The 72089-nt window shown below is 46.2% G+C and overlaps 1 protein-coding gene across 2 annotated transcripts; it reads left to right on the top strand.

Annotated features, from left to right (window-relative positions):
* The first annotated feature begins 41142 nt into the window (after nt 1–41142).
* On the top strand, nt 41143–50314 carry APOC3 (apolipoprotein C3). 2 transcript variants are annotated; one of them, XM_088481397.1, is made up of 4 exons: nt 41143–41184; nt 45402–45481; nt 46070–46202; nt 50031–50314. In XM_088481397.1, the coding sequence occupies exons 2-4, from the start codon at nt 45430–45432 to the stop codon at nt 50128–50130; spliced, it is 285 nt and encodes a 94-aa protein (XP_088337523.1). In that variant the 5' UTR covers nt 41143–41184; nt 45402–45429; the 3' UTR covers nt 50131–50314. The 2 variants fall into 2 exon arrangements, with proteins under 2 accessions (XP_088337523.1, XP_088337524.1); XM_088481398.1 differs by lacking the exon at nt 41143–41184 and adding an exon at nt 45235–45279.
* The last annotated feature ends 21775 nt before the right edge of the window (nt 50315–72089 follow it).

Raw genomic sequence — 72089 nt, 5'->3', positions numbered from 1 at the left:
ATTCCAGCCTGGAATCAAAGGGGGCTGGAGGGGACAGAGGGGGCCGGAATGACAGGGGGTTAGAGGGGATAGAAGACTGGATGCTAGAATAACAGAGGTCTGGAGGGGACAGAGGGGGGCTAAAGGCTGGAATGACAGGGGCTATGGGGACACGGGGCTAAAGGCTGGAATGATGGGCTGGAGGCTGGAATAAGGGGGGGCTAGAGGCTTGAATGACAGGGGCTAAGGGGACACAGGGGACTCTGTTGTCCTGATTTTTACACCTATCCACATCTCCATACTTTATATGTATACGATATAGAAAGTGTATACTCTTATATTGTGGTTTGGCTGCTTCGCAGGTTTAACGCACTCCCAGACTTGTCCAGCTCATATAGTTATAAAGTGTTATAGTATTGTAGCTTCAAAAAGTATTTAACCGAAATTTATTTTTTGGGGGGGAATTTTTTTACCACTTATCAAACAAAGCACAGATTATCTTTTGTTAATTGACTAAGCACTAAAAAACCATAGAATCTCCCTCCACCAGACAGGTACGGCTCCGCCATGCTTTCTTGCAAACTCTAAGCAAGGTGGCCTAATAGTATTAGTTCCCCCAGCACAAGTTACGCTGTACTATGCTGCATGCAGCATAGATTACATTAAAAAGAAAACCTGCAACAGCACAGCAATCAGGCATTGTGGCCAAACTGTATTATTGCCCCCAGGGCATTCAGTCCGGCACTCTGGATAAATTCACTGGTAATCTCGAGGGTGCCCTGCTAAGTAAGGCACAATAAACAAATTCCCATACCGAGCTGAACAGCCCCTTAGGAAAAAACAGGCACCACTCCTCAGTAATTGTAAAAAAGTGATATATTGTCACAGATCACATAGGTGCTGCTGACGTTTCAAGACCCATTGCTCTTTTCATCAGAACATGTCCTGATGAAAAGACCAATGGGTCTTCAAACGTCGACAGCACCTACTGAGGAGTGCCGCCTTTTTTTTTCCCGAGGGGCTTGGTATGGAAATGTGTTTATTTTATATATATATATATATATATATATATATATTAGGGGTGAGCGGGTTCGGATTTCTGAAATCCGAACCCCCCGGAGCCACCCCGATCCGAGGCCGATCCGAGTCAGGCTCGACTTTTCCCGGCTGACTCGGATCTGAAATCGAGGCAAAACGTCATCATCCCGCCTTCCGGGTCTCGCGGGTTTTGGATCCTATATAAGGTACCCCCATCGGTGCCATTTTCTCACTCGGCTGTGGACAATGAAGAGGGAGGGTGGGAGTTAGGGCTGGCTGGGCTGTGTAGTGCTGTGCTGCGCTGTGCTGCTGTTGTCCATAGGGGCTGTGTCCACTCCTCCAAAGTCCATAGGGGCTGGCTGGCTGGACTGTGTTGTGCAGTCAGTTGTCCATAGGGGCTGTGTCCACTCCAAAGTCCTGTGCAGTGTCCCAGTCCTAAAGGGGTGCTGTAGTGTTGTCCAGGGGGTGCTCTGTCTGTCAGGGGTGCTCCCCCCAAGTGCAAAAAAAATATAAATTTTTTCTGTGTTTGTGAATTGTGTGCACAGTAGCCGCACGTGCATCAACAAAGTAGTGCCAAGCGTGCGCCTTTGTCATAAGTAAAGGGCCGGCTGGCTTGACCGTTAAAGGGTGCTGTAACCCTCATGTGCACTCCAAACAAAATAAAAAATATTTTCTGTGTTTGTGAATTGTGTGCACTGTGGCTGCAAGTGCATCAACAAAGGAGCAGCGCCAAGCGTGCGCCTGTGTCCCATTAGTAAAGGGCCAGCTGGCTTGTCCGTTAAAGGGTGCTGTAACCCCCAAAGTACACTCCATACAAAATAAAAAAATATTTTCTGTGTTTGTGAATCGTGTGCACTGTGGCTGCACGTGCATCAACAAAGGAGCAGCGCCAAGCGTGCGCCTGTGTCCCATTAGTAAAGGGCCGGCTGGCTTGTCCGTTAAAGGGTGCTGTAACCCCCAAAGTACACTCCAAACAAAATAAAAAAATATTTTCTGTGTTTGTGAATTGTGTGCACTGTGGCTGCACGTGCATCAACAAAGGAGCAGCGCCAAGCGTGCGCCTGTGTCCCATAAGTAAAGAGCCGGCTGGCTCATTTCTTAAAGGGTGGTGTAACCCACAAAGTGCACTACTCTCCAGCAAAAATAAAAAAATATTTTCTGTGCCTTAGCCGCACGTATATATCAATATAACATAAATGGAGGACCAAACGTTCTCCGATAAAAATAAAATAGGGAAAGATCAAGAACCACTTCCTCCTAGTGCTGTTGCTGCTGCTAGGAGTTGTTCATCATCCCAGAGAGGAAGTAGGAACATCACTACTTTTACTAAACAATTGACCCTCCAACAGGAGGATGAAGTACGATAGCAGTCATCCTGAAGCAAAACGTATAACTGAGGCCTTGACTGTTAAGTTGGTGTTAGACGTGCGTCCGGTATCCGCCATTAGTGCAGTGGGATTTAGACAATTGATGGAGGCAGTGTGTCCCCGGTTCCAAATCCTGTCTAGATTCCACCTGCATCCTCAAAGCAGCAGCGACAAGCGTGCGTCTGTCTGTTAAAGGGTGGTGTAACCCTCAAAGTGCGCTCCACAAACAATAAAAATATTCTTCTTTTTTTTTCTGTCTTTGTGAAATGTGTGGGCTGTAGCCACACCTGCATCCTTAAAGCAGCAGCGACAAGCGTGCGTCTGTCTGTTAAAGGATGGTGTAACCCTCAAAGTGCGCTCCACAAACAATAAAAAAAATCTTTTTTTTCCTGTCTTTGGGAATTGTGTGGGCTGTAGCCACACCTGCGTCCTCAAAGCAGCAGCGACAAGCGTGCGTCTGTCTGTTAAAGGATTACATCGGTGACAGCATCCAAGTAGGCATGTCAGACAGTCCGTACATGTACTGGCAGGAAAAAGTGGCAATTTGGAGGTCCCTGTACAAACTGGCTCTATTTTACCTGCGTTGCCCCCCCCTCCAGTGTGCACTCCGAAAGAGTGTTTAGTGCAGCCGGGAACCTTTTCCGCAAAAGGCGTAGGAGGTTGCTTCCACAAAATGTGGAGAAGATGATGTTCATAAAAATGAATTATCAACTCTTCCAGGGAGACCAGCCTCCAGAACGTACAGAGGGAGCTGTGGTGGTGGATTCCAGTGGGGACGAATTAATACTCTAGAGGATGAGGATGTACACAACACTGAAGAGGGTGAGGAATCGGTGAATGAGGAGGATGAGGACGACATCTTGCCTCCGTAGAGCCAGTTTGTGCAGGGACAGATTAATTGCCAGCTTGTTTTGTGGGGGCCCAAACAAACCAATCATTTCAACCACAGTCGTGTGGCAGACCCTGGTGCTGAAATTATTGGTTTGTTAAAGTGTGCATGTCCTGTTTATACAACATAAGGGTGGGTGGGAGGGCCCAAGGACAATTCCATCTTGCACCTCTTTTTTTTCTTTGCATTATGTACTGTTTGGGGCCTAGTTTTTCAAACTGCCATCCTGTCTGCCACTGCAGTGTCACTCCTAAATGGGCCACGTGTTTGTGCCGCCCATTCGTGTCGCTTAGCATAGTCATCCATCTACCTCGGTGCAACCTTTTGGACATAACAACACTATTGTGAGGTGTTCAGAATAGACTGGAAATGAGTGGAAATTAAGGTTTTTGAGGTTAATAATAGCATAGGAGCTGAAAAATCAACACATTCTGTGATTTTAGCTGTTTTTATGCTTTTTAAAAAAAAAATACAGATCCAAAACACAAAACCCAGAACCCAAAACACGGAAGGGTGGTTTTGGCAAAACCAATCCACATCCAAAACAAAAAGAAAGATCCAGATCCAAAACACGAAAAGTGGCCGGTGCACACCCCAATATAAATATATATATATATATATATTAGGGGTGAGCGGGTTCGGATTTCTGAAATCCGAACCCCCCCGAGCCCCCCCGATCCGAGTCCGATCCGAGTCAGGCTCGACTTTTCCCGCCTGACTCGGATCTGAAATCGAGGCAAAACGTCATCATCCCGCCTTCCGAGTCTCGCGGGTTTTGGATCCTATATAAGGTACCCGCGTCGGCGCCATTTTCTCACTCGGCTGTGGACAGTAAAGAGGGAGGTTGGGAGTTAGGGCTGGCTGGGATGTGTAGTGTAGTGTAGTGTAGTCCACTACTTCAAAGTCCATAGGGGCTGGCTGTGTTGTGCTGTGCTGCTGTTGTTAATAGGGGCTGTGTCCACTACTTCAAAGTCCATAGGGGCTGGCTGGACTGTGTTGTGCAGTCAGTTCTCCATAGGGGCTGTGTCCACTCCAAAGTCCTGTGCAGTGTCCCTGTCCTAAAGGGGTGCTGTAGTGTTGTCCAGGGGGTGCTCTGTCCATCAGGGGTGCTCCCCCCAAGTGCTAAAAAAATAATATATTTTCTGTGTTTGTGAATTGTGTGCGCAGTAGCCGCACGTGCATCAACAAAGTAGTGCCAAGCGTGCGCCTGTGTCATAAGTAAAGGGCCGGCTGGCTTGACCGTTAAAGGGTGCTGTAACCCCCAAAGTACACTCCAGTCCAAACCAAAAAAATATATATTTTCTGTGTTTGTGAATTGTGTGCGCAGTAGCCGCACGTGCATCAACAAAGTAGTGCCAAGCGTGCGCCTGTGTCATAAGTAAAGGGCCGGCTGGCTTGACCGTTAAAGGGTGCTGTAACCCCCAAAGTACACTCCAGTCCAAACCAAAAAAATATATATTTTCTGTGTTTGTGAATTGTGTGCGCAGTAGCCGCACGTGCATCAACAAAGTAGTGCCAAGCGTGCGCCTGTGTCATAAGTAAAGGGCCGGCTGGCTTGACCGCTAAAGGGTGCTGTAACCCCCAAAGTACACTCCAGTCCAAACCAAAAAAATATATATTTTCTGTGTTTGTGAATTGTGTGCGCAGTAGCCGCACGTGCATCAACAAAGTAGTGCCAAGCGTGCGCCTGTGTCATAAGTAAAGGGCCGGCTGGCTTGACCATTAAAGGGTGCTGTAACCCCCAAAGTACACTCCAGTCCAAACCAAAAAAAAAATTATTTTCTGTGTTTGTGAATTGTGTGCGCAGTAGCCGCACGTGCATCAACAAAGTAGTGCCAAGCGTGCGCCTGTGTCATAAGTAAAGGGCCGGCTGGCTTGACCGTTAAAGGGTGCTGTAAGCCCCCAAAGTACACTCCAGTCCAAACCAAAAAAAATATTATTTTCTGTGTTTGTGAATTGTGTGCGCAGTAGCCGCACGTGCATCAACAAAGTAGTGCCAAGCGTGCGCCTGTGTCATAAGTAAAGGGCCGGCTGGCTTGACCATTAAAGGGTGCTGTAACCCCCAAAGTACACTCCAGTCCAAACCAAAAAAATATATATTTTCTGTGTTTGTGAATCGTGTGCGCAGTAGCCGCACGTGCATCAACAAAGTAGTGCCAAGCGTGCGCCTGTGTCATAAGTAAAGGGCCGGCTGGTTGACCGTTAAAGGGTGCTGTAACCCCCAAAGTACACTCCAGTCCAAACCAAAAAAATATATATTTTCTGTGTTTGTGAATTGTGTGCGCAGTAGCCGCACGTGCATCAACAAAGTAGTGCCAAGCGTGCGCCTGTGTCATAAGTAAAGGGCCGGCTGGCTTGACTGTTAAAGGGTGCTGTAACCCCCAAAGTACACTCCAGTCCAAAAAAAAATATATATTTTCTGTGTTTGTGAATTGTGTGCGCAGTAGCCGCACGTGCATCAACAAAGTAGTGCCAAGCGTGCGCCTGTGTCATAAGTAAGGGCCGGCTGGCTTGACCATTAAAGGGTGCTGTAACCCCCAAAGTACACTCCAGTCCAAACAAAAAAAAAAATTATTTTCTGTGTTTGTGAATTGTGTGCGCAGTAGCCGCACGTGCATCTACAAAGTAGTGCCAAGCGTGCGCCTGTGTCATAAGTAAAGGGCCGGCTGGCTTGACCGTTAAAGGGTGCTGTAACCCCCAAAGTACACTCCAGTCCAAACCAAAAAAATATATATTTTCTGTGTTTGTGACTTGTGTGCACTGTGGCTGCACGTGCATCAACAAAGGAGCAGCGCGAAGCGTGCGCCTGTGTCCCATAAGTAAAGAGCCGGCTGGCTCATTTCTTAAAGGGTGGTGTAACCTACAAAGTGCACTACTCTCCAGCAAAAATAAAAAAATATTTTCTGTGTTTGTGTGCGCTTTAGCCGCACGTATATATCAATATAACATAAATGAAGGACCAAACTTTCTCCGATAAAAATAAAATAGGGAAAGATAAAGAACCACTTCCTCCTAGTGCTGTTGCTGCTGCTGGGAGTTGTTCATCATCCCAGAGAGGAAGTAGGAACATCACTACTTTTACTAAACAATTGACCCTCCAACAGTCCCTAGCGATGAGGATGAAGTACGACAGCAGTCATCCTGAAGTAAAACGTATAACTGAGGCCTTGACTGCTATGTTGGTGTTAGACGTGCGTCCGGTATCCACCATTAGTGCAGTGGGATTTAGACAATTGATGGAGGTAGTGTGTCCCCGGTTCCAAATCCCGTCTAGATTCCACCTGCATCCTCAAAGCAGCAGCGACAAGCGTGCGTCTGTCTGTTAAAGGGTGGTGACACCCTCAAAGTGTGCTACACAAACAATAAAAATATTGTTCATTTTTTTCGGTCTTTGTGAAATGTGTGGGCTGTAGCCGCACCTGCATCCTTAAAGCAGCAGCGACAAGCGTGCGTCTGTCTGTTAAAGGGTGGTGACACCCTCAAAGTGTGCTACACAAACAATAAAAATATTGTTCTTTTTTTTTCTGTCTTTGTGAATTGTGTGGGCTGTAGCCGCACTTGCATCCTCAAAGCAGCAGCGACAAGCGTGCGTCTGTCTGTTAAAGGGTGGTGTAACTCTCAAAGTGCTCCAAAAAATAAAAAACTATTTTTTTAATGTGTTTGTGACTTGTGTGCGATGTAGCCGCACTTGCATCTTCAAAGCAGCAGCGACAAGCGTGCGTCTGTCTGTTAAAGGGTGGTGACACCCTCAAAGTGTGCTACACAAACAATTAAAATATTCTTCTTTTTTCTGTCTTTGTGAATTGTGTGGGCTGTAGCCGCACTTGCATCCTCAAAGCAGCAGCGACAAGCGTGCGTCTGTCTGTTAAAGGGTGGTGTAACCCTCAAAGTGCGCTCCACAAACAATAAAAATATTCTTCTTTTTTTTTCTGTCTTTGTGAATTGTGTGGGCTGTAGCCGCACTTGCATCCTTAAAGCAGCAGCGACAAGCATGCGTCTGTCTGTTAAAGGATTACATCGGTGACAGCATCCAAGTAGGCATGTCAGACAGTCCGTACCTGTACTGGCAGGAAAAAGAAGCAATTTGGAGGTCCCTGTACAAACTGGCTCTATTTTACCTGAGTTGCCCCCCCTCCAGTGTGTACTCCGAAAGAGTGTTTAGTGCAGCCGGGAACCTTGTCAGCGAAAGGCGTAGGAGGTTGCTTCCACAAAATGTGGAGAAGATGATGTTCATAAAATGAATTATCAACTCTTCCAGGGAGACCAGCCTCCAGAACGTACAGAGGGACCTATGGTTGTGGATTCCAGCGGGGACAAATTAATACTCTGTGAGGATGAGGATGTACACACTGAAGAGGGTGAGGAATCGGTGGATGAGGAGGATGAGGATGACATCTTGCCTCCGTAGAGCCAGTTTGTGCAGGGACAGATTAATTGCCAGCTTGTTTTGTGGGGGCCCAAACGAACCAATAATTTCAGCCACAGTTGTGTGGCAGACCCTGGCACTGAAATGATTGGTTTGTTAAAGTGTGCATGTCCTGTTTATACAACATAAGGGTGGGTGGGAGGGCCCAAAGACAATTCCATCTTGCACCTCTTTTTTTTCTTTGCATTATGTACTGTTTGGGGCCTAGTTTTTCAAACTGCCATCCTGTCTGCCACTGCAGTTTCACGCCTAGATGGGTCACGTGTTTGTGCCGCCCACTCGTGTCGCTTAGCATAGTCATCCAGCTACCTCGGTGCAACCTTTTGGACATAAAAACACTATTGTGAGGTGTTCAGAATAGACTGGAAATGAGTGGAAATTAAGATTATTGAGGTTAATAATCGCATAGGAGCAGAAAAACCTACAAATTCTGTGATTTTAGCTGTTTTTATGCTTTTTTTCAAAAAAATAGAGATCCAAAACACAAAACCCAGAACCCAAAACACGGAAGGGTGGTTTTGGCAAAACCAATCCAGATCCAAAACACGAAGAAAGATCCAGATCCAAAACCAAAACACAAAACACGAAAAGTGGCCGGTGCACACCCCTAATATATATATATATATATATATATATATATATATATATATATATATATATATATATATATAAAGTCTGCGTGTGGCACTCCCAGTAAAGTAAACGGTGTAGCAGGTGCCCTCCTTTCAGAAAGACAACCAAGTTATGGGTTATGGGCGTCTCCCATCCTTCCGGCACTGATGCGTCTTGTTCAGACGCTCACGTGGTCGGGCGGTGTGACGTCATCATATGGCGACCCAGACCTGGAGCCCCTGAGGGCGCGAAACTACACGAGGTGTTATGTGAGTGTAAATTTGTTATTTGTTTGTATGTGTTGGCTACCTTGAAAACGGGGCAATAAAGGACCCCAAAACGTCGGTGTGTGAGTTCATCACAATCCTGTTTGTTGTCTTATATCTGCGCGGAGTGCCACCTATGGGGATTGTGTATATATATATATATATTTTTTTTTTAATTTTTTTTTTAAAAGGATGGCACTCACCAGTAATATGCAATATTTAATAGAGAGGGCTTACATACAAAGCGACGTTTCGGTCCACCACACGGACCTTTCTCAAGCAGTTATGCCTCAAATATAACGGACATCAGGTACAGTTCCCCAACAGGCAGATCATACTTACCTGACACCAGCCGAGCTCTTAAATGGCATCCTCGTGGTGCTAACGCTGCCCACAAAGCGCGTGCGTTCCATCGCGTGCGTTCCACCGCTCAGAGGCGTTACCCGGAAGTAGCATCACTTCCCATCGGGTACGGAGCGCATTGCATAGGGTGGCATGGCAACAGACAGTAAACAAAAGCCCGCAACGTCACACACATCTCCAAATACCAAACACTAAAGATTAAATGAATAGACAAAAAGCATATTCATTCAAGGACAGTAATCCTTACTAAATCAATTTGCTCAAAAGCTTATAGCTCACAATAAGACATTGAGAAAAACAAAAAAGGATTCTATATCAATCGAGGTAGGCAATAAAAGTAGTCCGGCTGGTGTCAGAACCCTTGATTAGAAAAAGTCATACAAACACATTAATGAATATATCAAAACACTTTCTTAAATGGATATTAAAGGTATAAAATATCCATATCACAGCTATCGTTACAAATATAACAAGAATTCCTTATTCCCCCATCTACAAAAACAGATTAAAACAAAACAATATAAAAAAACAACAATCAAAAAACACCACAAAAACTTAATTCAATAATCAGTGGAGTACTATATATAAAGTGCCAGAGCACCCCAAAAAATCGGCATTCATGGCATCTATAAGAACATAATGTATCACATCAATTTATCTCGATAAGTAGGCTCCAAGTGCACTGTGCTCATTCAGACCTCTGGGTGAGATCGTATCCAGCTTGTATATCCATCGTGCTTCAAGCTTGTGTAGCAGTAGTTCCCGGTCACCCCCTCTTGGGTGTGGTGGAACCCAGTCAATGAGTCTACATCTGAGTGATGATAGTGGGTGACTATTTTGTTGCCAGTGCCTAGCCACCGGCTTATCAGATACGCCTGTGGCCAAAGCTGCACGTATTGAGCTCCTATGATTTGCCATACGTTCTCTAAAATTCCTCTTTGTGAGACCCACGTATACCAATCCACACGGACAAATAATCATATAAATAACATGATCCAAGGTGCAGTAGAGGTTATGTCGAATATTTATCAGTTTGCCACTATGGGGATGCGGAAATGTTGAACCCGCCACCAATGAACGGCATGTCACACAATTCGGGCATTTGAAACACCCTTTCCTAGTTGACTTGAGCCATTTGCCACCTTGTAAATCATTCGGTTGACACAAAGGACGCATAAGGAGTTGTTTCAAGTTGGGACCACGCCTGTAAGCCATAATCGGTGGCTGTTGTAAGCCTCCCTTCAACACCGGGTCTGTTGCCACAAGTGGCCAATGTTTTTTAAATGATTTATTTATTATGCTGGATTTGCTGTCATATCTACTGGAGTGAATCATCCTTATAGGATGAGAGTGCTCTTCCACTGGTAGTTTAGTGGTAAACTTAGCTCGTGCTTTAATGAGACATCTCTCAATAATAGATCTTGCATATCCACGTTCCAAAAAGCGGGCTTTCATCTCAAGGATCTGTTTCTCGGCCACCTCAACTTCCGTATTGAGGCGCAAGACTCTTAGGAACTGGGAGATGGGCAGACTCTCCTTGAGTCTAGGTGGATGCTGGCTTGTTGCGTATAATAGCGTATTTCGGTCCGTATCTTTCCTGAAAAGAGTTGTGTATAACTTAGAATCTTTCTTGTAGACCGTCACATCCAGAAAATCGATACAGTCTTTGCTAATTCTAGCAGTAAATTTTATCGGGCTTGGTAGTGCGTTCAACGTATCTACCATCCCCCAAAAATTCTCCTCTGTGTCACCCCATACTATGAACACATCGTCGATAAAGCGGCTGTAATGTAGAATCACATCACCAAACCTAGGCAAGATATTACTGCATTCATATCTGTACATATATAGATTTGCGTAGGCAGGCGCCAAATTACTACCCATCGCAGTTCCTGCGCATTGTTTGTAAAACTTACCACCATATAAGAAGTGGTTTTCCGCCAAAACCACCTCCAATAATTCCACAAGGAATTCCACAGGTGGTCTTATCTGTCCATACCCACATAATGCTTCTCGCACTGCCATCACTCCCTCATCATGTGGTATGACAGTATACAAGGAGGTGACATCTAGTGTGGCTAGCCAAGTGCCCTCACTAATACCCTCAATATCCTTAAGTTTACATAGAAAATCACCTGTATCTTTCAGATAGCTCGGAGTTAGTTGTACTATTGGCTGTAAAAAGCTATCTAGAAATTGGGCTATCGGTTGGAGTATATTTGTGTCAACCGAATGATTTACAAGGTGGCAATTGGCTCAAGTCAACTAGGAAAGGGTGTTTCAAATGCCCGAATTGTGTGACATGCCGTTCATTGGTGGCGGGTTCAACATTTCCGCATCCCCATAGTGGCAAACTGATAAATATTCTACATAACCTCTACTGCACCTTGGATCATGTTATTTATATGATTATTTGTCCGTGTGGATTGGTATACGTGGGTCTCACAAAGAGGAATTTTAGAGAACGTATGGCAAATCATAGGAGCTCAATACGTGCAGCTTTGGCCACAGGCGTATCTGATAAGCCGGTGGCTAGGCACTGGCAACAAAATAGTCACCCACTATCATCACTTAGATGTAGACTCATTGACTGGGTTCCACCACACCCAAGAGGGGGTGACCGGGAACTACTGCTACACAAGCTTGAAGCACGATGGATATACAAGCTGGATACGATCTCACCCAGAGGTCTGAATGAGCACAGTGCACTTGGAGCCTACTTATCGAAATAAATTGATGTGATACATTATGTTCTTATAGATGCCATGAATGGCGATTTTGTGGGGTGCTCTGGCACTTTATATATAGTACTCCACTGATTATTGAATTAAGTTTTTGTGGTGTTTTTTGATTGTTGTTTTTTTATATTGTTTTGTTTTAATCTGTTTTTGTAGATGGGGGAATAAGGAATTCTTGTTATATTTGTAACGATAGCTGTGATATGGATATTTTATACCTTTAATATCCATTTAAGAAAGTGTTTTGATATATTCATTAATGTGTTTGTATGACTTTTTCTAATCAAGGGTTCTGACACCAGCCGGACTACTTTTATTGCCTACCTCGATTGATATAGAATCCTTTTTTGTTTTTCTCAATGTCTTATTGTGAGCTATAAGCTTTTGAGCAAATTGATTTAGTAAGGATTACTGTCCTTGAATGAATATGCTTTTTGTCTATTCATTTAATCTTTAGTGTTTGGTATTTGGAGATGTGTGTGACGTTGCGGGCTTTTGTTTACTGTCTGTTGCCATGCCACCCTATGCAATGCGCTCCGTACCCAATGGGAAGTGATGCTACTTCCGGGTAACGCCTCTGAGCGGTGGAACGCACGCGATGGAACGCACGCGCTTTGTGGGCAGCGTTAGCACCACGAGGATGCCATTTAAGAGCTCGGCTGGTGTCAGGTAAGTATGATCTGCCTGTTGGGGAACTGTACCTGATGTCCGTTATATTTGAGGCATAACTGCTTGAGAAAGGTCCGTGTGGTGGACCGAAACGTCGCTTTGTATGTAAGCCCTCTCTATTAAATATTGCATATTACTGGTGAGTGCCATCCTTTAAAAATATATGAATTGCTGGAGAACCTGGGAGTATGTTAATACGGCTGATGTGCACCCCTTTGATGAGTATGGACTTTAATTGATGAGAGTGCTGGACTTTGGATATGAATATTATTGACGCTCTGTGCGATCTTTTCAGCACCCATCCTGGATTTGAATATATGTGATTGAGTACATTTTTTCCCCAATGACTTTGGATCTGCTTAAAAAAATCCTTGTGATTTAAAAAACTACCAAAAAAACTACCGATAAAGACTGAAATGATTCTGTCGCTTTTTAATAATAAGTTGTTTTATTTTTATTTTTTCAGTGGCGTACTATAGATTTTTTTAGCACTCTGTGTCACATTATAGTGGGTAATTATGGCGGCTGTGTTTATGGGAGTGCCTTAGGTGTTCTCTATTGATTGGTTATCATTGTCATTATATGTCCTATGTATTTGTTTGTATGTAACAGGTATTTCAAACTTTAGATTTGACATATTTGGTGGTGATGTCTCAAGAGAAATACATTGTGCTAGATGAGGGCCTATTAGCAGAAGCTGAGCATTATTTATATTCATTGACCCATGAGGACGCAGAGAAGGTTCTGTTCGATAAAGATGAATTTAGTAGCTTATCCGCTGAGAAACCAATTGATCTCTACTATAAATTGCTACGTATGAGGAAACGTGAAGTCGATTTAACTTTACATGGCCAGTTCTTATCAGAATATTTTAGATCTAAAAAAATCCCTCGTGGTTTTAGGGTAAATAATATTCCAACTATTGGGCGAAATAATCCCAAATTCTGTGTGAAATGGTGTGGAGTCCTCAATAAGTGTGCACTTGACTTGATATTGTTGGTAATTGAAGAGGTGGGTTCTGAACTAAACCAGATTAAAACTGATCTGGCACAGTTTGATCAATGTAGTTCACAACGTTTATATAGTGATAAAACTGAAAACAGGAGCTCTAAATTACAGGCTCAGATTGACACGTATAAAACAGACCTTATTGCGTTTAAGAGGAAAAAACTACATACGGTCAATAATGACTATAAAAACCATCAAGTCTATAGATGGCTAACTGGTAATACTGGTCGTAGACCATATCAGAGAGCCCAGAGAATAAGGCGTACGGGAACATTGGATACGGTGGATTCCGCCTCCTCTGCAACCACTTCAGATACTGACCATTCTGACACCCTCCCGCCTAGTGGTTTTTTAGGCCACGGAGCGGAGGTAGACGACGGGGTGGGTACCCCAAAAGAAGGAGGCCACACCCGAGGAGGGGTAACCATAAGGAGAAGAGGTCGCAGGAGGCGGATATGAATCTTATTTTTAATCTTTCTGATTACGCTCTATCCAATGCTGAGACATCATTGTTATCCTTAGGCTTAAGTTTCGTCCCAACTCTACACCATGATCCGTTTGAATTTCAGGTGGATCATTTTAGATTTGGCAGGAAACTTCGTCTAAGAGAGTTCTTTAATGAACACATAATTTGTGATAAGTTGGATCAAACTTTGTTTAAGAAACCTGGCAGCTTTGACCCCCAATCCACAAATCCGTCTATTAAGACGTTTCTGAGGATAACAGAGAAAGAGGTATTGGATGATAATAAACATTCTACTTATGATAACCTTAACAGAGAGCAGCGGATTGCTTTAAAATCTCTAATTAATAACAGGGATTTGGTAATACGCCCTGCTGACAAGGGTGGAGCAGTGGTACTAATGAACTGGGTAGCTTATGATAGAGAAATCCAGCACCAGCTAGCTGATACTGACACATATGCTCCCTGCGTAGGTAATCCTATGCAAATGATTAAAAGGAGAGTGGATGGTATTATACAGCGAGCAGTACAACATGGCTGGCTCAATGATACAGTCAGTAATTTTTTGACAGTGGAACATCCTAAATGCCCCATATTATACGTCCTGCCTAAAGTCCATAAGACCTTACAAAATCCCCCTGTGCGTCCGATAATATCGGCTGAGGGTTCTATACTCCAACCGATAGCCCAATTTCTAGATAGCTTTTTACAGCCAATAGTACAACTAACTCCGAGCTATCTGAAAGATACAGGTGATTTTCTATGTAAACTTAAGGATATTGAGGGTATTAGTGAGGGCACTTGGCTAGCCACACTAGATGTCTCCTCCTTGTATACTGTCATACCACATGATGAGGGAGTGATGGCAGTGCGAGAAGCATTATGTGGGTATGGACAGATAAGACCACCTGTGGAATTCCTTGTGGAATTATTGGAGGTGGTTTTGGCGGAAAACCACTTCTTATATGGTGGTAAGTTTTACAAACAATGCGCAGGAACTGCGATGGGTAGTAATTTGGCGCCTGCCTACGCAAATCTATATATGTACAGATATGAATGCAGTAATATCTTGCCTAGGTTTGGTGATGTGATTCTACATTACAGCCGCTTTATCGACGATGTGTTCATAGTATGGGGTGACACAGAGGAGAATTTTTTGGGGATGGTAGATACGTTGAACGCACTACCAAGCCCGATAAAATTTACTGCTAGAATTAGCAAAGACTGTATTGATTTTCTGGATGTGACGGTCTACAAGAAAGATTCTAAGTTATACACAACTCTTTTCAGGAAAGATACGGACCGAAATACGCTATTATACGCAACAAGCCAGCATCCACCTAGACTCAAGGAGAGTCTGCCCATCTCCCAGTTCCTAAGAGTCTTGCGCCTCAATACGGAAGTTGAGGTGGCCGAGAAACAGATCCTTGAGATGAAAGCCCGCTTTTTGGAACGTGGATATGCAAGATCTATTATTGAGAGATGTCTCATTAAAGCACGAGCTAAGTTTACCACTAAACTACCAGTGGAAGAGCACTCTCGTCCTATAAGGATGATTCACTCCAGTAGATATGACAGCAAATCCAGCATAATAATTAAATCATTTAAAAAGCATTGGCCACTTGTGGCAACAGACCCGGTGTTGAAGAGAGGCTTACAACAGCCACCGATTATGGCTTACAGGCGTGGTCCCAACTTGAAACAACTCCTTATGCGTCCTTTGTGTCAACCGAATGATTTACAAGGTGGCAATTGGCTCAAGTCAACTAGGAAAGGGTGTTTCAAATGCCCGAATTGTGTGACATGCCGTTCATTGGTGGCGGGTTCAACATTTCCGCATCCCCATAGTGGCAAACTGATAAATATTCGACATAACCTCTACTGCACCTTGGATCATGTTATTTATATGATTATTTGTCCGTGTGGATTGGTATACGTGGGTCTCACAAAGAGGAATTTTAGAGAACGTATGGCAAATCATAGGAGCTCAATACGTGCAGCTTTGGCCACAGGCGTATCTGATAAGCCGGTGGCTAGGCACTGGCAACAAAATAGTCACCCACTATCATCACTCAGATGTAGACTCATTGACTGGGTTCCACCACACCCAAGAGGGGGTGACCGGGAACTACTGCTACACAAGCTTGAAGCACGATGGATATACAAGCTGGATACGATCTCACCCAGAGGTCTGAATGAGCACAGTGCACTTGGAGCCTACTTATCGAGATAAATTGATGTGATACATTATGTTCTTATAGATGCCATGAATGGCGATTTTTTTGGGGTGCTCTGGCACTTTATATATAGTACTCCACTGATTATTGAATTAAGTTTTTGTGGTGTTTTTTGATTGTTGTTTTTTTATATTGTTTTGTTTTAATCTGTTTTTGTAGATGGGGGAATAAGGAATTCTTGTTATATTTGTAACGATAGCTGTGATATGGATATTTTATACCTTTAATATCCATTTAAGAAAGTGTTTTGATATATTCATTAATGTGTTTGTATGACTTTTTCTAATCAAGGGTTCTGACACCAGCCGGACTACTTTTATTGCCTACCTCCATTGATATAGAATCCTTTTTTGTTTTTCTCAATGTCTTATTGTGAGCTATAAGCTTTTGAGCAAATTGATTTAGTAAGGATTACTGTCCTTGAATGAATATGCTTTTTGTCTATTCATTTAATCTTTAGTGTTTGGTATTTGGAGATGTGTGTGACGTTGCGGGCTTTTGTTTACTGTCTGTTGCCATGCCACCCTATGCAATGCGCTCCGTACCCGATGGGAAGTGATGCTACTTCCGGGTAACGCCTCTGAGCGGTGGAACGCACGCGATGGAACGCACGCGCTTTGTGGGCAGCGTTAGCACCACGAGGATGCCATTCAAGAGCTCGGCTGGTGTCAGGTAAGTATGATCTGCCTGTTGGGGAACTGTACCTGATGTCCGTTATATTTGAGGCATAACTGCTTGAGAAAGGTCCGTGTGGTGGACCGAAACGTCGCTTTGTATGTAAGCCCTCTCTATTAAATATTGCATATTACTGGTGAGTGCCATCCTTTAAAAATATATGAATTGCTGGAGAACCTGGGAGTATGGTAATACGGCTGATGTGCACCCCTTTGATGAGTATGGACTTTAATTGATGAGAGTGCTGGACTTTGGATATGTATATATATATATATATATATATATATATATATATATATATATGTGTGTATGTATGTGTCTGTATGTATAGGATTGGTGGTGGGATTAATCTGCTAGGGGGCACCAGACAAAATTTTGCCTAGGGCACCAATCTGTCTAGGGCCGGCTCTGTCAAGAGCCCACCAGGTCTCCAGGATGAAATACTTGTTGCTGTATGTAACAATTTCTAATGGGGCATACACACTAGACGATTCGCTCCATGAGTGTGTCCCAGGCAGGGGTGTGCTCAATGTCATTAACGACATTGAGTACAAACACTGAACGATATTGTTCAGTGCCGGGCTCCCTTCCTCATTCCCGAACATGCAACAACCTGACAATATCGTCAGGTTGGCCTGCAAATTCAGCAGGGGCGGATTGGGCCGCCGGGAAAGCGGGAATGTTCCCGCTGGGCCGACCCCATGAACCCCTTTGCTGGGCTGGCAGATACTGCTAACCAGGCTGGGCAGACACTTCGGCTGCCTGCATGCTGCCGGCGGCGCTTCTGAGATTTGCGTTCCGCTATAGAGCGCAAACCAGAAGCTTCTGGCTCTACTATCAATGTGCGCCGCGGTGTCCTAGACCCCCCTCCCTCGCCACTGCTGCCCGCCATCAGCCCCCTCTCTGTAGGAAGGTCGGAGCTGGTCCGGGCCTTACCGTCACCTGGAGCTGCCGGAGATGAGATGGACCACACAGGGGGCGGGGTGTGTGCAGCTGTGCCTGGGATGGACTAGGAGTAGGAGCCGGAGGAGCAGGACACGGATGGCAGAGGCACACTCACTCTGGCTGTGTCAGCACTGAAGGACGGCAGCCGGGACCCGTGAGTTGCGATGACCCTGGAGTGGAGATGGTTATTGTGCAGCTTCTTCATGGTGAGTCTCTTCCACTTCTATCCTGTCTCCTTAGTCCCAGCATTACAACCACCCTGGCCCCTGCTTAACAGTACTACTCCCAGCCTGCCCCTGCTTTCCACTATTACCCCCATCCTGCCCCCTGTTCTGAACTACTACTACTCCCAGCCTGCCACTGCTTTCCACTATTACCCCCATCCTGCCCCCTGTTCTGAACTACTACTACTCCCAGCCTGCCCCACACTACTACCACTCTAAGCCTGTCCTGCTTTGCTATTACTACTACTCCAATCCTGTCCCCACTTCACACTACTACTCCCATCCTGCCCACTGATCAGCACTACTGCTACTCCCATTCAACCACTTGCTTCCCACTACTACTTTTCCCATCCTGTCCCCACTTCCCACTACTACTCCATCCTGCCCTCTGCATCCCACTACTATTACTACTTCCATCCTGCCCCCCATTTCCCACTACTACTCCCATCCTGTCCACTGATCAGCACTACTACTACTCCAGTTCAACCACCTGTTTCCCACTACTACTTTTCCCATCTGTCCCCACTTACCATTACTACTCCCATCCTGTCCCCACTTCCCACTACTACTCCCATCCTGCCCTCTGCATCCCACTACTATTACTACTCCCATCCTGTCCCCACTTCCCACTACTACTCCCATCCTGCCCTCTACATCCCACTACTATTACTACTCCCATCCTGTCCCCACTTCTACTCCCATCCTTCCCTCTGCATCCCACTACTATTACTACTCCCATCCTGTCCCCACTTCCCACTACTACTCCCATCCTGCCCTCTGCATCCCACTACTATTACTACTCCCATCCTGTCCCCACTTCCCACTACTACTCCCATCCTGTCCTCTGCATCCCACTACTATTACTACTCCCAACCTGTCCCCACTTCCCACTACTACTCCCATCCTGCCCTCTGCATCCCACTGCTATTACTACTACCATCCTGACCCCTGCAGCGGCAGAGTGTATGAAGCTCGCGTGCCCATGTGCTAGTTCCGGAGGGGGAGTTTTGCTCTGGCCTCACAGTACAGCACCTACCTTAACTACCATCCTCGCCTCTGGAACATACCCGTAACTGCCCTACCCCCCTGCCTCCGGATCATACCCTACCCCTGGCCCCTACACATACAGTACCCCCAGCCAGGGACATACACTACTCACCAACCAACCCCCCTCCTTTCCATCCAGGCCCCAGGGACATACAATGCTCACCCTATTTTTGTTCTTGTGGAGGACAATGTGTTTTTAGTTTTATCCTGCAGGGGCCAAATGTGTTTTTTTTTTTCCTGTGGGGGGGGGGGCAATATTTTTGTTTATTTAATGTCAGGGGTCAATGTGTTTTTTTTCCCCATGGGTCAATGTGTTTTATTGATTTCTGTAGGAGCCGATGTGTTTGTTTTTCCTTTGAGAACCAATGTGTTTCATTTTTTTCTGTGCGGGTTATGTTTTTTTTTTTTTCTTTTGTGGGGACCAATGTGTTTGGATTTTTTCCTGTGGGGGCCAATGTGTTTTTTGCCCTGTCAGATGTCAATATGTGTACTTTTTTCTTGTGGGGGTGAATGTGTTTTATTTATTTTTTGTGTGGGCCAATGAGTTTTATTGTTTTCTGTGGGGGATAATGGTTTTTTTGTTTTTCCTGTCGGGGTTCAATGTGTTTGGGCCCCACAGGAAAAAAACAAAACATATTGAACCCCGACAGGAAAAACAAAAAAACATTATCCCCCACAGGAAAAAATAAAACACATTGGCCCACACAAAAAAATAAATAAAACACATTCACCCCCACAATAAAAAAAATACACACATTCACACCTGACAGGGCAAAAAAACAAAAAACACATTGGCCCCCACAGGAAAAATTGCAAAACACATTGGTCCCCACAAAAAAAAAAAAAAAAAAAAACATAACCCGCACAGAAAAAATATAAAACACATTGGTTCTCAAAGGAAAAACAAACACATTGGCTCCTACGGAAATCAATAAAACACATTGGCCCTCATTCAGAGCCGGACGCTCTGAGCAGAGCGCACGCTCTGAATGAGGGCCGTCCTCCATAATTATGGAGCGTCCTCCTGGACGCTCGTATAGCTGTGGGTCACCACCCACAGCCTATACGAGCATGCAGGTTGATGGCCGCGATGGTCTTGACCATTGCGACCATCGCCACTGCGAGCCGGAGCCTGCGGTTGAGTTTGTCAGTGGGCCGGCTTCTGACGGTAGGCGTTCCCTTGGGAACGCCCCCGTCTGGGATGCACGCCCACCGAAGGGGGCGTGCTGTCAATCAACATGGACAGCACGCCCCCTTTGATCAGACACAACGAGCGAAGGAAAGTCCTTCGCTCGTCGCGTCTGGCGCATGCGCACGACGGAGCTCCCGCCGTCGTGCGCATGCGCAGTGCACACCATCGACCCACTTGCGAGCGGACAGCCGCTTGCGAGTGGGTCTGAATCAGGGCCATTGTCCAACAGGAAAAAAACAAAGTGTTTTATTTTTTTTCTTGTGCATTGTTTTTCACCTGCGCATGTGTCTGAGTGGCAGTGCAGATTCAGATGCTTGTACCAAAAAGTGTATTAGAAATGTGTTGGGTGTTCCTAGGTGGTTACTTGTGGTTTGGCTGCAGAATTGCTTACATTGGAGGCCATACTTAGATGGATGATCTGCACCTGGCATAGGGTTGATGAAATTTCAAATGCTGCGACCGATGCTGGAGTCTAAAGACTTAAGGCCGGTACACACTAAACAATGTCTAGTGTGTACCGACCTCGTTTGCGATGGGACCCTGTGGGGTGCTGGCATCGGCAAGTGCATACACACTTGCCAATGCTGGGAGCAACGGCGCGAGAGTGGGGAAATGCTGTATTCGGCAGCATGACCCTCGCTTACGATGGCGCCCATTGGACCTGCATGCACACGTTGTCAGTGACATAGTGGGTACACACTGAAAGATATGCCAGATATGTCCCTCCGATCTGCCAGTCGTTTAGTGTGTACCCGGCATTAGACACTGACAGTAGGCGCCTCAGTACTTGCATATTCGGACGCACGGCAGTACACCAGGGGAGGGCATTATAGCGTCATTAGCCTAAAGTCACAGACACAACTGCAGCAAATGACGCAAATCAGGCCCTATGACAAGGGATCCTGCCCCCCTCGAAAGACCACATCTCAACAGACCCCGCCCCCATTAGGGCTGCTTCCATATATTTCCCGGGCTGGTTTTCCATCCCAATCCGCCCCTGATGTTCAGGCAATGAACGACAAAGACCAACGACCTGCCATTACATGCACCGTTGTTATCGTTCATCATTTTTGCTTACAAACTGGACAATATAGTGAACGACTGAACAATAACGATATCGATATCGTCCAAGATATCGGCAAGTGTGTACTTAAGCCTTGCAGTGGGCATTCTCATATTAGTAGTTCTAATGAGGTAATTGTGAAGAAAATATGTTCTTTAAGTGTACCTACCGGTATATTCTCCTCTTCTTTCACACCACAACAGAGAGGCAAGCACCCCCAAAATCCCAGACACAGTAATTGTCAAATGTTTTCTAAAAGTATATTACTTTTATTTTCTTAGAGTTGCTTGTTATTTAATAAAAAAAAGGTGTAGCACTAGCAAATAACCAGCACAGCCAATATGGTTACATTATAAATGAAAAGGTTTAATTTTTTTGAGATACTATAAATCAGAATACATCTAATGTTAATTAACAAACTGGGGATTTATTAACATGATATTACCTCATTATTGTAGGCTAAATTATAAATTATAGGTGTTGGGTATGATCTTGACATGCATCGTGTTGATATGAGAATGCTGACATGGTCATTATGTCGCCATTGACCACGTCAATGTTCATAATATAGAGAGTGATGAAATGCAGACATGTGGTAATGTTGACATGTCATCTCTGGTGGCCCAGCAGTGACTTACCTGCCCCCAACGGCTGCAGCGGCTCCAGTGGCGACAGCCTTTACCCTAAACCATCCAGCCCACAGCCTAACATTCTGAGAATGTTTACATGTGGCCTGTTGACATTTTACCAGTGTGGATATCATAACCGTTGACATGAATGTCGACATTGTCATTTGTCAACCTTTTGTCTACATCCTAAATCATAGTACCCCACTAACTAAATATGGTATTATTAACCCCTAGATTAATAATTTGTATCAGAGGTTCTCAACCTCAATCCTCAAGGTCTCCCAGCAGATCATGTTCTGTCTGTGGAAGCAGGTGGGATAACTACTAACCCAACAACATAGATTATATCACCTGTGCACGATTAAAGAAATCCACAAAACATGACCTGATGGTTGTACATAAGGACTGGAGTTGAGAACCCCAGCTTTATATAATGAAAAGCCCTCTCGGCACCCAAGTCCTGTGAGACTCTGCTAGTGCTGGGCATCTTTTTCATGTCCTTTGTTTTGGTGAAAATGCATATAAGTCACAAGGCGTTGTCACTAGGACGCACCAGAAGAGTGTGCTGATTAATTTTATATGTGACACTTGTATAAATATCTGAGTGCGACTGAGTCTCTGAATCAGCATGTGAACTGCTACAATGTAGCATCCGCAGCTTTTTCCTATGCCAAGTACAGTTTACAGACTCAGGGCCTGATTCACTACGGATCGCTATTCTGCTTATACGCACGCAATGCAGTTGCTAATATCAGCGGTGACCAGGTAAATGTTTACATTCACATTGCAATCGCAGCCCACTTTCCCTTACTCACATCGGTAAACTTTGACAACATTGCTAAACAATCGGTAACATCAGACCCATACTCACAGTTATAGCAGGTCAGACCTCACTCAGGAATTGCTTACTTTAGTTCACTCTATTAGTCCTCAGGCGGCGTCTGGTACCACATTGGATAATTTATGCACGTCCAGGCAAAGGCATTGAAATGTACTGGCACGCCTGCATTCGCCCGACCACCCCCCGTCACCACCCACAAACGTCACTTCCTGTCAAGTCACTCTACCATGGGTCTGTGATCGCAGTCCCAATCGAAGCATCTGGTTTGCACACATGCGTTGCGATGTGTACACATGCGCAGTGCAAATTAATCGGCCGATTGCATGCGTATAAGCAACTGCGATCCTTGCTGAATCAGGCCCTCATTCGCGTTGAGGATAGATGTAGGAGGATACATCTGTATCTACTCCTTTTCCCTTAATCTAAACGCATTAACCCATTCACAATTACAAATAAGCAAGCAAAGATTGGCTGTACCCTGCATTCAGAAACATGGATATAACTACATATCTATAGATACAACTATGTGTAAAATAGTATTTGTCATTTAAGGTGATCTGTGGTCAGTTTTGCTAATTATTCTAAAGTGTTTTGGACTTGGGTCACGAGTCTGGTAGGCTTGCCTACCCTCCCGATTTGGCCGGGAGCCTCCCGATTTTCGGATGCCGCTCCCGGGCCCCCCGGAAAGACAGGCAAGCCTCCTGGAAGCCTGTGACCCTCCCGACCTCCCCCCAGAAAAAACTAGAAACCCCTCAGCAGGGGGGGGGGGGAGTGACACGACTCACACTGAATCACGTCATTGTGGCCCCGCCCCCTGCTTCACAATGCCGAAAATAACGGCATTGTGAAGAGGGGGCGGGGCCACGATGACGCAACCGCGCAGCTCCGGCCACAATATGACGTCAATGCCTGGCTCCGCCCCCCGCTGTTAGCCGACAATCAGCTCACTCCCGGAAGGCTGGAGCTGATTGTTGGCAAGTATGGAGTCTGGGGAAATTAGCCTTAGCGGATACTCCGTGAGGCAGTAAACTCCGGCAATGTAAATAGACAAGAATACATATGTGAAGATCTTTGTCCAGAGCCTGTTAATGCAGAAGTGCGACTTGGCACTAGTTATGAGCAAGGCATTAAATAAACTCCTATGTGTCCTTCAATCTGTGATGCAGACCATTTATAAACTGGCTCCATTACAATAGAACTAGAAACTGATTTCTGTCATAAAGTTTTCAAACGATCAGGAGGGAACTGAATTTACTCCAATGGAGCTACTATAAATTAGCTGCACAGTATTATGAAGGGAGGATTAACCACTTATATTCCATATAACTAATTAGCTTCTGTCATTTCATAGACTGTGCTAGATAAATGATAGCTAGAAGCTGATTGGTTGCTAAGGGCAACTTCCATACTTTATCTTTCTCAAAGTTCTCATACATCTCTCCTCCTAATAGGCTGGTGCAGGGCTACACCAGTCATTGTATGTCATCAGTCCTTGCTCCATCCCACAGTCAATCCTACTAGCCCTGCTGTGTCTTCAGTCCAGCTCTCTATCAGCTGGGCAATTGGAACAAAAGTTGTCGCTCTCTGGCAGCGTCTATTCCTCACAGACCGTTCTCCTCCTGTTAGCTCCCTCCTCTCAGCAGCTCTCCTTACCAGAGTTGTGACAGGGTCAACTGCACCCTGTGATGTCATTATGTCACACAGGGCGGGATGCAATAAATGGAAAATGCTATAAAACCCCGTTTCCGGGGTTTAACACATTTTCCATATGCACTAATGTCTGGCCGCTGGGGGTTCCAATGCGGAGGGTAACCCCAGCTTTTGCTGGCATTACCCTATAGAAGCCTATGGGCTTCTACCGCATTACGCTGGTATGAGGGATCCCTCCCAGCATGCCCTGTGGCCACCGCATCACTCTGCGCATGCGCATATAGACTCCCGGGTCATAAACCCGGAGGTCCACGGGACTGCACGGATCGCAAAGGACAGCTCTTATCGGAAGAGCTGTCCTTGGCTGTACTGGTCGCATATGTTAGTGCATATGCGGTCAGTACAAATGTTATGCAGCCAGGAAGCCGGCAGAAATAATCCGACAGCCAGTTTCCCGACTGCTTAATCCCGGCGAGGGTTAAATGACCGATGCTGGGAGTCCGGCACCTGGCATCCCGATCGAAGAGATGCCGGGCGCCACTGCGGACAGCCGTGGGGGGGGAGGGTTAGGTTTAGGGCTCCCGGAGGGGACTTAGGGTTAGGCACCCCCCGGGAGGTTAGGGTTAGGCTAGGGGAGGGAGGGTTAGGGTTAGGCACCCCTGGGAGGGACTTAGGGTTAGGCGGCGGGGAAGGGGGGGCTAGGTTTAGGCACTTAGAGGGGGGATTAGGGTTAGGCACTGGGGGGGAAGGTTAGGGTTAGGCACCCCTAAGGGAGGGTTAGGGTGGGGGAATAGGTTAGTGAATACTTACCTGGGGACGATCGGGATTTTCATCCTGTTCGGGCAGCCGCTGTCGGGATTTGAACCGCCGGCTAGGGGTCCGGCGGTAAATCATACCAATTCCGTACAAATGCAGTGTGTGGCGGTAAGTACTGCACTATGTTAGTGCATTTCGCCCACAGAGTGGGGCAGGGCCGCCAGAAACGGTTAGTGCAGCACTGACTGGAGCAAGTGGAGGATGCTCCCATTGGCTTTTCAATCTGCAGGGTGTCTGACTGGAGAGTCCAAAGGATGCTACAGGCTGGCATTGCAGCAGCAATCAAAATTTGCACCTGGTCTGCTGTTCTATCGTTCTTTCCCATTAAAAATGACCAACAAAACTGAAACAATTGAAAAATAGGCTACAGAAAAGTAGGGTGGGAAAGCTTCACCAACCAATGCCTGGGCCTATGAAACACTGCAGTAAATAACATTACACCCCTTACCAGTGCTCGTAGTGGTAATTTAGAGGTGGGGGTATGGAGATCGAATCTCACCCCCCCCATGGGCCCCTGCTTCCATATCACCCCATTGTACTTCTAACCCCCCCCACACACTTCTCCCTGCCTGCTCCCCTCTCTCACACCCTGCCCTTACTGATTCCCTCTCTCTTTCACCCCCTACAATAGCTAGCCTGACTCTGTCTGCCCTTCTCTCTATTCCCTCTCTCACACCCTCCCCTCTCTCAAATTCTCTCTTACCTGCGATGCTGGAGTGGAGCCACCGGGATCCTCGGGTCTTCTTCACTGCAGTTTATCAGGCGCTGCTGCGAGCCAATGAGAAGCTGCCATTTGGCAGCTTCTCATTGGCTGGCGGCTGCGAGCCCTGCGATTGGCTGGCGGCCGAGAGTCCCGCGATTGGCTGGCGGCTGCGAGCCTCGTGATTGGCTGGCAGCCGCGGCGCCCAGTACGTGGTGCTTACAGTGCAGCCGGGACCAAGTACTTCGTCCCGGCTACATGTCAGCACCTCCACTACCCCGATTGAGATGTGTCCCCTGCGGGACACATCTTAACACATTGCCGCCGCTGTTCCAGCGCTGGGATCCCATACTGGATCCCAGCGCTAGTGCATTCTCTTCTACACCTAAAATGAAGTGGGGCCGGGAAGTGGCGGTATGTTATACCGCTGTATACCGCCCCACTTCGACCACTGCCCCTTACCATATCAAAAGCTGGCATAACCATGTGACTGGCACCAAGGCCCGCCACCAGCCTAGTGGTTAAAGCCACTACATGCATATTCTGCCTTCTGTTCTTCGAGTACGGATTCATATCCACAGTTCAATAAATTTGAAATCATTTCACTTCATGTTTCTTCTTTATATGCAATTACATGCTATTAGCCAAAGTAGAGGGTGTTTCTGTAGGTCTAAATGGGAATGCTGAATGTGAATCATTTGGCCCACACCCAAATTCAAGTGGTTACATGCTAGCAGTGACAGCTTTAAAATTATATTGCTACCAGTCTCTGGGTGACATGCTGAACCCTGGTTATCTTTTTTACTGTGAATTGGTTCCATAAATTGGTGATGACAGCTTCTGCTTCAGTCGTGGTGCATGACCATAAACTAATTATAAATAATGACACGAGGCATAAGTGGCATGAAATTGGTCAGCTTTATTTTACCATTAGCATAAATTAGTGTTGTGGCGGTGTGGAGAGCCGTGCTGGGATCAAGTGGCTGATTCCAGCATCGGCACAAGAAGAGATGTGTCCCCTGCGGGACACATCAGCGTCCGGCGCTGGGATGCTATTTCTGCTCCCAGCGTCGGGGAAGCAGAGGCGGCGGGTAGCCGGCGCTGGGACAGAGTATCTGTTCCCAGCGCCTGTCAAACATCGGGCACGGCGCTCTGTACTTGGATCCGGGTGCGGGCTTATTGTAGTCCGCCACCCGGCAGCCTGGTTACAGTGGCGGGTGTTTGGCTCTGGCCACAAGCTAAACCCGGCTCGCGGGCCAGCAGCCAATAGGAGGCGGACGCGATGAGCCAATCTCGGCTCGCCGCGTCATAGCCCCGCCCACTCGCGCCATCTTGTATTAGACGGCGCTGAGTGGGAAAAGAGAGTTTGGCGGCGCAGAGGGAGGAGAGAAGACCTCCCAAAGAGAGCATCCCGGCAACAGGTCCAGCGGCCGCGGAAGAGGCCAGAAGACGCCGCTGTCAAGAGAGAAGATAGGCGGCGCCGACTGGAAGAAGAAAAGAAGAGGCGGCGCCGCTGGCCAGGACGGGCCAGCGGCTGAAGAATGCGGCTGAGGACCGGAGAGGACTGCGGGGGAGGGAAGTAAAAGTGTTTCACGAAGTTCTCCCCCGCAGCCTCTTCCAACAGAGCAGGTAGGTCGTCCATGAGGCCTACCATATACCCCCTCCCTAGACCACCAGGGTTTTCGGGCACTAGGCCCGTGGGACATTGTCGGACACTAAGCCCGTGGGTAAATAGGCGGGCACAAGGCCTGGGGCTCAGTAGAGGGCAGTAGGCCCTATAGAATCCTCTTAAGCCCGGTTAGGAGCCAGTGATCTGGGTGTTAGGCCCAGATCACTGAGGTTACAATTAGGTGGGCACTAGGCCGTGGCCATCAGCCAGGCTCTAGGCCTGTTCCCTATCCAGGAGGGCATTAGGCCCTATATAATAAGTGAGCACCACAGTTAGGCAGGCCCATAGGCCTGAGCCCCATATAAAGTGGTGCTGGGCATTAGGCCCAGGCCACTACCAGAGCCCATCATTAGGCAGGCCCATAGGCCTGAGCCACACTATAGGAAGGGGACTCTGGGCAGTAGGCCCAAGTCCCTCCTATGCCCTATATTAGGCAGGCTTAAACACCTGAGCCGCTGGTAAGACCTTGGGCGTTAGGCCAGGGCCCTGAGCCCATTAAGCGTAGACCACTGGTATAGGAAGTTGACAGCCCCCGTGCACTTGATTAGAGGTATGAGCAGAAACCCCCGTGGAGAGCTGTCCGGCTCCCATCAATAAGCTAAGTGTTTCCCCAGTCACTAAGAAGAGGAGCTGGCCAGTTCTGGATAGGTAGGTAGCAGGCATTTAAAGGGACAGCACCGTGTTTTGCTCTTGTGTACTTATAGTCTGTGATTGTTGTTCTGTGCAGGGCAAAAGATACCTGTCGCACTACACACACTGTGGGTTGAGGGCGATGTTGTTTTAGTATGTGTAGTTTTGTGACATAGGTTTAGGCCCTGCACGGCTGTGTTATGTATCTCCTTACAGAGACCTGTAGGCGAGTGAGCAGACGAAGAGCAAGAGTGGACACGGTGAGAAATATCTGTGTGTACTGTCTCTCCCTGTTTCTTTGTCACTACCTATCCTTCCTTCCTTCTGGGTGGACGGTGAACCTTGCAACCCGGTGCAAGGACGGATCTTCACCTGGTGCGTGAGTACCGATAGGTGAAAATTCGGGATCTGAGGCCAAAAGTGCCAAAGATGATCTTCACTTAAAACCTGAATTTATCCCTCGGTTCAGTAGGGTGTGTCGATCGACGTGAGGAGGGACGGTACTCACATAGTCTCCTTCCTCCTAGGTCATCGTGTCCTTGTTCTATTTGGGAGTTCCAGCACCGTCTGTTCAACACACGGCCTAAAAGTGAGAGGGTGCGACGCAAGGTAAGGAACTGAAGTACACCAGCACGGCAGCAGGCACTGCACTGCACCCCTCTTACAGTGGAAGAAAGAACAGCCAGCTAATCAGTGGAGTCACTTTGTTAAACATCTGCATGGGCCAATTGCCCTAACAACAACAGCAGAGAAGTGAGAGGTCTCCAACTTCCATAACCAAATACACACCCAAAGCCCAGCTGGACAGGTGGGAAGCTGACCCCATCAGGACAAAAATTAGCCTACCCTGTGTATTGAAGAGGAACGCACCTCTTCAGTCAGCAAGATGGCTACTGAACTGCCATTCTTTCAAGCTAACAACTCACAAAGCCGACAAAAGACATCCCAAAAAAAAAAAAATGGGAGGAAGGGAGGGAGAGTCAGGAACAAGAGGGAGATCACATGCCTAACACACACTATGAACCAGAGGACACCCAATCTCCGCCTACCCCACAGCTATAGGCTAAACAATCTGCCACCACGCCACAATCCTAAAATAAGAGCCACACTAATGACATAATACGCACAACCTGTCCCCACCTTGAGGTTTATAGCTCTCCGTTATTTTTCTCATCCATGTGTATGCTAATTATTGTGTCATTAATGAATGCCATGCAATTGTATTATAATGTTTATACTAATTTGTACTTTTTTCTTTTCAACTGTAACTTGTATGTCGTGGTTAAAGTCAGCACCTTTTATTCATTACACACTGATTTAATGGCCATAAACAATGCCACAGGTCACAGACCTGAAATTAGAACACAACTGGGCAAGGGGCTACATAGATATTTGCAGAATAATGTACAGTACAGTAATATATAATGCTATAATATAATAGCAAAATGCTGCTGTCCAAATTTACATATCGTATATTTAACACATCATAATCATGTGAATAGTCGATTTCTCTTTAAGATTTTGAGTGTGAAATCGTCTTGACAGTTCCGACTATGAGACATGAGAGTCTAGCAGTCTATGCAAAAACCAGGAGGTGGGTTCAAATAATTTGTAAATATGTGTTTGGACTGACACATCTAAAGCTGCGATATAATGTTCTCATTTTTTGTGGAATCTGATAATACCCTTCTCTATATCAGGGATGGTAGCTCATCTTTCAAAATATATGATACGAAGAAGAATGTTTTTCTGCTGGTGACTTTTATGGAATCAGGATACCTTCCAAACATTGGGCCTTTGCAAAGAGTTTCATTCACATGATCAGCTTCAACTCCAGAGAGCCTGGCTACTTTATAGTTAGACAGCCAATCATGAGTGGTCTCTTACATGCTCAGCATGCTATGCTCTGTGGACTATCTTTCTTAACATAAGATTAGGTTGGACCAAGAAAGGAAGAAGATTCTAGGTAAGTATTTAGAAAGCTGACAACATTTATCTCTAAAGCTGGATACACACTGCAGCAATATCAGCCCGATATGTAGTTTCTGGCAGAACTGGAACAACATATCGGCCGGATCGCTGAACGTGTATGGTCAATCTGCATGCTCCTGCGGTCGTTAGCGATTATTTACCCGTCAGCCATGCTGCACGGCCAAATGGACGAGATCGCAAATTGGCACTGACAAGGGAATGAGGGGTCGTCCAGACCTTCATTACATCATTCCGATGTGTACCGCAGATACAATATGTCGGCCTGTCAGCCACCATATTGTCCGGGTACACATTGTCTAGTGTGTACCCAGCATTAGTTATGAGGGGCATATCTATAATGGGTACAGGGTGTGCGGTGCACAAGAGCTCCTGGGTCCAGGGGGCCCTCTATGCACACCCTGCACCCATTTATTCAATACTAACCTTTCCAGAGTCCCACGTCGGCAGTAGCATCACTGTACAAACCATCTGGAAAATGGTTGCCGCGCCCATTTTCCCGGCATTTTGCACATGCACAGTAGAGAAATCACCAGGAATATGGCTGCCGGGCCATTTCCTCTGTGACTTGCGCATACGCAGTACACTCTGGCACAGACAAGTGCCCAGAGTCTACTACTGCGCTCAGTGCGCTGCCGGCAGCCGGTAGAGATTAGGGGGCTCCAGATGGAGACTGAACGCGGACCCCCTCCTCTCTTAATACGGCCCTGTGAGGGCCAGAATATTTTCTTGATTAAAGTGGCAACATCAATGTAGTATTTTACACAAGGGGGCACTAATATTTATCTAAATAAAAATCTATGAGGACATCACTACTTGTTTTAATAAATGACAGGGGTACTACTGTTCATTTGTAATACTTATGGGAAAATGACTAGGTACAAAGTTATTCTGGTCAGGGCCGGCTCCAGGGGTCGGAGCACCCTGTGCCGGCCCCCTCCAGAGCGCTCTATCTTCGCGCGTGGGCAAAAATTGAGGCGTGGCCTAATTACCATAGACCACACCCCTACGTGACATTATTAGGAGGCGTGTCCGCCTCCAAATAACGTCAGGCTGGGGGGAGCCTCACTAGCTGGGCTTCCCCCAGCCCTCTCCCGTCACTGAATGGATACCGCGCGCATGCGCGCAGCATCCATTCAGAGTCTCCAGGGTCCGGCACCGCCGCATAGCTGCGGCAGTGGGGGGTCCCCAACCTCCCGATTTAACCACCCGCGGGCCAGTAATGTCCCGCTGAAATCGGGATGTTGGGGAGGGGTGCGCCCTCTATGGGTGGCACCCCTGTGCGACTGCTCAGGTCGAACACCCCTAGAGCCGGCCCTGATTCTGGTTATTATGAAAACTAGAATATTCACTATCCTGATGATGTCACTACAGACTTATCTGAACCTGCTGTTTTTCCCCTGGAGCTACTAACCTTGTATAATAAGGATCATCACTTTGAAGGCACAATTTCCCAAATACCAATATTTGCTGAGATTTAGATATTTTATTACACTCAGAGTTTCCCACAACCACTGAGTAAGATGCCTTTGTATTTATCACCTAATAAAATGTACAGTATGCTGTTTTTACAATCCTGTAGTCTGGTGTCTTAAGCGTTTAGTACACGTGGAAGTGATTTGTGGTATTTTAGTGTCAGCTAAAAGATAAAGGACTTGTTATTACTAATAACTGTTATCTCCCTGCTATTAGAGCAAAGCTGTGGTGTGTTCCAGTACTGTATCAAAGTCTGTCTCTTCGTCATGATTGCAGAGCAAAGGCCGCTGAAAGGACAAACAGCTCTGATTAACTGTCCCACTGACAAAAACCCTGTATTATAGTTACATTAAGTTTCATAAATAAGAATTCTATTCTAAAAGCATACCTATCCTCGGTATTTTAGAAAAAAATGCTGTAGATTTTTTTCTCCATACTGCCCGTCCTGGAATATTCTCTATAGAACCGTGTTATATTCCATTTTTCTGTACTCAACTTTTCAGAGAATCCCCCGCCATCACCTGATACCCAATATGTAGTTTGATGTTTTGGTCATTTCCCTCTATAATTTTATATTTTTTTGGTGAGTGCAGTGATGAAGACTAAGGGGTATATTTACTAAGGTGTGAGTTTTTAGAAGTGGAGATGTTGCCCATAGCAACCAATCAGATTCTACTTAACATTTATCTAGCACCTTCTAGAAGATAATAGCTAGAATCAGATTGGTTGACACGGGCAACATCTCCACTTCTAAAAACCCACACTTTAGTAAATATACCCCCTGTATCAATTTATAGCTCTCTTCCTAAAGCCCATTAACCAGCTAGGCCATTTACATCATATGGATGCTTCAAATGTGTTTGGAATCAAATGGTAATGGTAATTATTTTTAGTTTTTTTAAAGATTATATAAACCAAATAACTTTTATATATGGTTCATAGGAGAGAGGTTTGTACTCCCTTAAATGTTCACTGATGCAACTGTAATACCCCACTATGTGAGTTATTATGTCCAACTTGGCATTATATAGGCAGACAATTCCCAGTAGTCTCTACAGCTGCTGAAGAGGTCAGGAGCAGCAGGTCACATGACCAGTGCCAGCAAGGTGTCAGTTGGCAGGGAGCAGCAGTTGGCAGTTGCAGTCCTGAGGACCAGACCTGCGCACCTACCTGGCAGCAGTCGGCAGCCAGAGACGCGATAATCTGCAGATGGAGACACCGGACCCATTGTGAAAGCTTCAGACAATCAATCAGCAGGTAGACTGTGAGCCTCAAGTCCGTAAGACTGCAGCTAACTACCATCCACCCTTATAGTACCAGAGCCGCTCCCCTCAGTACTGACTAGTAATACTGGAAGGCACCCTATTAAGAAATACTGCCAGCCAAATTGCTACAACAGTGGAGATAGAGAGAGAAATAGCACAATGGAGACTTAAATTGAGATTGGATAAGTTGCAACTCCTAACTAAGAACATGGTCTTATCTAGTATATAAAATAGCTTCCGTCAGAGTCATCAACCCGGGCAATGTTGCATGCATAAAAGTGAGAATAGCGCTGGACTGTTACTAAAGTAGTGAGCTCATATACCAGTTTAGATATATTTATAAGGTTAGTTAGACTAATAGGTAAATGACTGTAGCTCAAGATAAGTTTAGTAAATGGCCACATATAGAGTTGATATTTATTGAGTGTCCAATGTTATGTGATTTCATATGGTGTTCAATGTACTAACCATTGCAGCTTACAGGGTTCCGGAGGACAGCCGCCCAAGCGACTTCCGGTTCAGTTCCTGTCAAATAAAATATACTAAGGTGTTTGCGCTTATTTATGTGAACTAATGTCAACTGAAAGTAATTTCTGAATTATTCTTTTCTTGTTGGTTGAAGTCACATACCAATTGTATTGTAACCGTGTGACAGTTTGTTGGAATAAAAGCAAAATTGTTAATCTACAGAAGTCGGATTTACTCAAATGAACTCCCTTTTCATACTGTTACTGAAACAATCTTCACATCTGTAAGTAATAGTAGTTTATTACACAACTAACTACAGTATGAACAGTACTGCTAAAAGCGTATAGTGCACAAAAGGTGGCCATTACTAGTTCCTGTCCTATTGTGTTTCGTCGGTATCAAAGATGGCATAATGATAAAAACTGTGTTCTATTCAGACTGTCACCGGCAATAAATCCCTTGGGATACATCAATATTTTCCTGTTGAGACAGATCCTCTGGTAAATAGCTGTCCCGGCGAAGTAATTATTTACGGTTTTCGGACCCATAAGTTGTAATGCACATGTGCGGCGATTGTGCTGCTCAAGTGCAAATGGCACCGTATCGAAGTGGGACCATGCAGGGGTGGTTTAAGAAAGAAGGTGGCTCATGTGCAGATTACGTATCGACCCCCTCCTCTCCAGCAGCGCAGTACACACTGGCTTTGTGCCAGAGTCCATTGCATATGCGCAGGTCTCTCTACTATGCATGATCAAATCTCCAGGAAAATGTCCACCGTCCCATTTTCCTGATGATTTTTATCTGCAGCGCCAGCACCAGTGGCAGCCGACGTAGGACTTTGGAGAGGTAAATATAATTATATGGGTGCAGGCTGCACCCATTTTAGATCATGGGATCATGGCAGATAGCTCTGCTGCAGATCCTTGTTCTTATATTGTGGGGTCCTTAAGTGATGCAAAAATCCTCAGCAAACTGCTATTTTTAGGAAATTTAACACAGTATCAGCAGCGGTAGTAGGACGGAGGGAACCTGAATCCGCCACTGCCACCATCTACCCTCAGAGAGGTTTCATGGAGTTTTCTAGGGTAATAATAAATGTAAAACATCCGCTGTTTCTGATTTCAGTGTCACAGGGGGAGGTGTATCAAGCCTTGGAGAGAGCTACAGTGGAGAAGTTCAATAGGAAGGGTCTCCCACCTAGGCACCTAATACAAAACTTACTATTTCTAAATACATAAAATGTTATCTCAGGAAGTTCACTACTGACATCACTGGTGATGTCAGTAGGGCTGCCCACAAAACAGCAGGCCTTCAGGAACGCCTCCGTTTGTTCAGAAACCCCCCCTGCACGCCTACAAAATGGGGCGAGCTGTCAATCACAATCAACAGCCGCCCCATCTTGTAGTGAGTCCTGCCGCGAGTGAAAATTCACTCGCTACGGGGCTTGTGCTCGCGCAGTGCGCACGCCGCATGTGCGCACTGCCAGGCCATCGACCCGCTTGCAAATGCTGTGCGCTCGTGAGCGGGCCTGAATCAGGCCCTATATTCCTAACAGCAGATAATTCATATATATTACACCAAATATGGTGAAGATGGACTGCTACCAGAATTAGGAAAGATAGGGCCTGTAACCCCTGAAGTGATGTTCTATAGCTCGGGTAACCTCAGCTTTCAAACAGGGTTCACTCTCGCCTGTCTTGAGAGATATCTTACATTCTGCTGGTTGTAGATGTGGAGTGAGGATACACTTCCTAGGGCTGTAAGACTATACAACCAGGACTGCCTTGGCTCAATTCTGATGCAACCTCTGTTTTATAAACTGGAGAAGCAGCTTCTAGACGATGTGTGTATGAGCCGATATTGGCAGCGACAGATCCGGCGGGTGGTGCAGGCATCGGCAAGTGCATACACATTTGCCAATGCCGGCAATGCGGAATGACGACAGAGGGGCGGGGCCATGCTGCATTTGGCAGCATGGCATCGTTAACGATAGCCCCAGGTTGAGCTGCATATACAGCCGATTGGGTATATAGTTAACGACCCACGGGAATGCGCATCGTTGGTTGTTCAGACCATACACACTAGACGATATGAACAATATATCGTTGAACGATATCATTATCGTTCATATCGTTCACTTTTATCGTCTAGTCTGTATGCCCCATAGCTATCATTTATCTAGCACAGTCTTTGAAATGACAGTTAAAATCTAATTGGTTGCTTTGGGCAACTTCTCTTTATATCTCTCCAAGGACGGGATGCATGACGCATCGCAATTTGCATGCAATGCATCTCGCCACTCATCGCATGCATAAGTATGACGGTATGCATGAATAGAAATGCAAAGGACAGCTCTCACGGTAATAGCTGTCCTCTGCGAGTGAGGGACTTCCAGGTCTATGATCCAGATGTCCCTCTGGAATCCGGACGAGCATGCCACGGGGGGTGCTGGGAGGGATACGATTGGTTCCCTCTGACATCTCTTTGCGATTAGAAACCCATAGGCTACCTGAAGATGGTGTTACCCAGTGCTTAAAGTGATCCTAGAAACGTGGTGGAACTCACCTCCCTCCCGTCCTCCACACTTTTTCAATAAAGGGACATCGCATGCGTAGGCGCGCTGCAACAATGGTTGTGGTCTCAAAAGAGGTGTGGTCACACAATAGTATCCCCAAATCAAATTACGCCACACAGTAGCACAATCTTATTCACATTACACCACATAGTAGTGCCCCTTATTCATGTTATGACACACTAGTGCCCCTTTTACACAATGCCCACATTAGTGCCCCTTATACAAAATGCCCACAGTAGTAGTGCCCCTAATACACATAATGCCCACAGGAGTAGTGGCCCTTATACAATACCCACAGTACCCCCATTAGTAGTGCCCCTTATGCAGAGCCCACAGTAGTGATGCTCCTTATGCAGTGTCCCCAGTAGTGGTGCCCCTTATGCAGTGCCCCCTATTCAATACCCCCATTAGTAGTGCTCCCAGTAGTAGTTCCCCCATTAGTAATGCCCCCATTAGTAGTGCATCTGCAGTAATTCCCCCATTAGTAGTGCCCCCGGTAGTAATGCCCCATTAGTAGTCCCCTCGTTAGTAGTTCCCCCAGTAGTAATTCCCCCAGTGGTAATGCACCCATTAGTAGTGCCCCCAATAGTTATGCCCCATTACTACTGGAGGCATGGTTTCAAAAGAAAGAGGCATGGTCACAAATAGTATCCTCATTTCAAATAGTAGTAGCACAATCTTATTCACATTACACCGCACATAGGGTCTCATTCAGACCCGCTCGCGAGCGCTGTACGCTCGCAAGCAGGTCGATGGTGCCCAAGTGCGCATGCGCACGACAGAGGGAGCTCTGTCGTGCACATGCGCGAGACCCGGCGAGCGACGGGGAAGCCGTCACTCCAGGTCTCACACCAAAGGGGGCGTGCTGTCGGTGAGTGACAGCACGCCCCCTTTGGTGGGCGTGCCGGGGGCTTGGCTGCCCAGACGGAGGCGTTCCCATGGGAACGCCTACCGTCTGGGGCCGGCCCCACTGACATCACTAGTGATGTCAGTGGGAGTGATTTTGGCTCTGATAGAGCCAAAATCACTCCAGGGCTTGCGGCAACGAGACCCCACCGTAAGGGTCTCGTTGCAAGCCCGATGGTCGCGATGGTCTTGACCATCGCGACCATCATCATGGATGCTCGCATAAGCTGTGGGTGGTAACCCACAGCTATGCGAGCCTCCTCGAGGACGCACAAAAAAAACCGCCCTGATTCAGAGCGGGCGCTCGTTCAGAGCGTCCGGCTCTGAATCAGGCCCATAGTGCCCCTGATTCACATTACACCACATAGTAGTGTCCCTTATTCATGTTATAACACACAGTAGTGCACCTTTTACACAGTTGTCATGCCCCCTTTAGTAGTTCCCCCAGTAGTAATGATCCCATTAGTAGTGCCGCCAGTAGTAATGCCCCTATTATTAGTTACCCCAGTAGTAGTGCCTCCATTAGTAATGTCCCCATTAGTAGTGCCCCAGTAGTAATGCCCCCATTAGTAGTGCCCCAGTAGTAATGCCCTCATTAGTAGTTTCCCCAGTAGTTATGCCCTCATTAGTAGTGCCCCCTACACAAAAAAACACACAATACTTACCTTAAGCCCCGCTCCTGCATCCTCTGCCGTCTGGTCCGACTGCTCCTCGGAACTATGGGAGAGATATCGTGATGTCTCTCCCTTCAACTACCGTGTGAGTCGGACGGCGGAGCTTCAGCCTCCGACTTCCGCTGCAGGGAAGGAGCCGGGCGCCCGCTGGTAGCAAAATCTCAGTGGGTTCCCAGCACCTCTCCAGCACGGCGCCTCGTCTGGCCGGGTAAAGTGGGTTGAACGCGTTCTGCCTCCAAATAGGACTGACAGAATGCAGTACTTCCCTATTCCAGTCCACTTTAACCCCTGATATTACCCACAACATCCAAACCGCAGAATGCATCACATTCCAGTTCTTGGTGCATATGAGAAATACGGTCAGACCTCTAAAAACTGCATTTCTGACATTGCTGCATCCCGCCCCAAAGCTTGATACTGTTGGAGAGAGAACTCTGCGTGTTGTCTCTTCTATCTATCTGGGCACTGGGACTCAAAGCCATCGTGTGACCTGCGAACTGCCAAGTGAGCTTCTGCGCATGCGCAGTCCTTTGTTTTTGTCTCTCTCCCTCCTCCAGTGTAAAGGGCATGCCCCTGAGGGTCTCCTGATAATGAAGACTGTACACAACACTGCTGGGACCCCAAGTACCACTGTGTCACCACCACTATATATATTACATACATCCCGCTGCCACCTCTAGATGTGTGTGCACATAGGCACACTACAGGCAGCAGCATTACCCTGTACTCTCCTGGCTACATCCTGTGCCTGCTGCATATTGCAATAACCATATGTGTTCTGCACCTATTTTCTACCTGTTAATAAACTATGCCCTGGTTAAGTTTATCTACTGTGTGGACAAACCTTCATCGCACACCGCTGACACCTACTACCATTGTAGGATCTGCCAATAGGTTAAGGGCCCAGGCACTAGCATGTGAAGGTTAAAAATACCAAAAAAAAGATGCAGCAATACGGAATAAGAGGATTTGAGTGTATATTCCATTATCGATGCAAAAACATCTGCATATAATATGTGGATGGCTTTACAAATGTCTTATGAAGACAAAGAGGAATCAACCTGAGGTGCAATTTATATGGCACAAAGCTGAGTCCATGCAAGAATATGAATGAGGATGCTGTCTATCTCTCAACAATTGACTTCAGTAGTAGTAGACAAGGAAGAGGTTGCAATGGCGATGCTGCAAAACTTCACGCCAGAGTATGATTTCCTAGTAGTGGATTTGGAATCTTGCGCTACAAAGCTATCAACAGAGATTGTACTGGACAAGTAACTGCAGTTTCTAGAGTGCATACCTGTAGAGAACATTGCTGAGAACTCTATTCTACTGTCAAAGGGTGTAAAACCCAAAAGCCAAAGTACAAATGTTTCTAGTGTCTCATACAGGATACAAATCCTCAGAGTGCTGAGCAAGTGAACCAAGCAGTACTCCATCATGGAAGTGTGATAAAAGGGGTTGGGTACGAGATCCCGGAGGTTGGGATGCCAGCAGTCAGTATACAGACAGCGGCATTCCGACAGTCAGACTCCCTACGCCCAAAGGTAAGTACACTAACCCCTAACCCTCCCTCTTCACAGCCTAACCCTAACCATCCCCTCCCATAGCTTAACTTCAACCTTCCTCCTAGTGCCTAACTCTAAACCCAATCCTAATCCTCATACTTACCCCCTGGAATTGCAGGCGTCGGGGTGCTGCTGCCGGCATTCTCACCTGTGTCAGGATTTCGGCGCTGGGATGCTGAGCACCAGCATTCTGTGCATCGGGATCCCAACTATATCCCGATAAAAGGAATTATTCAGCGTTAAATACGGTATAGCAGATAGTCACCGCAAAGTACATGGATTAAGAGCCACAAGGCACTTTAGCTGTGACAAAAGTTGGTTTCAGTCACTGAATCAGGAATAGGATATAAAGTCCTAAATGCTACTTAAGTCAGGATAGTTACTGTGCGCTTATGAATTACAACTATAATACTTGTGTAAATCACATGGGGAAACCATTGCTGAGGAAAGCGCTAACCTTACTGCCACCAGGGTTATCGCAGACTGTAATTTTTTTTCAGCCTCTATTAGGAAAACAATATTCAAATAAGATTATTGCAGTTACCTTCCTTTCCTGCCAGTGGCATTACCAGTTGGGGTGCAGGGAAAGCAACTGCTCCCCCTTCTGAAAGACTGATAAATGTTATGCCTATCAAGACTCACGGTCAGTGCCAAATTTGAAAAGCCTCAGTGGGTTCTATGTTGGTGCTGAGATCTGATGCCTGGTCCCAGCCCCGGCCCCAGATGTGTACCCAGTGGAACACATCTCCACACCATTCCAGACTCCAGACATTATGGCAGATTTTCCGACTGTCCAGAGTAATCACAGATAGGTGGTAACTCTGGTCGTCCACTCTGGAGTTAGGTTGTCCTAGGCACGAGATCGCCTATGCCCAGGAAATACCTGGGCTGTCTCTGCTCAGGTGCCCAATGGTCAGGGCACAGGCCACAAAGCAGGTGGTGGATGACACTGTAAATGTGGTAGCATAGCCCGATGCCTCGCAGCACCTCAGACTCACTGGCATCAGGTTGATAGAAGAGGAGACCTTCCTGGAGGTGGTTCATCTCATGGAACAACTACCTGGCCATGCTGGAGTGCCTAGAGAACAATCATACATCACATATTCATCCAACCATCACCCACACAGACCTGGGACTATGCATGTATCACATATACTTACACCCAACACACACTAACCTACTATACATACATCATACATCAAACACACACATACATACACACACATCCACATCCACTAATCAAAGACCATACATCTATAATTTATACATACATACATCTGTCTCATGCACACGCATACACTATGCATACATCACATATACATATCTTCCGTCAGACACACTGACCTCAGACTATAAATAAAGATTGCAACAGAAAGCGTTATGTATTAACCTCTAACGGAACTGACATTAAAAGGGGACAGTACATCCGACTCCAATCTTTCCTATATCCAGTGCCTTGGCAATCACCTGAATATATCTCTCTAACAAAGGGAAAATCTGCTTTTCTGTGTCACTATGCAGAGTCTGGCTTCTTAAAATGAATAAGTAGTTTATTAACTTACAATATAATTTATCATGTTGTCTGTGTTTAAAAAAGGGAATAAATGACAAATGACCAAAGCAACCCTGGGCACAAAAGCTAGCGCTACTATGTGTCAGCTGGGCACATCTTGAAATGAACATAGGCATATGAATACACTATCCTCGCCAGCTTATTTTTGTACATACATCAGCGGCACGGGTCAATTTATTACTTTCATTCTGTATAAAAACTAAAATGGGAAAATGGAAATGGCCGTTATATTTGTAGCTGTGTTGTATTACCATTGTAAAGACAAACTATAATGCCATGTAATGTACACCTTGGGAATTACACTTCGGTGTAATTATATGTATATAGTTTCATAAAACATATAGAATTTAGGATTAATTCCTATCAGTTGATCCTTTACTATCTCTCCAACCAGTCAGCAGATTATCTCAGTTATAGCAACACAGAGTCTGCAACCTTCACCCCCTCTCTAGACACCACACCCCCTGCTATCCCCTGTGGAAGGTGCAGACTATATAACACAGGCACCTGTATGCTGCACCCAGAGACTGGACAGACCTCAAGGTGCACATTACAGGGTGAGTGTCAGCTACATGCATGTACAAAATAAACTGTGTTACACTGTATACAGATTTCCAAAACAACAAGAACATATATGTAAAGTATAGGACTGCACTCAAAAATATATGTGTTGTGACACACACAAGATGTGTGGAATAGGAAATGTACTTATTATTTGGTGTATGTAATACAGCTGAGATTGGGATGTAATATAATGAATACATGAGGATGCTCTTACTAGCATGCATATGTATTACAGTATTGGTTAGTAATGTACGATATGTGGCACCACTAGAATTCTTGGAACTACATAAAAAAATGTTGTGAGGTTGCAGTACAATAAATACTGTAAGTAGTATCTGTAGGGCAGTAGTATGTTATAAGAATGTAAGTGATAATCTAGGGACAGAAGAGCTAATTAATCCAGTCACCCATATATAACAATGATATCTTTGTTGGGATTTCCTGCTTGTACTTCTTCATGAGTTCTGTCATGTAGTTTCCAACCATGTGCTTTGGACAGTGCTTCAGATGTGGTTCTCAAACTCGGTCCTCAGAACCCCACACAGGTCATGTTTTCCAGGTCACCCAGCAGGTGTACTCATTACTCTGACACATTTTAAAAGATCCACAGGTGGAGCTAATTATCTCACTTGTATTCTGTGAGGAGACCTGGAAAACATGCACTGTTTGGGGTCCTGAGGACCGAGTTTGAGAACCTGTGAGATAGTGGTCTTGCACCCTGAGATGGTGATAACAGAATAGGTATTGCTTTGGCACAAACCTGCATAGTGCTATATAAGCTTCTACATGCAAAGGCATTAGGAAGTCATTGCAGCAGGCTGCCTGGTGAATCTTACCGATAGTATTATTATCACTGGCGGTAACCGTCTGTTGCATATGGCAAGGTGCGAATAAGTCCTGTTGGATTTTGCCCATTGATAAATTAGTTTTAGATGCTTCCACTCAAGGCATGAAGAAATATTCCATGCCACTATACTATCAATACTGAAATAGGAACACAAGAGTGAGCGGGGCATTCTAGCTGTCTCATATATGTAATCTTCCTTTATGTGTTTAATTTTCTCTTAAGTTTATTAAAATGTTTCAGTGCTCCTTCTCTATAACACTAGCTTATAGATTCTGAATCAGAGGTGGAAGCTAATGCTGCTGAAACTGCGTCTTTTTCCATAGCGCGAGCAGCACAGACAGTGTGTAATGGTTAGCATTACTGCCTCACAGCACTGAAGTCTTGGGTTCAATTCCCACTACGGCCCTAAGTGTGTGGAGTTTGTATACTCTCCCTGTGCTTGTGTGGGCTTCCTCCAGGTACTCAGGGTTTCCTCCCACACTCCAAACATATACTGGTAGGAATTGGTTCCCAACAAACATTAACCCTAGTGTGTTGCGTGTGCATATGGTAGGGAGACTGTAAGCTCCACGGGGGCAGGGACTGATTTGAATGTACAGCTATTCTCTGTAAAGCGCTGTGGAATATGTGTGTGCTATATAAATAACTGATAATAAATAAATAGCGCCTTTATGCTAATGCCACAGCCAATGAGATGTGTACAGAGCAATGGCTGCTTTGTGTAAAAAGACGCACCATTGACGCACATCGGTAGCACCATTGGACATTAGAGCAGTTCTATGGTTGCTCATAATGTTCATTGAAACACGTCTGGCGACAAAAGACCCAGTCACTGGCCATGATGCTCACACCTTTAGCTAGCCCCCACCTCGAACGCCCACTGAAATTGTCTCTCTCTGCATCATTAGTTGTTCTTTGTCCACAGGCGGTAACCATGGGGACTCATGCGCAGTGCAACTCGTACACAAACGTGGCTGAAATGTTGTCTGCTAGCATCCGAAACTGCGTCCACCCAGAGTCACCACCGGGTCTGGTGACACCCGTTGCGCACTTCATATCCCCCTCGCCCAAAAGGGGCTGTAACTTAGTGAAAAGGGTGGCTCCACCGGCAATCCCTCTGGAGGCATACCCAGTTTCCCTGGTGATGCTGGGCTGCCCCAGGTGACCAGTGCCTGCTCTGTCAGCTCCTCCTCTGACAGGAGCTGCAAGAGAATGTCACACTGCAGCACCCGGCTCCTGTCACTGAGGAGGAGCCTGAATTTTGTTGTCACCCCTTCCAAGGGTGACATCCGGTGCAAACCGCACTCCCATAGCGACGCCACTGTGTTCACCTTTGAATCAGGCCAAAAAACTGGTGTCTTGGTGTTATAAAGAATGTTACATAAGAAGGGTTAATAACCTTTCATGCACATTGTTACCCGGAAAATACCTAGTGGGAGGCGAGAGTGTTATTACAAAGGGGTAGGTGTAAAGGAGAAGCATGGTGTTTGAAAATTGTTTTCTATGGTTTAATAAATGATTACCTAATAAAATAGTCTTTCTGTATTCACCCCCATCATTAGCATGGTCTATTTGTTACATATTTCAGACTCTAATCCTAATATTTTTCCCTCTAACTTAAAACTGCCTTTCAGCATAACTATGTTTTATAGCCCCATAATGACCTTATTTATTTAATCCAACAATGCCGAACGCTCACTATTGTTATTTACTGGTTACTGTTTTGTTTTTTTCATTTTTTTAATCACGGTCAGTTGCTAATTCCTATGTTATTCAGCTCTATAGGACACTTCTCTTTGGGGCCTATTCATTATCACTAATGTATCCATTACACATGCAAGTTTTTTTTGTAATAACTTTAAAGTGTCAGATATATATGTGTAGATAGCGTTACCTACTTTGCTGCCATTGCATTTGACACTGCCTACCTCTGATCTGTGCTTGAAAACCATTCTATCAACAAAGGGGCTGATTCAGCAGAGGACGGAATTGTAAAGCCGCTCACAAGCAGCTTTGCAATTCCGTCCTTGCAAATATGCAAATGCAGCAGGAGGTGTCTGACGCCCCCTGCTACATTTGCAATCCCAGCACTGCGATGAACGTCACAGGCTGGGATAACCATCATGACCATCAGCTTATTTAGGCTGGCCTTGCCACTCCCGGAAAATGGGACGACATGCCCCCATTTCTGGGAACGCTGACCATCTCCTCCACGCCTCCCTGTGAATGCCTGTGCCTGTCAATCAAGCAGAGGCATAGCAGGGGCTGCGTGCGATCACGCGGTATGCAGTCGGGATGCCGATGGTCTAAATGCCGACCGTCGGCATCCCGACTGTCTAATCCCAGCAAGGGTCTAATGACAGGCGTTGAAATCCCGACGCCTGTCATTTTACCTACGCCGGGAGCCCGACGCCTGGCATCCCGATCCTAGGTAAGTCGGGCGCCGGGCACGGACAGCCGCGGGGGGTGGAGGGTTAGGTTAGGGGCTCCAAGGGGGGACTTAGGGTTAGGCACCCCTCCGTTAGGGTTAGGCTAGAGGAAGGGGGGGTTAGGGTTAGGCACCCCCAGGGGGAGGGTAGGGTTAAGCACCCCCCCCCCTGGGAGACTTAGGTTTAGGCTGTGGGGGAGGGGGGGTTAGGTTTAGGCACTTGGGGGGAGGTTAGGTTAGGCACCCCTAAAGGAGGGTTAGGGTAGAGAATTAGGTTAGCGGTACTTACCTAAATTAGCAGTCTGGATCTTCACCCCTGCTGGGCTTCCGCTGTCGGGATTTGAACCGCCGGCCGCATACTGATTCCGATCACGCAGGACCCATTATGCACATGCACAACTGGGGTCCTGTATACGCGCAGATTCCCAATAATCAGGCGTGACCATTCAGCATTGCACGTACGTGCATTGCTGAATCAGGCCCATAGCTCCTATATCTACTGTGCATCCCAACAAACATACTTCACAATAAGCCAGAAAGATAATTTAATATATTTAGTTAAAATGCCAGAGGTAATTCTACAGACCAAAAAACTGAAGTTAATCTATATGTGGCTGTGCTGGTGTGATCCAGGATGCCATGATCCCGTAATTGCCTCTGGGACATGATCCCCTCCAGGTTCCCCCTATGTCTTCTACTGATGTCATGAGTCCTCCCCATAACAGAGTTCTCCAGCACAGGAGCAGCCCTAACCTATGACACAATTCAGTGGTTATAGCACACAGCAGGGTTTGGAGTGCAACAACTAAGAATGTAATTTCCTTATTTATTTCTTTTCTCTATCCTACATCATGGTTCTGTGCTCTTTATGTAAGACATGAGCTTTATGTGTTCTTTACTGTATATCATTTTTTTATTTATGTTTTTCTTTACAGAATATTCGGTAAAAACAAAAAAACAGCCATGAAGTTGTTAGTTATCTCTGCCGTAATTTTCCTGCTAGCTGCCTGTACAGGTGAGAGTGACTGCCCAGATTTCTACTGCAGCAAACAAATCTCATAGTTCTGCTAATGTATTTAGTGCCTAAACCTAACCCTCCCTCTATCCCTAAGCCTCATCCTAACCCTAATACTTACCTCCACTAGCTGCCGGTATTCTTACAGTCGGGATGCATCACTATTGTGACCGTCGGCACCCTGTAGAGATGCCCCCTAAATGTACCACTGTAGATTTAATGTGTTAGTTAATTAACACACATGTGCTCCAGCGAGACGATCTAGAAAACATGCACTGTTAGGGTTTCATGAGGACTGGGATTGAGAAACCCTGCATTATCGTAGTCTCTCTTCCTCTGTTGTTACAGTGATCTCCTCTCTCTGTCTACTAATGCTGAATCATGGACTTGCCTAATATGACATTAGAGCAAAATAAACCACACACATGCTATTTTGTAACACTGGGTTTGCTTAAGGTTATCCTAGAACAAAACACGTACCAATAAAATGCCAGCTGTGTTTATGACCTATTTTTTTTTTAAATTTAAGTTATTTAAAATTGTCTTGTATCAGTTCTTCTAACCTTTCCATTACTTTCATGTGCCCAGTCTCTGCCCAGGACGATGAATCCTTCCTGTCAACATCTCTCAACTATGTGCAGGATCTGGCCAGCGATGTCGCCACCAAAACAACAGATGCACTGAACCAAGTCAAAGAAATGCCATTGGCACAACAGGCTATGTAAGGATGTACAATCACAGACATAATAATATAATATTATAACTATCATCCAAACTTGCCCACTTTCCCAGAAGTTCCGGGAGACTTCAAAATTTGAGAGTCTCCAGACTCACAGTAAAGTGGACAAATCCCCTGTATGCCTCCTACCAACAAAGTAGTGGGCATGACGCAAATGTGAAGTGGGCAGGACACAGGTCTTGATGCCGTTATTCGCTATGAATCACATCATTGTAGCTCTACCCCCAGTGTCGCAAAGCCGAGAATCCCCGAAAAATGTCATAGAGGCTGGGCTGTGATAACACTATTTGCAGCACTTCACCCCTGTTCCGCCCACCTGCCTCCTCCTCTCCTCGGATCCCCCAGACTGAGATTTGCCAATTTGGCAAGTATGCTATTATTACTGCCGGTTTAAGGGTCATGTGGCCCTGGGTCTGAAAACTACCAAAGACCAATTATGAGAAGTGGAGTAGGTGTGACCAGTGCTGTGTGGGTGTGGCCAGTGCCATGGGGGCGTGTACCCCTACACTATCGGTCCTAATTTCTCCTTTAATATGTAAAAGTAGATAAATTACAATTTTGCAAGGAAAATAGAGATACAATTTTAATACTTAATGAGTGCGGCTAACTGGGCGGCATGTTATCATCATGATGATGGGCCTTTTTTTATATGGAGGCCTGGGGCTATAGTCCCAAACACACCATTGTTAATCTAGAACTGACTATTATTAAAAATCTTACTGTAAATGTAATTTAGAATTTTTCTAAAAATTATATTGTAATTCAAACAGCATAATCCCAACACTATTATACCCTGTGCATAAATTATATTTTCCCCAGTGTCTACTATATAAGTCTAGAGTCTAGACAATACTTGCCAATTCTCCGATTGTCAGAGAGACTCCCTGAAATAGTAGCAATCTGCCTGACTGCCTGAAGAGCCTAGCAAGCTCTCTGATTGCACCTTACCCACATTATTAAGCTGTTATATAAAAAAAACAGAGATATATATGGGATGCAGTCATGTGACTGGCGGTCACAATCCCGACATTGTAATCCTGGCAAGGAATCTAACATAGGCGTCAAAATACCGACGTCTATGTTAATCCTGACGCCGGGACCCCGACAGGATGCCGGATCGATCGACCAATGCCTGGGGGTAAGTATCCACGTAGCCGGGGACGGAGGGATTAGGGTTAGGCAACCCCCCGGGAAAGGTTAGGGTTAGGCACCACCAGGGGGAGGTTAGGGTTTGGCACCCACCGTCCCGGGAGGGTTAGGTTTAGGGTGCTATGAGGGGGGGTTTAGGTTTAGGCACCCCTGGAGGGAGGTTATGGTTAGGCACTAGGGGGGAGGTTAGGGTTAAGCACCCCTAAAGGAGGGTTAGGGCTAGGGGGGGGGGAGAGGGGAGGCTTAGGTACTTTACTTACCTCCGTCGGGATCTCCGCCTGCCAGTGTCGGCATTTTGTTCATACCACCGATTCCATATATACATTGAAATGGGATAATTAGTGTAATTTCCCTGCATTGGTTATAAAGCACAATGATCCCTATGGCATTTTCAGAAAAGTATCAGTGTGTTTTCATCAACAAATAGATCTTACTAGCTGCTTTTGGGCTCAAATTTACATTTAAATGCAAATCAGTTTCATGACACACCTCTCACATGTAGCAGTACACGCCCACTTTACCGCCACGCTCATAGGTGTTGCTTTCACAATCTCCCTGAAATGCTTTTTCAAAAGTAAGCAAGTATGATCTAGAGATATACATGTTGTATAAAACTTCTCTTCTCCATTAATTTTCCCATTCAGTGTCCCTATGTACATAAATGAAGCATATAAACTGTATCTTTCCATTTCTTGTACAGTATGTTTGCTTTGCAGCCATCCATCCATTATGTCCAGAGACAGACCCCAAAGTCTGAATAAATCCATATGCAAATTAGACTCAAAGGACCTATTTTGCAAACATGGGGCCTGATTCAGACCCACTCGCGAGCGGCTGTCCGCTCGCAAGTGGGTCGATGTTCTGGACTGAGCATGCGCACGACAGAGGGAGCTCCGTCGTGCGCATGCGCCAGATGCGACGAGCGAAGGAAAGTCCTTCGCTCGTTGTGTCCGATCAAAGGGGGCATGCTGTCAATGTTGATTGATAGCACGCCCCCTTTGGTAGGCGTGCCGGGGGCGTGCCTCCCTGACGGGGGCGTTCCCACGGGAACGCCTCCCGTCAAAAGCCGGCCCACTGACATCACTAGTGATGTCAGTGGGAGTGATTTTGGCTCTGATAGAGCCAAAATCACTCCGGAGCTTGCGGTTATAAACCTCAACCGCAGGCTCCGGCTCGCAATTTCGATGGTCGCGATGGTCTCGACCATCGCGGCCATCATAATGCATGCTCGTATAGCCTGTGGGTGGTGACCCACAGCTATACGAGCGTCCAGAAGGACGCTCCATTTTCATGGAGGCCGGCCCTCATTCAGAGCGTACGGCTCTGAATGAGGGCCATAATCTTTATCCAATCTCTAATAGCTAGTTAAGACTCTTTTTAGTAGACGTTCTCATATAATACATTCAAGTGGTCTTCGGTAGGCCGAGTGTATGCATTCCTTTATATACTCTCGGCCTCAAATCTTGCATCATTAGCCCACCATAAATAAGGCGTAAGGCCGGCTGATAAGCCTGAGACCATTTTAACCGGTCGAGTGGAGAGTGTCTCTTTTAGGATATGAGTGTTTGTCACTGTAGGAGGTTACATTCTATGCATTAGTGATAAGGGAGTCTATTGTGTTTGAGGGGCAGAGGACCTGATTCAGACCCGGTCACTAGATGTGGCTGCTCGCTCCCAGCGTATGCAAATTCAGCTAAGTGATGTCAAGGCAGGCGTGCGCACGCCAAGGCATAAGCACGCCCACTATGTCTTGGCGAGCGATCACTTTGTGCTTACAGACGCCCACCAGCCTGTCTTTAGCCGACCACTAGCGAACATCATCTCCAGGAAGTATATACAACCATCGGTACATCGGGTTCCATCGGATATGACCGCAGTGCTTGCGGTTTACTGTACCCTACCACAAGCACTGTGAGCACTTCAGTGTCTAATTCAACCAGGTGACGTGTACTATGACGCTGCCTGTTAATTATGCACACCTCTGAAACGGCGTTGAAACACTCAGGCACGCCTGCGTTCGCACCTCCATGCCCCCATTACTACTGCCCTGCCCCTGTTACCACCCACAAACGGCCTCTCCTGTCACTCATTCTACTGGGCTGTCTTTGCTGAGCGAGCTTTCGCTTCTCGATCATTTAGGCTAGTTCGCGCATGCGCACTGCGACTGCGATGCATGCGCAATTGCATAACATCGGCCGCGTACCAGCGAGCGGCCACTTGCGAGAGGGTCTGAATCAGGCCCAGAGTTTTATAGTGTTATTAGGTGTTATGTAATTTCTTTTGTCATCTGCAAATTCCCACCCTCCCTCCCAAATATTAATTTTGTTGTGGTTGTTGTACTGTTTTTTTATTTGTGGCGGAAAGAACGGATGTTTATTTGTGAAGATGGTATTTTTATATTACTTGGGTGCGCTCTCCCCACAAATGATGAGGATATAGGCCATTATTGTCCCGACCCGGAAATTGGACTCCGCCCGAGTGGGCGTGCTTTGTGAATTTGGGACAGAAGGAAACCAATGACTTTAGTATTGTTTGCAATTTATTATCTTTTTGTTTTTGTTCTTTGTCACCTCCCGTATTAACAATTGTAATTAGTTTGGTATTTTGTAAATTATATGGTAATAACAAATATCCTGACCAATGTTTTCTATATTATTTTAGTGGCTACTATGACGCAGGAGCAGATTTTGTCAGCTCATACTACAACTCGTTTATGTCCAAGACGGCAGAGAGATGGGAGCAGCTGACCAAGGGCCTCTAAATAAACCCTATCAAAGTACCTTTTGCTAGACGGAGGGTTTCTGCCTGTTTACCACTGTTTGTATGTGTACTGTATTCCATTTAAACTCAAGAAGCGTAACCAGCTTGGCCTTCGGCATCCCCACACTGCACTAACTAACCTGTCCCTGTCTCTCTGATGTGCTTTGAATATTTTTTATTAAACAATGTGTTTTTTAAATAAAACGTCCATACTGAGGACAGCGCAATTTATTTTTGTCACTTTATTTACATTAAAAATAATGATTAACTGACAATTTAAGCATTTTTACTATGGTTTTTATACGCTTCAACGGTAAGAGGTGCATTTGTTTTAAAAATTTATATTTTACAATAGCTAGTATGGTGGTATTTCAGGACCAGGAGAGAACCACTGTCTATTCTCCCCTGTACCCATGTGAATGCCCCAAAATGAGTCATGCACCCCCATCCATCCTAAAATGCCCCACAGGCCAACCACATGTTATTCAGATCCTCTTGCCACTCAGAGCTCTCAATACGTCACACATGCCTCAAAAGCTCCTTACAGACTTGCCCACATGCCACTCCCACCCCTCAAATGTCATCAATCACTGTGAATGTCAGTGGTCACCCACTATTGATGACTAGTTAGCAGGGCTGGTTTAAAGTTTGTGGGGTCCCCAGGACAACTAATTTCTGGGAGCCCCTGCCAACACAATTGTCAATATCGGGGCCGGCTCCAGGGTTAATAGCGCCCTGTTCCGGCCAAGTGCTCTGCAGTCCTTACCGCCATATCGCTAATTACTATAGGCCACGTCTCCTAACATGACGTTATCTGAGGGGCGTGCCCATATGCAGCCTCACTAGCTGGGCTTCCCCCAGCCCTCTCACGGCACTGAATGGATGCCACGTGCATGCATCCATTCAGGCTCCGGGGTCCCGGCACCACTGCACAGCTGCGGCGGTGGGGGTCCCCAACCCCCCGATTTGACCAACTGCGGGCCACTTCAGCCCACGGGTGGACAGTACTGTCCCGCTGAAATCAGGATGCTAGTGAAGGGAGCGCCCTCTATGGGTGGAGCCCCTGTTCGACCGCTCAGGTTGAACACCCCTAGAGCCGGCCCTGGTCAATATGATATACTGGCTATGTTATTAAAAATGATAATGTGTAAAATACTCCCAGCACCATAAATGTGTTAAACACACTGTAGTGCCCCAAGTTTACATTATGCCACACAGAGACCCCAGTTCACATATGTCAAATTATCCCCACGCTGATGACATAGCTATGTGTGGGTGGGGGAGGGAGCAGTGTGTTGGGGCCCCTGGGCAACTGCCCCGGGTGTTAATCCGGCACTATTCGTTTTATAGTCACCTATACTACCCAGTATAAGCAATCAGGTTATACAATAGAAAACGGTCTCCTGCAGAGGGATGAGTGAGGCCATGTGGACAGGCTGTCATCTCTTCTGATCTTAGCTGTGCTGCATGAGCACTCTGTGGTGGAAGTCATGTGTAAGTCTGTTGGTCAGCTGAGGTTGAGTCTACTGTCTACCTATATGGTCCAAAAAGGAGCTTTTAGAGCTGGAGCTATTGTTGGAGCTTTGTGAAGAATATAGCAAAAAATTCAGAAATTAACACAAAGGCATCATAAAAGGTAACATAAAGAATATAAATGGCATCTATATAATAATTATGTAACGCTGTCCAGCCTTCTCAATGCCAACAGCTCCCACTGCAAGTAAGATTGGACAGAGAGAAGGTCCGGTCGCCAGAGTAAGTAAGGGAGCATATGTGTGTGTGGGTGGGGAGACAGAGGTGCCAAGAGGGGGGGACGGGTAGTAATTACCCGGATCCGAGCTTGATGGAGGGGCCTGACGGGGGCTTATCTTCTAAACAATTTCTTAACTCAGAAATAGTAGGAAGGTATGCATCTTGTATAGAGCAATTGGGAGTTTTGCCTGTGAGGTCACTGCTTCTTTGTGACAGGCTGGGAGTGTAGCATCAAACTTTCATACAGGGCTAGCACTACCTCTGGGGGTGCCTTATTTGATGCCTCCTCCTTCATGGAAATGGAAAAGACCCACCTTAGGTTCTCTTCTCACATGCTTGCTTTTCCTTAGGTTAGCAGGTGGGAGGTGAGACTGGCATCCTTACTTCTGTCAGAGGGAGTATGGAATTTTTGCATATGCTCTGCCTTTCACAGTCATGGATCATGCAGTGTCGACGGTCTGCAGTGGATATCTCCGATATCTGTTGTGGACCAATTTATTACATATGGGGAACCATATGTATTGCATTGGCAATTTTCTGAGATTTGACTGGATTTCTTTGATTGATACATCCAGTCCTTAGTATTTTAGATGCCTCAACCATTGGTACCCTAGACATAGGGCTTCAGTTGTCAAAAAAAGGCATCCAACTAGAGTTCTATGCAATCTACTGTACAAACAAGATCCCTTTTGTTGACTGGGCCTAAGCCTATGTCACCCAAGTACTACACATCTTGGCAAATCCATCAATAATGTCTTCAACTTAACTATAATGTGTTACAAGTACAAATTAACCATTAAGTCATTGTTTCTATAAGTTATCATGGGTCCAAGACCATACACAATCATAAAAGGTAACATGGAGAATATAAATGGCATCTATATAGTAACTGTGCAAGGCTGTCCAGCCTCCTCAATGCGCATGTCCAACAGCTCCAACTGCAAGTAATAACTCGGTTCCTAGCTTGATGGAGGGGCCTGACTGGGCCCAGATTCGCCGTCGATCATTCCCCTCCCTCTTACCTATCTCGGCAGTGTCTCCCCAGCCCAGGGCTGCGATGGGTGCAGGGAGGCTTCTGACATTAATCAGCAGCAGTCTCTCCTTTGGCTGGTGGGGGGGAGTGGGGAGTGATCACACTGATCGCACCCCCACTGGATCTTCCCCTTGCTGAGAGCCACAACGGTGGAAGAGATGACGCAAATACCGGTTTTCTTTACATTTTTTGTAAGGAGGCATGGCCACACCTCCTTACATTAGGCCACGGCCCTTGGCAGTACTCTGGCCTGGCAAAACTCTCTATGGCCTTGGGGGTGATAAGGATAGATCCATGACGAGGGTGGGGAATAGGACAGAGAGCCACGATGGAGGGGCGTAGACAAGGCAGAGACAGAGACGCTACTTGTCATTAAACTAGTATATCAATCATTACGTGTATTACAGTATACCAGGCAAGATGCACAACACAGGAAAGAAGGAAAGATGCTGAGCTGTAATTCAAATGTTGTCCAGTATGGGAACCAGCTGCTGACACCTGAGGGATCTTGCACAAAGCCTCACAAAAAACTACAAAATGTTTAAAAAGGTGTCTGCGCTAATTCCAATACAAAATAACCCAAGACTGTATAATAATTATAAAAATGTAGTAAACATATATTTGTTAAACATGTATAAGACAACTGCAGTTCAAACTAAAAACATATACATACATTAAGCATTGATACACAGTGTAAATGTGCCTCCAAACATTATGGCAAATAACTAACACAATATTGCTGTTATAGAACTAAACACAACAGGGTATATTCAATTGGGCGCGAGGTTTAGCGAGGCTAAAACCTCGCGCCCCTTGCGGCCAATTTCGGAATCCCGCGGGTATGCGCGCTCCCGATACCCATGGGATTCAATTAAAAAAACAGTGGACGCGGGGTTTTCATCAATGAAAACCCTGCACCGCGTAAATTAAAAAAAAAAAAAAAAGTCACTTACCTGACCGGGTCTCCGCGGCTCCCAGTGGTTTCCCTCTCTCTTCTTACTGGAGAGGGGGCTGGTGGGAGTCCCAGGGGATGATGGGAGGAGCAAGGGCTGATGGGAGATTTAGTTCTACTAGCGCCTCTTCCGGGGGGGGCCACACACCCCGCAGCGGGGGTCACACACACACACACACACACACATGCACTCATGCTCACACACACACTCACTCATACACACATACACCACACACACTGACATACTTAACCTGCTGCAGGAGGTGATGAAAAAAAAACTCCCGGTGCATGTTTTTAAAAAAACCACGCATCTAATAGAATAGCAAAAAACCCGCACCTGCAGGAAAAACCTCGCAGGTGCGGTTTTTTGCTATTCTCGCACACAATTGAATATGCCCCAATGTGTCTATGAAATGCCTCAATGGAGTATTTGAGACCAGTAGAAGATTCACTCCCCTCTATATACCTTATAAGGAGTTGATCACATATACATAAGGAAAAGAAAGAACTTCCTTTTGAAAAAACCCCTGAGAGAGGGGAGAAACTAGTTAAGGCTATACTGTGGACTGCTCATACTTCCTGCATACCTCCTATTAATGGGACATTACTTCTATAGCTAACAGCAGCATCCCAGAATTTGCAGAACTGCCTATCACCATCAGGGGCAGAGCCATCATTTTATCAGTGGAGAAGCGACACACCACACGGAGTCGCAGTATACAGGTATCCATTTTCTCCACGCATAACCAATTATACTGCTTTCAGTCACTACACATGCTAGACTGAACATTGCTATATTCACCTCTATTACCTGGTTGCGAGTCGCTGGAGCGACGTTAAACTAAGGACATTGTCACATTGTTACATTTACTCCCCTGGCCTGGTCGGGAGGCGCTGGAGCGGTGCCACCATAAGGAGACGCCAGAACGTGGATCTATTGTGAACAACTTAACACAGAAGCTGGAGCTCTGTGATCCAGAACGTGACACAGAATTGTGCAATAGTCAGGTTGATTCCTGGCTTTCTTATGATACGGAGTTAACGCATTGTGGTCATACAATATACGTATGAGCTTCTGCATTGGACAGGCAGCTCATTCCTCAAACGATCTTGTATGGTGATTATACATCAATATATTGTTTCACACCTAAAGCCTTTCTTTTCCTTATGTATACGTGATCAACTCCATATAAGGTATATAGAGGGGATTGAATTTTCCACTGGTCTCAAATACTCCATTGAGGCGTTTCATAGACAAAGTGAGAGTTTTTAGAAGTGAGTTTTAAAAGTGATGTTGCCAATAGCAACCATTCTAGCTAACCAATCATATTCTAGCTATTATCTTCTAGAAGGTGCTAGTTAAATGTTAAGTAGAATCTGATTGGTTGCTATGGGCAACATCTCTTTTAAAACTCACTTCTAAAAACTCTCACTTTAGTAAATTTACCCCATTGTGTTTAGTTCTATAACAGCAATATTGTGTTAGTTATTTGCCACAAGTCGTAATGTTTGGAGGCATCAATGCTTAATGTATGCATATGTTTTTAGTTTAAACTGCAATTCTCTTATACATGTTTAAAAAATATGTTTAATACATTTTTATAATTATTATACAATTTTGGGTTATTTTGTATTGGAATTAGCACAGACATCTTTTTTACAAGATTCACAACACAGCAGACAAAAAATAAAAATGGATCTGACTGTGCTGACTTGAAATACTTAAAATGGATCTATAGCTGCGTTTTTTATATCAATTAATTAGGCTACTCTTGATACCAAACTCCAACATTTATTAAAAAAAAAACAACATGCAATAAAAAACTATGAAATGCTGGGTACATATTTAATGTTGTGTACCCAGCACAGTCTTGCAAGCGACGGGACCAGCGGGGGTCCCGGCATCGGCAAGTGCATACACTTGCCGGGGACCAAGCTGCATTCGGTGGGAGCGCTCTTCGTCTGTGATATTGAGGGTGCACACCACTAGACGATGTGCTCTGGTGGTCGGCAGCCGACTGACGCGGCTGGCCGCCCCCCACAGCATCAGTAGACAGTGCCCAGGGTCTACTTTCCTCACTGTGCATGCGCAAAATGCCAGAAAAATGGCTGCGGCAGCCATATTCCGGTGTTTTGAGCAGCGCCAAGACACCCGATACGGGACCTTGGAGAGGTACACTTTAGATAATATGGGTGCAGGGTGTCTGCACCCATTATAGATACGCCCCTGTGCCCGATATGTCGTCTAGTGTGTACTGGCCATAAGAAACATAAACACTGCATATGTTTCCGGGGCTTGGATGCAGTGGGCAATGCCATCTGTAGAAGGCGTTGCTCAATAGAAGCCTATGGGCTGCTATTCACAACTCCCAGCAAGGGATCCATTCGGATCTCTCCCAGCACCCCACGTGGCATGTGCGTCACGCGACTTCCAGCAATACGTCATTAATAAACACTGTTATGCTTGCAAAGAGTGGAGAGATGGATCGCATACAAAATGTGATGTGTCATGCATCCCACCCACAGTTTGTTAATCTTCATTATGCATGGCCAGACTTTTGTACCTAGCTCCACCAAATTTGCCATGGTGGTTTAGTTTGACCAGTATTAGGTTTTTGGTTGTGTTTGAAGTTCTTCAGGACCATGGAGGTCTACATGATGCCCACCAAGTAGACCGTGGAGTCTCTGATTTGAAATTTTGGTTTAAGCATGTATGCTCAGGATGTCTTCCAGTGTGTACAAACTGCACTGATCTGAAGGCACAGGCTGATATGTACCAGTGGGGGGCAGGCAGAGCTCCAACGGAAGAGCAGTGATTGGAGGATCAACTGTCACACTGCACCTGCACTGACAGTTACTCATTTCCTCCAAGCACATTTTCATATGACATGCTCTCCAATGTTCGCCTGAAATGTAAAAATGAAGGCTGCAGATGTACTTCAAGGTCTGTTCTTGAGAAATGCGGTCAAACTCCCGAAACTGCATTTTCGGGTATTTGACCGCATCTTTGACATTGCTGCATCCCGTGCCCCGCCTCCCATATGCTTGTAAGAAAAAGGTCATTAAAGCTCAGATAAAACAATATTAAATATTCAATTACATGAGCAAGTTAATAAGACAATACTTGTAAATGAAATGAATGTTTTTGCTTCTACAGTGAGACGTGTACTAAGGCCGCTTCCTATCACAAGAAACTTACTTATGACATTATATGAGACTTATCACAATTTTGCCACATATCCAAGAATCACATAAACCAGTCAAGGTCCTTATTTATCTGGCCTAATTTATTTTTTAATCATTTTTTTATATGATTAGTTATCAAAACAGCATGTTTACCTCAGATAATTGTCTTCAATGTGTGATAACTTATGTATACCTCAGTATATTCTATGTACCTGACATCTTAATGGAGCAGAGCTGTTACATCAGACTTCTAATATGGCATCCTGGTAACATTGCTATCCCACACACTGCAGACACAACAAAGGGGTGGGTTTAGGAATGGGTTGGGTTGAGTTGGCATTGTATTGGCTTACTAAAATAGAGGAATCTCTTTGATCCATACATTGCAAAAAAAAAAACATGCAGCTTTAAATCTTGCTGTTAAATTGCAGAAAGCTCTGCACTTTGCAAACCTCGCACTTATATTTGAGCCATTGCCTGTTGCGCTTAAAGAGGGTATACAGTAACTATGGGATGCCGCTGCCTGAGAGGAGAACATGCAATCTCTCCAACTACCGTATATGGAAAACAGAGAAAATGTATGGCTGCACAATGTAACATAAAATTAAAGGGCCTGATTCAGAGCTGCTCGCTAGATGCGATCGCTCGCACGATGTGTATGCAAATTGCGTAGGCACTGCTGTCGCACAGCAATGCCATACCTCGCCGAGTATTGCTCATAGTGTATGCAGACACCCACCAGCCTATTTTAAGATGCCCACTTGTGCACGTCATGTCCAGGAAGTGTATGCAACCATCGGTACATTGGGTAACATCGGATGTTATCGCAACGCTTGAGGTTGACCATACCCTGCCGCGAGCACTTCAGTGTAAAAACAAGCCAGGCGATGTGTACTATGACGCTGTCCTATAATTATGCACACCTCTAAAACACCGTTGAGATGCTCAGGCACGCCTGCGTTTGCAGCTCCACTCCCCCATTTTTAATGGCCAGCCCCTGTTACCACCTACAAACGGCTTCCCCTGTCACTCACTCTGCTGGGCTGTCTATGTGTAGCGAGCAAATGCATTGTGAACTTTCGCTAAGGTATGCACATGCGCTCTGCGATGCATGTGCACAATGCATACAGTCTGCATACCAACGGCAGCAGCGAGAGTATGCATCTTAGCGAGCGGGTCTGAATGAGCTCCAAAGTCTCATATTGTTTTTTTTTTTTAAATCAAATATTCCTTAAAGGTAAAATCTAAAAACAAATTAAATGGTTCTCCAATGATTACAATACTGTATATATTGACACTGCCAGGAAAGAACTGTAACATGAAAAGCACCTTTATGTTTGTATGTATGTTAATTGCCACCATATATACTTGTGTCAATCGCAGAAAGTATCCATATAAAAAGGCACTATGCATGCGAGATGATATGATGATCCCTCCTTCAGGGATCATGTATAATGTAGACAAAAGTCAGTTGGGAAATAAATGTCCTTGGATAATGCTCAACAGTAGGTTATGATCTGGATGTTCAGTCCGTTCCAGATCATAACCTAACCCGGCAGTGTATGCAGACTGGGAGCTGGTATCCCTATTATACCTGTGTCTGCTGTGGATGCTCTGATTGAGAACCTTTTATTAAGTTCCAGCTTTTGTCTAGTGCAGCGGTCAGGGAACAGGGGTAAATTACCCCACATGGGGTAAAAATGAAATTCCTGGGGGTAATGGACAGACAGCCGGGCATGCATATGAATCATTCTTTAATATAGAATGATTCATAATTCATATGCACGCCCAGCTGTGCCGCAGGGAGGCTCTAAGCCGGACGCCCGTTGAGATGTTATTACCAGCGGAGCCCGGCTCCTTCCCTGCAGGGCCACGTTAGCCGGAGGCTGGAGTTCTCTTCTGAACTCCAGCTTCCTGCTCTCTCGATGTGCACTATGGGAGAGACGTCATGACGTCTCTCCCATAGTTCTGAGGAGCAGCCGGGCGGACAGGACGGCGGCGGATGCAGGAGCCGGGATTAAGGTAAATTTTATTTATTTATTTTTGTACAAGCGGCACTACAGTGGCTTTATATGGGGGCACTACTACAGGGGCATTATATGGGGCACTACTACAGGGGCACAATATGGGGGCACTACTACAGGGGCATTATATGGGGGCACTACTATAGGATTTCCTTCCTTTCAAATCAAGGGGGTAACGTCGGCGTATCTAAATATATTTTGGGGTAAAAGGTAAAAAAGTTCCCTGACCCCTGGCCTAGTGCTAGGCACAAGTCAGGGTGCTGCCACGCCTTTGGCTCTTTCCCCTTGTCAGCATGGCCCCCAAACCTCATCCGTCCCGCCCCCAGTTGTAAAGTAATCAGATTACAGAGGGTGGAGGGTGTAACAGCAATTAACATTAGATTAAAAGTTGTGTTTCTGTAGCCTCTCTACAGTGCAATAGATAAAGTGACAGGAGACAGAAAGCATGTAATAAAAAAAACAGAGTAGGATGTGATAGCTGGGGGCCACAGGGGTCCAAGGTGAACAGGAGGGCACTGCAGAGGTAGGGGCTTATTAGCCAGACAGCAAAGGGGTGACATGAGATATGTGCAGGCTGCTTGTGTGTTTAAAAAATAAATAAAGGGCTAATGTAAAAAAAAAAAAAAGCACCCCAGGCTTATGCTGAAGCCCAGGGGTAATAGTGTGAAAATAAGAATGATACTATTGTTTTTTTACAGTAGAACTACAGGTGTCAGCGTGCCTGCCCTTTGGCACTTGTTGAACTACAAGTGGCAGCGGGCGGCCTGCACCCGTACCCCCACTTTAAAAAGAATAGTAAAAAAAAGACAGTACACACACACACCGTAGAATTTAAAAGTGTATTACATAACTAACACACTCACACAACCTTACATTCTACCAAATGTTCACGTCCCCTTCTCCAGTAGAATTCCGACGGGTTTACCAGTGAAAAAAAATCCAATACTCACCTATCTCCTGGCGTAGTTTCGCTCACCTTCTCCTGTAGGCTCCATGGGTCTTGGCTAAAAAAAAACGAGTACCCGATCCATATCGGATATGTAGAGATGTATGTGTTAACACATTAATCTCTACCACGCTGAATGACAGAGACCGCATGGTTTCTGTCATTCTCCGGGGCCGCCAGCCAATGAGAGGCTGCTCTACAGTTAACGGCCTCTGATTGACGGTTACCCACGTATTGTTGACGGTCAGCCACGTGGGTCACAGCCAATCTTCTTATTTCTTTTGTACCCTTCTCTTATTTATCAGATTTTCCTTCTCTTGCTTTTCAGAGTCAAGAACCTTAACGCCTCATTGAAGTGTGAAATGGACTTTCCTTTCAGTGGTTTTGAAAAGGGAGAGATTTGGGATTAGAGGTTGGTCTGCGTGTTGGGACTGTGGTAAAGGTAGCCTCCTTCTACTCTCCTACCTGATGTTTTTGAAGGTAGTAATGTCATAAAGATTGAATTGTGACTCCTCAGACTCTTTACATGTTTTGAATCTGCTAGTGGAGTCAATATTTTTTGTGTTATGCAACTCTACTGCTGATTGTTATGTCTGTTGTATGCAAAGATTTTGCTCTTTTCATAATTTTCCCTGGTGTTGAATGAATTTCTGTTTTTGATGTCTATAACTTCATATTCACATTTTAAAACCCTCTTATTATCAAATTAAATTATATACTGCGCTCAGGGCCTGATTCAGAACCGGACGCTATTTGCGGATGCTCATTCAGAAAAAGGGGTGGCTATTTAAATTGAGCGCTCCCTCTTTGCGGTCTGTTGACGCCTCTATGTCTGAGCGAGTGAACGAAACATGCGCCCTTTGGCCGCTCGCATCATACGTCATCTCCGCTATTTATTTGATTAATCGAGTACATCGAAAGGCGTATGAACTGCTCGCTATTCTTGTGGTAGCATTTTCCTACCGCAATCATGCGAGCAGTTCAGGCTAAAAGACAACCAAGTGACGTGGTCGATGACGCAGCTTTGTTAATTATGCACACCGTTAAAACGCCCGTTTTGACCGCTTGGCACGCCTGCGTTCGGATCTCCACTCCCCGTTTTCAAGCACCTTCCCCTGTTACCACCCACAAACGCCTCATCCTGTCACTCAAACAAGCAGGCATTCGCTATTTTGCGAGCACACGATTTCCGACCGCACTGACTGGTTGGCGCATGCGCATTACAACCCATACGCATGCGCAGATGTGCGAACATTGCTCGGAGCGAACGAGCGGCCGCTTACGAGTGGCTCTGAATCAGGCCCTCAGCTCTTTTTGTCCTGATGGTACGATCTATGTCAAACTATAACGTCCTAGTAAGGCATATGATAGTGTAGGGTGATGTTTAGTAAATGACAACTTGATAATACAAAACGATATCAGTAATAGGATGTGTAATAGGCTAGCCCTGGTGGACCATGGTGGGGTAGTTTGGAGAAGGAAATGGGTGGAAATTGTGGTGTTAATTCCGATAATGAGCCATATTCAATTTGAGCCGAGCCGCGATACTTTTTCGCGGCCCGGATTTGTCGCCTACTTCGCCTGTTTTGTAGGTGGAAAAGTATTGCGCGCGTGCCCGCTTTACCCCATATTCAATTTGAAAGTACGAGAAAATGGGACCCAGCGAAACTGGATCAGGCGGAAAGTACTGTCAGATTTGGTGGAAACAAGCCTGACACCCCCCAAAAGATGCTCTGACATGGGGGTTCCCTAGGGTACCCCCCGATTTGGCTTGCTGATGGTATTTGGTCTTTTTAAACGGCCTTAATAGTTGTAAAAATAGTGTTTTTCTATATGTGGTGCAGAATAGTATTCAGGAGTATTTTTTCCTGAAAATAACTTATCCCAGCAAATTTGGGGTACTTGAAAATGGGGATCAGCATATTTAAAAGTTGCTAAAGTGAAATTGAAAAAATAGTGAAAAATCCACCTTCCGCAAGCACCTGCAATCAAAAAAACACTTGGGGCATACTTGGGGACCCCTCCTAGAGTCAAGTTTGCTAGTTTTTAACTTTGTACCCCAACATTGTTTTCACCCCCTTTTTCAAAGTAATTTTTTGGGGTGTTCTTAAGTGTTTTTTTTTTTACACAGTTTACCTTTGGGGGACTGTCTGAATGCTGCAGGGGGTTCCCGCAACATTGCACCCCAAAACCCCAATTCTGCACTTTTTTCCGCCTGCTATTCATAGGCAAAACTTTGTTCGCCTAGTACATTGCATTGACTTTCCGCCTACAGTTGTAGATATAGAAAGAAAAATAATTTACTGATACACTGGGGGCGGCCCTAGCCCAAATTTTTTGGTAAGCGAGTATATTTTTTGGCACCCCCCTATGCAGTGCCCCTTTTACAGTGCCACCTGTAGTGGTCCCCCCTGTGCAGTGCCCCTTGTGCCCCCAGTAGTGTTCCCCTCATATAGTGTCCCCAGTAGTAGTCCCCCTATGCAGTGCCCCCAGTAGTGGTACCCCCTATGCAGTGCCACCGGTAGTGGTCCCCCCTGTGCAGTGCCCCTTGTGCCCCCAGTAGTATTCCCCTTATATAGTGTCCCCAGTAGTAGTCCCCCTATGCAGTGCCCCCAGTAGTGGTACCCCCTATGCAGTGCCCTTTATATAGTGCCCCTAGTAGTAGTCCCCCCTCTTGTAGTTCCCCCAGTAGTAGAACCTCTTGTAGTGCCCCCAGTAGTAGCCCCCTTTTAGTGCCCCCAGTAGTAATCCCCTTGTAGTGCCCCCAGTAGTAGCCCCCCTGTAGTGCTCCCAGTAGTAGCCCCCCCTTGTAGTGCCCCCAGTAGTAGTCCCTGCCCCTTGTAGTGCCCCCAGTAGTAGCCCCCCTTGTGGTGTCCCCAGTAGTAATCCCCCCTTGTGGTGCCCCCAGTAGTCCCCCCCTTGTAATGCCCCCAGTAGTAATCCCCCCTTGTGGTGCCCCCAGTAGTAGTCCCCCCCTTGTGGTGCCCCCAGTAGTAATCCCCCCTTGTAGTGCCCCCAGTAGTAACCCCCCCCTTGTGGTGCCCCCAGTAGTAATCCCCCCTTGTGGTGCCCCCAGTAGTAATCCCCCCTTGTGGTGCCCCCAGCAGTAATCCCCCCTTGTAGTGCCCCCAGTAGTAATCCCCCCCTTGTGGTGTCCCCAGGAGTAATCCACCTCCCCCCGCCCGCAGTAGAGACTTAATAAAAAAAATAAAAAAAACCCCACTTACTTGAAACCCGCTCCTGCTCCTGGTCCCACCGCCAATATCAGCTCCTCCGTCCGCCGCTTTGCATTATGGGAGTGACGTGATGTTGTCACTCCCATTATCCACTGCGGGAGCCGGAAGATGTCCGGCTCTGGCAGTGGGAGCAGCAGCCGATAGGAGTCTATCTTCTCATCAGCTGCTAAAGCAAACACACAGCTGCCGGCGCCGGCGGCTGTGTGTTTGTGTTGTGTAGCGCTGACAAAACTCCATCCGGTCAGCGCTACACACGCGGTTCAGCTGTGTCACAGAGACACAGTCTGCCCGCGGCCCGCATGGTACGCAGCTGAGGCGCCCTTAACTATGTGGCGCCTTACGCAGCTGCGTACCATGCGCAAACGGGAGAACCGGCCCTGCTGATACACAAATAAATGCCAAAATAGCATGAATAAAAGTGATTGCTCAATATGATGCAAGTACATACAATATAGTTACACAGATGAGTCTAATAGCAAAGGAGAGATCAATAAATGAAACTGCTTAAATGAGAAGTTCTCCAATGTTCTGTATTCTTGTAACTGATATCTCCAAGTAAACTTAATGGGTATTGTTAATGGATAGAGGATGTGGGACAAGATAATGCACTATGGAGTGGTGATGACAACCAGCGGCGTCCCGCTGGTAAATGACAGTACAGATGTAGCGCTAATGGATGGTTGCCCAGGGTGATCTTCTTGAGGAAGGTAGTACGGACCCGACTGGCAGGTGAAGGGTTAACCTCAAGAGAGCTGTTCACTCCCGATGCATTTGCCAGCAGTACATCTGGTCCCAGACGTCTGCCAGTCTGCCAGCAGTGCACGCTGGAGTGCAGGGGCGTATCTACCCATTGGCCAGGATGGCACTCGCCAGGGGCACCGACCAAAGGGGGGGGCGCCACCCGGCAGTGCCACCAGTAGCCAAGGGGTGGACAAGTCCCTCGACCCACAAGTGTAGGGCAGACCGCAGTGAAAGCGGTCTGCCCTACACAGTTTACAAACACGCAGCCGGCAGCTGTGTGTTTGTAATAGCAGCCAGCTAAAGAGAGTCTGCCTCACTCTCATTAGCTGCTGTGTCGTCCGCGGTGGGAGCCGGCTGGAGCTCACTAATGAGCTCCGTTCTCCGGCTCCCTCTGCAGGCATGTGATGGGAGAGACGTCATGACGTATGATGTCTCTCCAAAGCAGGAGAAGAGCGGGTGGGACTGAGCGGACAGCGGGGGTCGCGTCAGGAGCGAGGATCAGGGACGTTTTTTTTTTTCTCTGTGTGTGTGTGTAGGGGGGGCACTGAAATAGGGGGTGGCCCCTACTGGGGGCAATTTATGGGGGGGTGCCCACTACAGGGGGCTCTGTATAGGGGTGGCCACTACTGGGGGCCCTCTATAAGGGAGGCCACTACTGGGGGCACTGAAATAGGGGGTGGCCGCTACTAGGGGCACTTTATGGGGGGGGTGCCTGCTACTGGGGGCTCTGTAAATGGGTGGCCACTGCTGGGGACATTTAGGGGGTGGCCACTACTGGGGGCACTGTATAGAGGTGGCCACTACTGGGGGCACTGTATAGGGGTGGCCACTACTGGAGGTATTTTAGGGGGGTGGCCACTACTGGTGGCACTGTATAGGGGGGACTACTACTGGGGGCACTTTATAGGGGGGCTACTAATGGGGCAATGCAGCATAGGGGGATTGCTACTGGAGGGTTACTACTGGGAGCACTGCATAGGGGGGGGCGCCAGTCCATTACATTGGCAGGGGTGCTTGGATCCCTAGACACACCCCTGCTGGAGTGGCTGCTGTTCCTCTTATACTTGGGGCCAGGGCCGGATTAAGGTCTGTTGGGGCCCCTGGGCAACAAACGTGGGGGCCCCTATCAATAAAAGTTGTAATATATAAATATATATATATATATATATACACATATATTATACACACAGGCATACATATATTTTAACACACAAATATATAACTGTATATACATATATATATTTTTTTTTTTAACACACATACAGTACATACCCAGACACTCCCCTCATTCACCAATTACTTCCCACCTTTGTCATGCACCGACACCTCAGCAGCACCCAATCACCCTCTTCCATTCATCACCAACACACAGTCCAGACACAATCCTTATCATTCACTATCAGCACCCCTGCAGCACCCACCGTCATATACTACTAATACATCTGCTGCACCCTGACAACCCCTTATTCACTAGCAACACCACAGCAGCACCCAGACATACCCCTTTATTTACTATCATCACCCCAACAGCACTCAGATATTCCCCCAAACACTACCAACACCCAGACACTCTTCTCATACACTACCATCACCCAGGCATCCCCTCCTATACTACCAGCACCTAGGCACCCCTCCAACACTACCATCACCCAGGCACCCCCTCCTACACTACCATCACCCAGGCACCCCCTCCTATACTACCAGCACCTAGGCACCCCTCCTACACTACCATCACCCAGGCACCTCCTACTATACTACCAGCACCTAGACACCCCCCTCCTACAATACCAGCACCCAGACACCCCCTACTATACTACCATCACCCAGGCACCCCCTTACTGCACTACCATCACCTAGACACCTCCCTCCTATACTACCATCACCCAGACACCCCCTCCTACACAACCAGCACCCAGACACCCCCCTACTGCATTGCCATCACCCAGACACCCCTTCCTACACTACCATCACCCAGACACCCCCCTTCTACACTAAAAACACCCAGACACCCCCCTCCTACACTACCAGGACCCAGACACCCCTACTATACTACCAACACCCAGGCACCCCCCTATTGCACTAGCAGCACCCAGACACCCCCTCCTACACTACCAGGACCCAGACACCCCTACTATACTACCAACACCCAGGCACCGCCCTATTGCACGAGCAGCACCCAGACACCTCCTCCTACACTATCAGCACCCAGGCACCCACCTACCTTCCGGCTGCAGTGCTGCTCATTCTCGTTCCATGGTGCCCACTGACCAGAGCAAAGGAAGCAGGTTCCCCGGGCCCCGGCCACCTTGTGTGTGGGCGGAGAAAGTAGCTGATAAAGGAGGTAGGAACATGCAAGCCCAGTCAGTTTGGAAACGGGGCGGAGCCAAATTGTGGGAGGGGCGGGGCCTAATCACAGGCCACTGCACGTTAAATTTTTTTAGAAAATGCTTTGCTATGGGGATGTGGCCGGGGGCAGTGTGTGTGGGGGCCTGGGATGACCGCCCCTGTCGCCCTGCCCTTAATCCAGCCCTGCTTGGGGCCCGATTCAGTTCTGCTTGCTAGGATGCGTTTGCACGCAGACAGCCAATTTTTGCAATCTGCGCATGTGTACGCATCACAGTGCGCGAACCAGTCAGATCGATCAGGAAGCATTTGTTTGCTGCACATAGACAGCCTGACTGAATGAGTGACAGGAGAAGCCATTTGTGGGTGGTGACAGGGGCTGGCCGCTAGAAACGGGGGGAGTGGAGGTGCAAACGCAGGCGTGCCGGAGCATCTTAACGCCGTTTCAGAGGCGTGCATAATTAAGACATAGCGTAATAGTACACGCCACTTGGCTGATTTTTACACTGAAGTGCTCGCAGTGCTTGCGGTGGGGAATGGTCAACCACAAGTGCTGCGTATGCATCCAATGGTTCTCCATGTTACCGATGGTTGCATACACTTCATGGAGATGACGTGCACAAGTGGGCATCTTAAGTTAGGCTGGTGGGCGTCTGTATACACAGAGCGATTGCATGCCAAGACATAGTGGGCGTACTAATACCTTGCCGTGCGATCGCCTGCCTTCCCGGATTTGAATACGCTGGCTGCGTGCGAACGCATTTAAGCGAGAGGGTCTGAATCGAGCCCTTAGTTCTAAACAAGTACAAAGTTGTCGATGAGGCACAACGAAACTTGGCGTGAAGAAAAGCTGCGGCCGTTTCATCGTAGCCCATCTTACACAGATTCAGACTCAGTCGCACACAGGTATACAATTGTCGTACATCAGGTTGATCTGGGTCATCCCAGGTGTTTTATTTATGAAAGTAAGGCACACAGTTTGAGCAAGTAAGATGCTTGGTGGAGTAGAGTCGCCCAGAACCCAGTGCGCCGAGAGGGTCAATTTTGCCGTGACTTGAGTAACAGTGTATGAGGGAACATCTGTATAAAAGTGCAGGCACATTAGTGACAAGTGTTATTCCAGTTTGTCAGGAGATCAAGATTTATTCATTCTAAATCCCCAGGGGATGAGGCCCTTTTCAAGGTATTTACTGAAGACTGTGTAGTCCCACCAGTGTATTGTTTCATTTTTTTACTAATTTTTCAATGTTATTAAAACATCTAAAAAAAAATCCTGATCTCCTTGTCAGGAGAAAGCTTCCAGATTATTTATATGTGGACATAATAATTCTAATACAATTGTGCCCATGTATTTTTTGGCTCTTTGCCTCTGACTGGTTGGCCACCCCTGATGTAGGGCATACTTGCCAATTCTCCCTCAAATAGTAGCAATCTCCCTGTCTCCCTGAAGACTCTAGCAATCTCCCTGATTGCACCTTACCCCCATTATTTAGTTGTTATATTAAAATAACAGAGATATATATATTCAAATTGTATAATTTCCCTGCATTGGTTATAAAGCCCAATGATCCCTATAGCTACATACATTTTCTGAAAAATATCAGTGTGTTTTTATCAACACATAGATCTTACTAACTGCTTTGGGGCTCATTTACATTTGGATATAAGTACATTTTATGACACGCCTCTAAGATGCAGCAGTACACCCCACATCACCAGGGGTGTAATTTAGCCGACAAGTAGGCACGGTTTTTGGCTTGGTAAATTACCCTAATTGTCCTGTTAAAGACTGCTCATGGGTGGTTTGTCTTTTGTCAGTGTGTTGTCATTTTAGTCCTATCCTTCGATCTGTGATTAGTGGACAGCAGAGGTCTGAGCTTTCTTCGGCCAAGTCTGTAAATAAACAACTCTTACTGTCACTAAGATGTGTCATACCTTCTCAGGAGGACAGATGGAGAAGTTTGCCATAGCAGCCAATCAGCTTCTACCTATTATTTAATAGAATGTACTTAATAAATAATAATGCAAAGCTTAATGGTTGCTATGGGTAACTTCTCCACTGGTCCTCTTTAAAATGTTTGATACATCTCCCCCCAAGTCATGTGGTTTGTTCTCAATGGGTCAAAATAAAACAACTCATTTCTTCCCCACTAGATATTAACCTTAGTGAGACTACAAAGCTTTCTCTAAAACTGTAGCAAACATTAGAAGCTATAACATGTTACATTTATCTTATATTAGGGGTATATAACACATAGACCAGCTAGCTAGTAATCAGGGGGGTTGCTTCAGTTCAGAAACATCTGATTAGGCTAAGAACGACTAATGACACAACCTGAACTTTGCACGTTTGTTCGAACAATAAGCTACAAATATTTGAAATAGATGACACAGTATAAATGATGTGTACAGACCTTTGGAATGGACTTAAGGTGTCTGGGATCATGCAAAGAAATATATATCAAGTTGTTCAATTTGTGAGAATACTACTATTAACATTACCATTGATAACTAATATGTATTTTTATTTTTCATATGTCTAAGCTGATTGGTTGCTATAGGTAACATCTCCAGTTGTGCTCTATAGAACGTTTGATACATTTCCCCCCATCTCCGCCAGTGACATTAAACAAAAGGTAAAGGTGATGCTACCTAAATCAGCTTACAATCTGAGACATGTAAGGAAATGCTGATACATAAGGTAGCTGGCTGGAAAGTGTGTGCAGCAACTGTAAGGCAGGAACAGTAGAAACCAGAAACAGACAAATCACAGGTGCACAACTCCAAATTTCTGGTTATATATACATTAAGCAAAAAAATTTTGCAATCAATAGAGGTTTTTAGCATAATCATGGCCAAGGTTATGGGCCTACCCACCATATCCAGGTAACCTCTGTAGGGTAGGTCCCTAACATACTAGGGTTCAAATCCAGAGCGCAGGACACCCGGCCGGAGGGAACATGTGACTCACCAGGATTGGCCAGCCGCATCACATGGCCAGAAGGCAAGATGGCGGCGCCCACGCCAAACGGAATGGAGATGCCGCCAGGCCTTACCAGCGCAGAGTGACAACAGGCCCGCACAACTACGCGCGCAGCCAAAGCCCCCCGCCAGACACCAGCTCCGCCACCAGACAGCCCGCGCCACAATGACCTCACAGGTAACACTCGCCTAGCGCCATGCTGAAATACCCTGGCCGTGACAGTACCCCCCCCCCTTTTGGGGTGGCCTCAGGACACTCACCAGGCTTCTCCGGATGGGCAGAATGGAATCTCCTGATGAGCGTGGGAGCGTGGACATCATGAGCATCGGTCCAGCAACGTTCCTCTGGACCGTAACCTTTCCAGTCCAGCAAATACTGTAGATGACCTCTGCGTAGACGAGAGTCCAAGATCTGGGCGACCTCAAACTCAACTCCTCTCTCCGTCTGGACTCGAGGAGAAGCAGGTAGAGCACTATGGAATTTATTCAGGACCAGGGGCTTCAATAAGGAAATATGGAAGGAATTAGGGATTTTTAGGTATGGGGGTAACTGTAGACGATAGGCCACTGGATTAATGACTTCTGTTATGGAGAACGGACCGATGAAGCGTGGTGCAAATTTCATAGAAGGAACCCTCAGACGAAGATTCCGGGTGGATAACCAGACCTGGCTTCCAACTTGCATGCGTGGAACTATTCTACGCTTCTTATCGGCCTGGGTCTTATAGCGAGAGGATGCCTTCAACAAATCAGACCGTACTTGAGTCCAGATGGCAGCAAAATTCTGCACCGTGTCCTCCACGGCCGGAACATCGAAAACAGGCAGGCTTCGGAATTCGGGAACACGAGGATGAAGGCCATATACAACCTGAAATGGCATTTGGTTAGTTGACGAGTGGTAGGAAGCATTATGTGCAAACTCAGCCCACGGCAGCAAGGCAGCCCAATTGTCCTGGGAAGATGACATAAAAATTCTTAAGAAAGTCTCTAGATCTTGATTAACTCTCTCGGTGGAGCCGTTGCTTTGCGGATGGTAGGCCGTGGAAAAGTTTAACTTCACTTGAAGAACAGAACACAAAGCCCTCCAGAATTTTGCAGTAAACTGCACACCACGGTCAGAGACAATTTCAGCAGGAAGGCCGTGTAGACGAAATATGTGTTGGACAAACAACTGTGCCAGGTCAGGGGCAGAAGGTAACTTCTTCAACGGTATATAGTGGACCATCTTAGAAAATCGGTCTATTACAACCCAGATAGTGTTGAAACCGTGAGAGACTGGCAGGTCTGTGACGAAATCCATGGAGAGATGCGTCCATGGACGTGATGGAGTAGGTAATGGAAGCAATTCCCCAGCTGGAGCTTGTCGTGATGATTTATGCTGGGCACAGGAGGAGCAGGAAGAGATAAACTCCATTATGTCTGCCTTCATAGAAGGCCACCAATAGTGTCTTTTCAGGAACTCCAAGGTCTTCCGAGTGCCTGAGTGCCCTGCGAAGCGAGAGGAATGTGCCCAAGTGAGAAGCTGCTTCCTTAATTCCGGGGCCACAAATGATTTTCCCGTAGGAGGCTGAAGTTGTAATGCGGCGAAAACTCTTGATTCCAAGACAGGGGTATTGCTTTGATTTTCAGATTGATCATCACAGAGGAGAGATCTCGATAGGGCATCAGCCTTCTGATTAAGTGCTCCAGACCGAAAGGTCAGGGTGAACTGAAACCTGGCAAAGAATATTGCCCAGCGGGCCAAACGAGGACTCACACATTGGAGGTTTTTGAGAAATAGGAGATTTCTATGGTCCGTAAATACAGTAAATGGAAACTTGGCGCCTTCTAGCAAATACCTCCATTCTTTCAACGCCAACTTTACAGCTAGTAGTTCTTGCTCACCTATGGCGTAGTTCCTTTCGGCAGGTGAGAATTTTTTAGAAAAGAACCCACACGGATGGACTCGGTTGTCCTCATAACGTTGAGACAAGACTGCTCCCACAGCTTCAGATGATGCATCTACTTCCAACAAAAAAGGCCTGTCCAGATCTGGTTGTCGAAGAACTGGTGCTGAGATGAAGGCCTGTTTTAGAAGATGAAAGGCAGACTCTGCCTCAGGTGACCATTGGGCAGGATTAGCACCTTTGCGGGTCAAGGCTGTAATGGGAGCCAGCAGTGTAGAAAATCCCTTAATGAAGCGTCTATAATAATTGGCGAAGCCCAACAATCTCTGGATGGCCTTCAGTGTCTGAGGTCGGGTCCAATCCAGAATTGCTTGTACCTTCTTGGGGTCCATTTCTAAACTGGAGCCAGATATTACATAGCCGAGAAAAGGTACACTGGGCACTCCAAAGACGCACTTCTCCAGTTTGCAGTAAAGGTGGTTTTCTCTCAAACGGATCAGGACTTCTTTAACATGTTCTTGATGTTTGGCCACAGAGGGTGAAAAAATCAGTATGTCATCCAGATAGACAACAACCGAAACATATAACAGATCCCGGAAAATCTCATTAACAAAACTTTGAAAGACAGCAGGGGCGTTACACAATCCAAAAGGCATTACTAAATACTCGAAATGTCCATCTCTGGTATTAAAAGCGGTCTTCCATTCATCGCCAGCTCGGATACGAATGAGGTTGTAAGCCCCTCTTAGATCTAATTTAGAAAAAATGACAGAGCCCTTGACCCTATCAAACAACTCAGTAATCAGGGGAAGAGGGTATCGATTTTTTACAGTAATGTCATTAAGGCCTCGATAATCGATACATGGTCTTAGACCACCG

Source organism: Taudactylus pleione, unplaced genomic scaffold (genome assembly GCF_031769625.1).
Source record: "Taudactylus pleione unplaced genomic scaffold, aTauple2 ptg000270l, whole genome shotgun sequence".
Classification (NCBI taxonomy): domain Eukaryota; kingdom Metazoa; phylum Chordata; class Amphibia; order Anura; family Myobatrachidae; genus Taudactylus; species Taudactylus pleione.
Note: the sequence above shows the minus strand (reverse complement) of the source record. Positions and strands in the feature narration are given on the sequence as shown.

Coding starts and splice junctions, on each gene's coding strand:
- APOC3 (XM_088481397.1), top strand. CDS start 45,430: ATGAAGTTGTTAGTTATCTCTGCCGTAATTTTCCTGCTAGCTGCCTGT. Junction 45,482..46,069: donor CCTGCTAGCTGCCTGTACAG/GTGAGAGTGACT, acceptor TCATGTGCCCAG/TCTCTGCCCAGGACGATGAA. Junction 46,203..50,030: donor CCATTGGCACAACAGGCTAT/GTAAGGATGTAC, acceptor ATATTATTTTAG/TGGCTACTATGACGCAGGAG.